Source organism: Aedes albopictus, chromosome 1 (genome assembly GCF_035046485.1).
Source record: "Aedes albopictus strain Foshan chromosome 1, AalbF5, whole genome shotgun sequence".
NCBI lineage: Eukaryota > Metazoa > Arthropoda > Insecta > Diptera > Culicidae > Aedes > Aedes albopictus.
Window position 1 is genome coordinate 263,770,321 of NC_085136.1, and position 72,089 is coordinate 263,842,409.

Here is a 72,089-nt window from a genome sequence, read left to right on the forward strand (position 1 = left end):
TTTAAAAATGGCAGCCAAAATATACAAGGTGACAACCCAGAATTCAAGATGATTTGAGCGTCTGTTTTGATGAGTTTTAGGCTCTAAAATCATGTAGTATGGGTATTGGATTTATTTGGTATGGGAAAGATGTCGAGCGTCCAAAACTGGCGATCAAAACTTTAAAGATGGCAGCTCAAAATCTAAGATGGAGGCCTAAAATGTAATAAAATGGCGATTTTAATGAGCTCAAGGCTCTATAGTCATGAAATATGTATATGTTTGTGTGGAAAAAATCTTAAACGTTTCTTGAGACTCTTTATTCGCTTCTCCACCATAGAAACACTGTCTCTCACACTCTCTTCTTGGCGTAACGTCCTCATTGGGACAAAGCCTGCTTCTCAGCTTAGTGTTCTAAGAGCACTTCCACAGTTATTAACTGAGAGCTTCCTCTGCCAATAACCATTTTGCATGCGTATATCGTGTGGCAGGCACGAAGATACTCTATGCCCAAGGAAGTCAAGGAAATTTCCTTTACGAAAAGATCCTGGACCGACCGGGAATCGAACCCGTCACCCTCAGCATGGTCATGCTGAATACCCGTGCGTTTACCGCCTCGGCTATATGGGCCTATATAGAAACACTCTCTGGAAATAAGATACAGATCCACAGTAAACCGCATTGGAATCGATGAAAAATTCGAATTGTTGTTTTCTCCTAGATCTCCCTGGCTCTGTGGTCGTCTCTGTGGTTGACTTTGGTACCAAGTCCACCAAAACTGCCGAGTCTTCCAATACGTAATGCGACTTCAGAAGATGATACAAGTTTTCGTTGGACACACTAGTACAAGTGTAATGACCGACAAAAGTGGACTCGGAAGATATTTTTTTCTTGTGGGCCGTACACCGTTCATCCTAGCATTGATCTCACAGCTCACCCGGGTTCCCAATTCGAGACTTTAGAGGGCAAACAGATGTAGGTGTTTGAGCCCAATCAAAATGCGTGGTGTTTCCATCGGATAGTCAGCCACCTGGAGGCATTGTTAATGTTCTTAACATTTTGCAAATTCAGCAAAACTGCCTGTTTTAGCAACTCCAATTTTCTCACCGTGTGTGCTCCCCGAAATACGCTTTTCTGTGTTAAACCCTAATTTGATACCACCAAATTCACTATCTTTTAATATCTTTCTAGTTTTGTCATCCCGACAGTCCACGATACGCGTAATGGCTGTACAACTCCACTACAACCCAATTCCTCTGCTACCGAAGCTTAGATAAGTGTGTACGATAAGCCTTCGTTGAAGAACGCCAGTATGCTCGTTGCACACCGTCATTGAAACAACACGGAAGATCACCGACGAGGGAAGAATGCTGTAATGCATATTACAGGTAGAGTGCACGGAGAGTTCATGCAAAAGTGTGTTATGCAATCCTTGGCAATTTGCTACTTTGCAGCGGATGTTGATCTTTCACTTCGAATCACCATGTGCATTGAGCTAGCTTCTGCAAAGCTCCCACCTAGTTACTGCCTCCAATCGCTGGGCTTGTTAAAGCTTCAAAATATCGTCACAGTTACGCAATCCGTGATTTTTTTCACCACACATTGCATATGTGATTCGTTTCTGCAATTTATCTTCTTGTTGACTAGTTGGCCCAATCTTATTATGAACTTGATGATTTTGTGGCTATATCGGTCTCTTTCTACTCATAGTATAAGGGAGTTGTTCGCGCACATGCGCTCCCAATGAAGGCAGCAGCATGCGAGGCTGCGCGGGCACTGACACCAATCAACGCATCCGAATCGTCATCGACCACCGACGCGGCGCTCACACACTCTCCCGAGCCGACGAAACCGAAGCTACCTGTGCTGCGAGAGAGTGAGTGCTGTGAGCTCCAAACATTGAGTTCGGCAGCAGGCCACCGCTGCCGCAGCCGTCATCATCATCATCATCGACTGTCGTCGCTCTGCAGCTAGCGTGGTGATGGTGGTTCCCGAAACGTCGCGTGGGTTCTAGGCACGCGTGGAACCTTGCGTAGAAGCTTCCACGTGATTCTGGAATATAGATTTTTAGATATAAATATGCGACCCGTTCGCAGTAGCGGGTCAGTTTGATTTCGATAAGCGTTCGCGTGGCTTATGACAACGCGTAGTGTAAAGTGAATTAGTAGAATAAATTAGTGAAGTAAAAGTGAACCCAGTGATTTTTCTATCGCGGTCCGAAAACCCAGTTTCCTCCCTTACTGTGTGAAACAGTCCAGTGTTCTTGCCAAGTGTTCTTGTGTTTATTGCCAACCACAAAGTGGTCCTTCGAACCGGATAAGGATCCGGTAGTGTTTAAAAGCGTTCCGCGTGGCTTAAACAACGCGGTATTGTGTTGTCTAAAAAGCGTTCCGCGTGGCTTCGACAGCGCGGCAGTGCGTAGAAGCGTGCACGTGGCTTCAACAGCGTGCTGGGCATTGAAGAGCGTGGACGTGGCTTCGACAACGTCCGTATCCGTGTCAGTCCGCGAGTGTGAACCGTCGTCGCGTAGTGAATTTATCCGTCGCTCCGTAGCTCAACGCAACGTGAACCGAATCCTAACCACCCTCAAGCAGGCCGAAGAGGAAGAAAGAGAGCCAACTCCAGCCCAAGTTAAAGTGTTTCAACGGAGTGTTGAGACCGAAAAAGCCGAGTTCATCAGGTTGCACCAGGAAATTGTGGCCCAGTCCCCAGCCGACAAGCGCGATGAGCAAGACGATCCCTACCTGCAATTCATGCACCTGTACGAGGAGGTGTCTGTGTTGCTCGAGAGCTGGAACGAGAAGCTAACTGCGCCCCCAACCCAGCAGCAACCGTGTGTCACCACCAACCAGCAGCCGATCGTCGTACAGTCTCAGTCATTCCGTGCTCCGCTGCCAACTTTCGATGGGCGTTATGAAGCATGGCCACGCTTCAAGGCCATGTTTCAGAATCTGATGCAGCGCTCATCAGATTCGGACGCGGTGAAGCTATACCACTTGGAAAACTCTTTGAAGGGAGACGCCACCGGCGTTATCGACTTGGAGACGTTGCAGAATAACAACTACCAGCGCGCATGGGACATCCTGGAGGAGAGGTTCGGCAACAAGCGGCTAATCTTGGAGTCGCACATTCTAGGGCTGCTGAATATGAAGAGGATGGCTAAGAAGTCGTCTAAGGACCTCCGAAGCTTAATTGATGAATGCACCCGCCACGTGGAGAACCTTGTCAAGCTTGGCCAACCGCTGCTGGGAATGTCGGAGTTGCTCGTGGTAACCGTTCTCACTCGCGCATTGGATGACCAGACCCGCGAGTTATGGGAGGCTTCAATTGATCAAACGGAGCTCCCGGAATACGAGCAAACGATCGAGTTCCTTAAACAACGATGCGTCATCCTGGAGAGATGTGAGAAAAGTGCTCCCATCGTATCCCCGAATCCCAAGCTAAACCAGAAGCCGCCTGGGTCCAAGCTCGTGCCTTCCAAGACCTCGCACGCAGCGGCAGTAACGTCGGAGTACATGTGTGATTTCTGTTCCGGTCAACACCAGAACTACAAATGTTCCAACTTCCTGAAGATGTCTGTGGATCAGCGACAAGCAAAGGTAAAGGAAGTAAATCTTTGCTTCAACTGCCTAAGGAAAGGCCATCGTGGTGCAGCATGTTCCAGCGATAAGTCGTGTTCAAAGTGCTCCAAGAAACACCACACGCTACTTCATTTCGAACGTGAGAAGCCCGAAGTGAAACCCACTGATGCGCCGAAGACTCCAGAAGGGAAGCCGGTACCTGCAGTGCAGCCGGTGAATACATCGTGTTCCAGTAGCATTCCTCCACCGGGTAAGCAGGTATTCCTGATGACTGCAATGGTCAACCTGACCGCCAAAAACGGCCAAGTTCATCGTGTGCGAGCCTTGTTGGACTCCGGATCGCAGATCAACATCATTTCCGAGTCTGTGGTTCAAAGACTGAAGCTTCCGAAACAACCAGCGAATGTTCCCGTCATCGGCGTCGGAGGTAACAAGTCGAAGATGCACCACAAGGTGGTGGTGCGAATGACATCGAACTACAGTGATTATGCCGTCAACGTTGAATGCCTCACTACTCCAAAGGTGGCGGGCACGGTTCCGCCGGTGAGCGTTAACATCGATAAGTGGAACATCCCGCCTGGTATTCTGCTAGCCGACGCCGCCTTCCATTGTCCAAACGAGATCGAGATGTTGATTGGAGCTGGTCTGTTCTTTGACGTCCTTAAGCAAGGTCAGATCAAATTGTCCAGCACTCTGCCGACCCTGTACGAAACCCAATTCGGATGGGTAGTAGCTGGTACGTTGGACGACCAGGACGATGATCACCCGGTATGTGCCAACATTGTCGTGAACGATGGATTAGAGGAGTGCCTGAAGCGATTCTTCGACCAGGAGGAAATTGTCGAGCCTGCAATGACAAGCACCGAGGAAGAACGGTTTGAAGAGCACTTCAAACGAACATACCGACGTGACGACACTGGAAGATTCGTAGTACAACTTCCCTTTCGTGATTCTGTGAGCCAGCTAAGTAACTCCAGATCCCTCGCCATGAAACGTTTTTTGCTCCTAGAGAAGAGGTTGGCGAAAAATCCAGAACTCAAGGACCAGTACACAGAGTTCATCGATGAGTACCGAGCCCTGGGTCATTGCCGGGAGATACAGGAGGATGAGGACCCACCTGGAACTCAAGCCTACTACTTGCCACACCATTGTGTCCTGAAACCATCCAGTAGCAGCACCAAGCTACGTGTTGTGTTCGATGCTACAGCGAAGGCGAGTGGTTTATCCCTAAACGATGTGTTGATGACCGGACCGAACAGCCAAAGTAAGTTGTTCACCATAGTGATGCGCTTCCGGACCCACCCCATCGTATTCTCTGCGGACGTGTCAAAAATGTACAGGCAAGTACTAGTGGACCCTTCACAGACCCGATACCAGCGAATCTTCTGGCGGAGCAACCCATCGGAAGCGCTGAAGGTTTTCGAACTGTTGACCGTAACCTACGGAACATCGGCAGCATCCTTTCTGGCTGTGCGCTCGCTTATTCAACTAGCACGGGACGAGAGCACGAATTATCCCACGGCTGCCGAGATCATCTTGGACGACTCTTACATGGACGACATCCTTTCTGGCGCGGATTCGGTTAATGAAGCGATTAAACTTCGGAGCGATATCGAGGAGTTGATGCTGAAGGGTGGATTTCCCGTCAGAAAGTGGTGTTCAAATTCCGAAGAACTCCTTGACAGTGTTCCAGTGGAGGATCGTGAGAAGCTGGTACCAATTCACGACTCCAGTGCCAACCAAGCTATCAAGGCTTTAGGACTCATGTGGGACCCACGGCGAGATTTGTTCCTGTTTTGCCAATCCGCTGATACGACCAACCCCGAAGCAGTAGTGACCAAGCGACGTGTCCTGTCCCAAATAGCGAGGTTGTTTGATCCACTGGGACTCGTTGCGCCAGTGATTGTGGAAGCGAAAATGATAATGCAATGCTTGTGGGCCAGCAAGTTAGGATGGGACGATCCCCTTGACGATGAGCTACTCCAGCGGTGGAATACTTTCCGGACTTCCTTGGATCATATAACAGATCTTGAAATTCCCCGGTGTGTCGTGGATACAGAGAGGGAGGTATTAGAGATCCATGGATTTGCCGACGCTTCCAAGAGTGCATATGGAGCGTGCGTGTACATCCGTTGCGTTCGACGAGATGGTTCAACGGTAGCCCATCTACTATGCAGTAAGTCCAAGGTAGCTCCCCTCCGTGAGATGACCATACCTAGGTTGGAGCTGTGTGCTGCCTTACTACTCGCCAAGCTAGTTGCCAAGGTAGCTCCAACGCTGAAGCTGTGTTTCGTTGGAGTCAAGTTGTGGTCGGACAGTAAAATAGTACTGGCCTGGATCAACAAACCCCTGGATCGGTTGCAGGTTTATGTTCGTAACCGTGTAGCCCAAATCAAGCATCTGACCGATCGTTACCAATGGAGTTACGTGAATACTTTGAATAACCCAGCTGACATTGTTTCACGGGGAATGCCGCCAGACTTGCTGAAGCAGTGTAGCTTGTGGTGGAATGGACCAACATTCCTCAGCACAACCGAGTACGAAGTGGAGGTGATTACAGAGATCCCTGAATGTGAAATCCCCGAGCTGAGGGAAGTGACCATCGCAAATCCAGCCATAAAGTCGGAGCCGGTCTTTGAACGGTTCAGCTCATTCACCAAATTGCAACGGGTTCTGGCACAGGTGGTTCGATTCGTCCGACTAGTTCGAACACCTAAGGAGCAGAGGATGCTATCCAGTGCCTTGACCGTTCAAGACATGCGAAAGGCCGAGATTTTCATCGTTAGAATTCTGCAGCAGAGTGAACTTCATGAGGAGATCCAGAGTATCCAGCGAGGCGATTTCCCGAAACGAATGGCCAATTTGCAGCCGTTTATCGACGACGAAGGATTACTACGAGTCGGAGGGCGCTTGCAAAACTCCAAGCTGCCTTTCGAAGCCAAGCACCAGTTGCTGCTTCCTCGGAAACATCGTGTTACGGAAATGCTGATACGCAAATACCATGAGGACCGTCTACACGAGGGCCAATCCGGATTATTGGCCGCCATTCGGCAGAAATTTTGGTTGACGAATGCACGATCCGCTATACGTAAGGTGATCCACGGTTGTGTTAAATGTTTCCGGACGAAGCCACGGAGCATCCAGCCTCTGATGGGTGTGCTACCTGAAGCACGAGTCACCGAGCATGCGCCATTCGAGCTGACCGGCGTGGACTATGCCGGACCGATACTTGTGAAGGAAGGCAAACGCAAGCCGAAGGTAGTGAAGGCGTACATCTCACTATTCGTATGCCTGTCAACGAAAGCCATCCACCTCGAATTAGTATCCGACCTGACCTCTGATGCTTTCCTTGCCGCTCTCGACCGTTTCATCAATCGCCGTGGTCTTGTCCGCAAGCTATTTTCGGACAATGGGACCAATTTTGTTGGGGCTTTGAAGGAGCTTCGACATCTACGTGATATGTTCAATGACCAGGTGGAGCGAAACAAAATCAACGACTTCCTGATCGGCCGAGAAGTTGAATGGGAGTTTATTCCACCGAGATCACCTAACTTCGGAGGATTATGGGAGGCCGGAGTGAAGATAGTGAAGTCCCATCTCACCAGAACTCTCGGGAATACAACTCTAACGTTCGAACAACTTAGCACCGTGTTGACCCACATCGAAGCGATTGTCAACTCTCGACCGCTATATTCCACATCAGATGATCCCAACGACCCTCAACCGATATCGCCTGCACATCTAATGCTTGGTCGACCAATGGAACCAGTGATCAAGCCATCGTATTTGGTTGTACCAGCAAACCGTTTAACCAAATGGCAGTATCTGAACCAGATGAGAGACCATTTCTGGAAAAAATGGTCTCGAGAATACCTTTCAACTCTACAATCGAGAGCAAAATGGACAAAGAAACAGCCCAACGTAAGGGTCGACACCGTCGTTTTATTGGCCGAGGATAATCAACCAGCACAGACTTGGAAGCTTGGAAGAATCATCGCCGTCTACCCAGGAAAGGACGGTGTCGTTCGTGTTGCTGACGTCAAGACAACCACTGGTGTATACCGTCGTGCAGTAAGCAAACTAGCGCCGCTTCCCTTGCAAGAAACCGACGAGCAACAGTCATCTAAGTTGGAATTGCATTCCAACGGGCGGGACTATGTTCGCGCACATGCGCTCCCAATGAAGGCAGCAGCATGCGAGGCTGCGCGGGCACTGACACCAATCAACGCATCCGAATCGTCATCGACCACCGACGCGGCGCTCACACACTCTCCCGAGCCGACGAAACCGAAGCTACCTGTGCTGCGAGAGAGTGAGTGCTGTGAGCTCCAAACATTGAGTTCGGCAGCAGGCCACCGCTGCCGCAGCCGTCATCATCATCATCATCGACTGTCGTCGCTCTGCAGCTAGCGTGGTGATGGTGGTTCCCGAAACGTCGCGTGGGTTCTAGGCACGCGTGGAACCTTGCGTAGAAGCTTCCACGTGATTCTGGAATATAGATTTTTAGATATAAATATGCGACCCGTTCGCAGTAGCGGGTCAGTTTGATTTCGATAAGCGTTCGCGTGGCTTATGACAACGCGTAGTGTAAAGTGAATTAGTAGAATAAATTAGTGAAGTAAAAGTGAACCCAGTGATTTTTCTATCGCGGTCCGAAAACCCAGTTTCCTCCCTTACTGTGTGAAACAGTCCAGTGTTCTTGCCAAGTGTTCTTGTGTTTATTGCCAAACAGGAGTAGAGATCAAAGTGGATAATGAAATGATAGATATCTTGGTAAGGTGGTATGAACTACCAACCAAGCCGATCTGTTTAAAAGCACAGGTCGCACGGCAGAAGTTTCACGCATTCGATGTATTCGTTCAATACATGGCCTACTTGCCTAATTTAACCTTCTATAAAATTTTCACACTTGTTCGCTACCTAGCGAATTCTATCATATCTATCATTTCATTATCCACTTTGACCTCTACTCCCTTATACTATGAGTAGAAAGAGACCGATATAGCCACAAAATCATCAAGTTAATAATAGAATACGGTCGATAAATCAGCATACAATCTTATTATGATCTACGGGACTTCGTATGCAAACCAGCTTAAGATATCGGGTTGTATCATAGTTTTATCGCATCCCCGACACAACCTTCCAAATAAAACCATCTTCTGCCACAAAAGTTCAGCTTATTGGACGCAGTTGATTAATTTCCCCAACAGAGGAGGAAAAAAATCCTCTGACTTGTCAAATATGTATTTGGTTTGTTTATTTTTCACTATCAATGTTCGATCGTCAGAATAAATTATGCTTGGTTGTTTATCCAGCCATCAATTGGAAAGATGCCGATCTGGACTTCAGATTAGTTTTCCCATTTAATACGTGTTAGGAGACATGCCACGGGAAATTTGTAGTGAATGTGACTGTGATAATGACAAAAAATAAATACCTCAAGTGGAACAATGCGAGGATTTACGGAGGAGAAGCGAAAATCGATTGTGACCAGGCACTGCAATGAAAAATGATCATCGCTAAGAAATTTAGCAAAAAATGAATGTGTTAGGGTTTTTGTTGTCCAAAATGCTATCAAATGATTCGGTATGCATAACACACTGAAAAACTTACCCGGACGCGGCAAAAAAAACAGGTGCGTCCAAGTCAAATTTGGACAGCAAAATTTGCAAAATCGTTGAAGAAAATAGAAGGTATCCATTAGAGATCACGCAAAAAAGTGCGAAACGACTGTTGGTATGGTTGAACGTGCCAAGGAGCGTAATTACCTTAAGACCTACCTAAAACAGAAATGTCCAAAACGCAGTCAAATTCTAGCGGATTATATGAAAACTCGGGCTTGGAAACTGTACGACGATGTTTTGAGCAAAAATTGCATGTGCATAATCATAGATAATGAAACGTATGTCAAATTGAACTTCCAGGGGCACAGTTTTTCACTGTGAAGTGTGGCACGGATGTTACGAAGTAGGAGAAATCGATTTTTTGCGAAAAAATTGGGAAATGTGTTGGTTTGGCAAGCAATTTGTCAATGTGGTATGAAATCGTCACCTTTCTTGAACTTCTCAAGTATGAACGTCGAAATATACCGTACGGAATGTCCCCAGAAACTTATTCTGACACTTATCAGAAAGCACAAAGGTCCTACATCACTTTGGCCGGATTTGGCATCCTGCCACTATGCGCGTGACACCTTTGACAGGTATGAAGAAAACAATGGTCAATTTGTCGAAAGGGCAATGAATCCTCTAAATCCCCCGCAAATAAGGCCCGTTGAGAAATAGTTAACTTTGATGAAAGGGGAACTACGAATAAAGGATAGAGGAGCAGAGGACGTCACAAAATTCAAGAAAAACTGGGTCAGCGTAAGCAAAACCATCGTCGGAACGGTTGTCCAAAACCTTATGAAGAACACCAAGAAGAAAGTTCGAGAAGTGGCAAGAACCACGAAAAATTAAATATAAAATCATGTCATGGGCTTTTCTGATGGTCAATAAACAATGTAATTGAATTTAATTTATAAAATAAATACAACATTTCCAAATACAGCCATTTTCAGGTGTACTCATAATTAACGATACAGTCCTTAGATTGGAAATTAATTTTCTCAGTGGAATTCGGTACAAAATAGTTATTTATGCAACAAGTTGCAAAATGATGTTTTTTTTTTCAGCACGAGTCGTACATTTATCAAACGAGGCTTGCCGAGTTGGATAAATACGACAAGTACTGAAAATATCGAGTTTTGCAACGAGTTGCATACAATTTTTTTTTTTTTTGTAATCACGAAAATACTCATTCATTATGATCGTTTCTACCTCCACAAACATGTATCAGGGGGAGATGTACCACGTGCGAGCACATGCTTATCAGCGTAGTATTTTTTTGTTCGATCAGGTAGGCTCTGGTATAGTAGGTGTCACCAATGATCGAGCTCCTGTCGTCAAACAGTTGTGCACAGACAAAAGCAAAGGAAGTTTCAGCAGCTGCCCCTTCACCAAATTTGCAGTTCGAATCGGAATTCAAATCATCCTTATTTAGATTTGAGCTGCTCAGAGGATGTGAAGGCAGCAGCTGAATCTGCGGTAGGCCTGGCAGCAAGTTAAAAGTGCGTGCTGGCAAAAGTGCCGAAAAGTGCTACTTTTCAGCACTTTTAAAAGTCGAAAAGGAGAGCGTCCAACTTAGCTCTGGTCCTCACAAATTCCCACCTCATGCTTCCACGGGTCAAGCGATGACAAAGACCGCCAGCTAAGACTTGTGTGCTTAGCTGGTAGTGCAGCCTGGCCACTATTGTCCTTCTGACTTCTGCTAGATTGAGGAGGTACGTCTCGAGCGTCTGTTCACCAAGGAGGTTCGGCTCAAACATCGTCTGTTCTGGCATCCAGCGGCTGTATGAAATGCTCCTCCATTGGAAGCTATACCTAAGGTGGCAGCCCCACCACGGTGGATAGGGGACCTTAGGCCAACAACCAACTCTTTCCGAAACCCAAAAAAAAAAAACGTTACAGAAACCGTAAATGAAAGATTACGAACTGATTCAACGGCAACGACTTTTAGCGCGAAACAACGGACAAGAATTGGAACTTGGAATGTATTAACCTTAGCCCAGCAGGGTAAACTGGCACAACTAGCCAATGAGGCACGCCGTATGAAGCTTGAGATAATACATAGGACTGAGCGAAGTCTGTTGGCCGAACTTTGGAGAACACAGATTGGCGTTGGGCCAAATTCTGCTTTACTCTAGCCTACGAGGTGAACACGCTCCTCGCCACCGTGGAGTTGGTTTCCTGCTCAGCGCTCACGCCCACGCTGCTCTCATGAAGTGGGAACCTATTAATGAGAGGATAATTGTAGCCAGATTCAGAACACGGGTTCGAAACCTTACCATGATCCAATGTCACGCACCAACCGATGCTGCCGAATTGCAAGATAAAGAGAACTGAAAGCTGTCGTGGACAAGATTCCGAAAAGTGATGTCAAGATCCTCATGATCCTGATGTCAAGATCCTCAAGGTTGGTTCTGACAACTTGGACTCTGAGTACGTCATGGGATGCCATGGTCTCGGAGAAATGGGCGAAAACGGAGAGCTGTTTACAGAGTTTTGTGGCAACGATGACATGGTGATTGGGGGATCGCTCTTTCCTCATCTACTAGTGCACAAAGTGACATGGGTTTCCCGTGATGGTGTCACGGAAAAGTAAATCGACCACATCTGCATCAGCCGAAAATGGAGACGGAGCCTTCTTGATGTGCGGAACAAACGTAGCGCCGATATTGCGTCCGACCATCATCTCCTAATCGGCGAGATCCGACTGCGCATTGCCAGGATACAGCGACAGGAGGAGAAAATCGGGCGCCGGTTCAACACACGCCGACTGGAAATCGCTGCGGTGAAAAGGTCCTTCGTCGAGGAGCTAGAGAACCGTGATGTGAATATTTCAGAAGGTGGAAGCGTAGAAGATCAATGGAGCGCCATCAAGATCGCCTTTATCGCCACCGGCGAGTATAATTTGGGTGAGATACGCACCCGAAGAAAGCAGTGGATCACAGATGACACCTGGAGGAAGATAGAGGAGCGAAGGAACGCCAAAACCGCGGTTCAAAACGCTGGTTCGAGCACTTTGAAAACCTTTTACAAGTGTGCGTCATTTCCGGCCGATTGAATGCAAGGCGTCTTAGTAAAGGTACCCAAAAAGGGTGACCTGACTGTATGCGATTATTGGCGGGCATCATGTTACTGTGTATCATTCTCAAAGTCCTCTGCAAAGTGATCCTTAACCGGATACAGGAGAAGATTGACGCAACCCTGCGACGGCAGCAAGCAGGATTCCATGCCGAACGATCGTATGTGGACCACCATGTTGCCCCGCTCCGTATCATCCAGGAGCAAATCAATGAATTCCAAGAGTCTATCTACCGGGTGTTCATTGATTACGAAAATGCTTTCGACCGTCTCATTCACGCAAACATGTGGGAAGCCCTCAGGTGCAAGGGTCTCCCTGAGAAAATCATCGGCTTCATTGAAGCACAGTACAGGGCATTTTCGTGCAGAGTACTGCACAACGGTGTTTTGTCCGAACCCATACGGGTCGTTGCTGGAGTGAGGCAAGGATGTATACTATTACCGCTGCTGATGCCAATCGCTCCTCAGCGGCAGGTCTTACCATCAACGTCAACAAGACCATATCGTTGGATGTAAACACGGTCAACCCTTCCAGCTTTACGGTAGCTGGGCAATCAGTCGAGAATATTGAAAGCTTCGAAAGCTTCCAAAATCTTGGTAGCCGAATGGCGGCCCCAAGATCGGCACAGGTGTACGGATCAAAAAGGCGAGGGCTGCTTTTATGAGTTTAAGAAATCCATGGTGCTGCTATACGCCAGTGAAACCTGGTGTGTATCAGTGGAGAACACTCAACGGCTGCAGGTTTTCATCAATAGATGTCTGCGGTACATAATTCGTGCATGGTGGCCTCACAATTGGATCTCCAACGTGGAGCTGCATCGTCGATGTCATCAAAAGCCGATAGCGATAGAAATTCGGTAGCGAAAGTGGGGATGGATCGGCCATCTACGCAGGGGAGGAAACGAAATCTGCAAGCAAGCGTTAGATTGGAACTCAGCAGGATATCGCAGCAGAGGCAGACCCAGAAGCTCATGGCGTCAACAGCGAAAACAAGCAAGTCGACAGAAATTTAACCTGGCCACTGGTGAAGGCGATGGCCGGCAATCGACCAGGATGGAAATCTTTCAATTTGGCCCTATGCACCACCGTGGGTGCGCAGGACTGAAAGTAAAGTAAGTATTAATATTTCTTATACCAATAAGTAAAAAAAAACTTGTTTTATAAAATATTCCCTGTATGTAATTTGTTTCAATTTTTCTAAGTTGATTAAATCTCCAACTAAAACTTTCATCAGACTACGTCCTAATGAAATTAGTTACATCGCAAGAAAGGCAGTCCCTGTGCAATGTTTCCAACGTAACGAATCTAATCCCATTTACGGAGATTGCACTCATCCTTCCTTCAAGTCCTTTGCGTGCACGGAACCGTGAAGCGAAAGAAATAATTAAATATGGCGCCGTAGGAATGCTCTACTCTGCTCTACTCGGTGCCTCGCTTCTTTGGCTTCCTTCCTACCCCATCGTCCGCCCGACTATCGCACGAGCACTCTCTGCAAAGCAATAAAATAAAATCCACAAGAAACTGTATTTCTGTGCGCTTGCCCGCACTTTCTCTTCTCCGACCGACCATCGTCGACCATCACCCAGCGCTGAAACTCCGGACTCGCAGTCCTCCATCAACGTCACGTGTAGCCGTGAGCTTATGCATAAAACATGCCAGATATAATCCTCGGTACCTTCCCACAGCTTCCCCCACCGCACCATGCCACGTGCCAGTGGAGAAGATCTTCCGCCCAGAGTGCGCGCACGATTAGAGCAAGCAGGACAAGACACGAGGGGGACGCGTTTCCAACCGCTGCTGCTCTGCTGTTGGGTACGTAAGAAAAGAAAAGGAACACATCTCTACACACCCACCTACGGACTCTCGTGGAAAACGCAATCATTCCCAACGGAGTATAAGGAGAGCAGGGCTGGTGCTTGCCACCATCACCTCCGGTCGCCGAACCCTCAAACTGTACGCGGTGGATATGAAATGAGCTCTTCTCTGTACACCTAGCCTAGCGCTGATGGTGCACCTATGCATGGTCTGATGGGGCAGCCAGCGTTAGCAGCGGGGTTGAAGGTTTCCTAGTCTCCTCCGGTTGAAATTACTTGCACAGACTCGTTTTCGGTATCCCGGTTTCTGGGCAAGCTGCAGAGTAAGCGGTCGCACTGGGAGAACTGGAGGCCCCAGCAGATAGTCGGCTCTTTTTTGTCGGCTCCTCTGGCGGAAGGAGTTCGTAAGGTAGCTTCGGTAGTTTTGAGTCTTAAATTATGTTGGCTTAGTTAGGTTATCTTTGGGGTGACTTTCTGCAAATGTTATTTGATATACGGATGAGTTTTCCAAAATCTCGGGAGCAAACCATGTATTTTGTGTTTGGTAAGCTTCAAATATTTTTGATTTATGATGCCGTAGCATTAACTACTACATAACAATTAACGATAACTATTCAATAGTCCCTGTCCAATTTGTTTACACCCAGGTGTTCAAGACCGCTGCTTATCGCTTCCCGTATGCCTCATCGACCAGATTTCTTTACGATAAGGAGACTAATCCCCATTATACTTCCACCTTTGAACCTAGATGACGTCCTAGGCTTCCTCTTTGGAGCCACCATCCCAATGACCAAGTGCACCACTCTACACGTTCTCTGGTGGAGCTAGCTTCACCGCGGGCCTCATGAATACTATTGACGTACTCGTGCATCCCTCCCGGAGTACCGGGAAGTTTCTACACTCTTTAAAAAATAGATATTTATACGTGACGCAAATCATCAACGTACGTAAACATTCCATGACTGAATAGCAAATTAGACTCAAGATCCTTTTATAAGTCTTTTTTTTGAGTTGCGTAAGGCGTCAACAAAACCATCTCACCAGATATGCAGAAACAGTGTTGCATTTATCTTCAGTCTTACAGCTTGGATAAATAACCGTGAGTTATCGCAGGTGCCTCTCATTCAGCAAACCAAGTGTTCGAATCAATGCCAAATTTTTACTTTTTCATAGTTTGTCTACCGACTCGGTTTTAGCGATTGCCAGCTCGACTTTTACCGTACTTGGAGATGTAAATTTGTGTTATACGGGCCGCTCCTTCTATATGCATCCAAGTGAACTTAAATTTACATGACTGAGAGAGTGTAGAACACCACATGCTGCTGTCGTCTGGTTACTCGAAATTCATGATCGTTCAACCCTCCTAGGATGTTAGGATTTTCGCACCACAATGGCGTTGTGCACGTTCAGCGTGCCTGCTCGGGTCATATAGACCCCAAAGTCTTACAAGGGTTAATAAAAATATAGTCTACCTCTAGGAGTTGTTTGGAGATTCCTTATGAAATTGCTCTAATAATTTCTCAAAGAATACTGTACAAAAAGTTTTTGTGGTAGAAAACCCCGGTGGCATATTTTTTTACATTTTTTTCCGGAATTGTAGCAGGAACTCTTTTTATGGTTTCCGTAAGAATTCCTCATAAGACACCTCTGGGAATTCCTTTAAAATTTGCTACAGTATTTTTTTCCGAAAATTACTTTGAAAATTTCTCCAGAAATTCTTCAAGACATTCCTCCCGGCGTTTCAGTAATTTCTCAACAAATTCTTGCAGGGAATACTCCAGAAGTTCCTCCCAGTATTCATTCTGAAATTCAGATAATTTTGCAAGAATGCTTTCTAAAATTTTATTGAAGCTCCTCGGAAGGTTCCTTTGAATTCCTCTAGAGATTCTCTCAGGCATTTATCTAAAAAAATCCCCTAGAAAATTCTCAACAGATTCTTCTGGAACTTCCTCCAGAGGTTTTCCAAAAAGCTCTTTAGATGTTGCTTCAGGGATTGAACCATAAACTTCTTTTGAGATGTTTTGAAACTGTTCTTCAGGGATTATTTCAGAAATTTTTCCGGGAACCCTTCAGGAATCCCTTCAGAAAACACTTCCGAATTTATTTCTTGGCGTTTCTCCAGGGATATCTAAGCAAAGTCTTCTTGGAATTACATCATGGCATTCCTTTGAAAAATTAAATTTCTTTAGAAATATATTTTAGCGTTTCATTCAAGAATTCTTCCAGATTTGATTCAATTTTCTTTCATAAATTCCTCCTGAGAATACTCTAGAAAATGTTTCAGGGATTTTTGTTCACTAATACCTTTAGACATTTTGCAAGAAATTCTTCTAAGAATTTCTACACGCTCGAACTTCTCCAGGATTTGCTCAAGACAATTCTCTGAGAACGAGTTCTATCGTTGCTGCCGTCCTGTACAGACGGAGGCAAGTGTGCTCTTTGGATTGCTTTGTGCATGCCTACAGCGTGCGTTCGCTGTTAGGTAGTCCGTTTTGTTATCGGTCGTTCACACCAGTTCGCTTGGCTCGGTAGTGCTTTCGGTGCGTAGAAATAACATTTAATTATCGTTATGACCGAGTTGATTCTCAACACCGTGCAGTTCCGTTTCCCGGTGGGTAGCCCACGTCCAACTTGGGAGGAAATCGCCAGCTTTCTCAAGCGGCTGGATACGGACGTAATGGCGATGGAAACGGCTTATAAAACAGCGAAAGATCGTTCGCTGTTTATCAAGTTTTCGTCCCTGGAGGCAATGACGGAGTCGTTGGAGAAGAACCCGAATCCCATAATGTTTGTTTACGCTAGTGGAAAGGAAGTTGAGGTGCGTATGACGGTTGCGGGAACCAACTCACAATACGTGCGAGTATTTGATTTGCCGCCGGAATTGAGCGACGATAGCTTGTCGATGGTCCTCTTGGAGTACGGAGAAGTCGAACGAGTGGTGCGAGAAAAATTTCCGGCGGAATTGGGCCTCGACCATCTATACAACGGAATACGGGGAGTATATATGGATGTAAAAAAAGGCATTCCGCCATCGGTTGACGTCGGCAACTACAAAGGAAGGATATTTTACGAAGGTTTAAAAGACACGTGCTTTTTGTGTCACGGAGTTGGACATCGACAAGACGTTTGGCCTCAGCGACAACCCCGGAACAAGAAAGGAAAGAAGAAGGAGAATAGGTCAAGTTCATATGCTGCGATCGTGGCTGGGGAAGGAACGGTATCGGGAGTGCAGCAGTCATCAGAGGACTTGGACGAGGACGATATCATCGAACTAGTGGAGGAAGAGTTAGATGAAGAACATACGGAAATAACAGAAGCGGAGAAACGTAAGTCTGAAGCGGAATCCGAAAAGGAGAGGCTTCGGAAACAAGGTATGGAGACGCTAGAAGAGGTAGCCAAAGCGATACAGGAAGCGATGAGGAACCCACAGGCAAACCAACGGCGAGCCGAATTCGCCACATCAAGCTCTGGATCAGGATCACGCCCCAAGAAGAAGGTTGCGCGAAGAACTTTTTATTGATTTTCTTTTGAATTGTAACTAGAATTACAAATTTTCAACAGGATTATCGGCTCGGTAAAGTTTTTAGATAAGCAGATGAGCCTTTAAAATAAACAATTTGGAAAAAAAAAAAAAAAAAAATTCTCTGAGAATCTTTTCGGAGAATTATTCAAATACTTAATAAAGAGCTCTCCCAGTACCTTTGTCTGCAGTTTCTACACGGATTTCTGCTGACATGGTTTCAAAGATTTCTCTTGAAATTTTTCCAAGGTTTACTTGAGAAATCTCTTCGGGACGATTTTTTAGATATTTTTACATGATTTCGTAACTAACATTTTTGCTGTATAATAGCTTATGCGAGCTTTGTTCCAAGAGCGTTTGCTTCATAAGCTATTATGCAGCTACTTTTGTTAGTAGGGTTTTTCCTTTCTCAAAAAGTTTTTCATACAATTCTTCTTGTAATTCCTCCAGAGCCAAGTAAAGTAGTTCCTCCAGGAATTTTTCCATGAACTTTTTCACATTATATTTCAGAAATTATTTCATGGAATTTTGTTAATAAATCTCGTGGATAAGATTTATTTTTTCTTTCTTTTTCTTTTCTTTCGAGGAATTCCTTTAGAATTTGCTACGAAGTATCGTTGAAAAAAAATTTCATTAATTTATGTGTAATTTCACGAAGTACTTCTGCAAAATCCAAGATTAATCTAAAAAATATAAGGAATCACAGGAGATATTTCCGAAGGAACCGAAGGAGCAATTCCAATAAGAAATCTAGATTTTTTTCAGTAACTCCCAACTATATTTTCCAATGGAATCCTGCAGGAGTCCACTGAACCATTTTTGAAAAGGAAGAATATCTGTTGGAATCCATTGCTGACATAAGTGGAAAAATCCTTGCACTACTGAAAGAGTCACTGAATATATTTCTAAAGGAATTCCTTTAGAAATTTTAGAAAGAAACTGTGGAGCAATTTATATAAGAATCTATGAAGGAATGTTTGAATAAATTTTCTGTCAAATATTTGCAGATATTTCTGGAGATATTCTTAAAGGAAGGAGGAATATCAGAAAGAATCCCAAGGAAATTGCCGAATGAATCCCATTTGGAAGGAGTTGCTGAAAAAATCGTTGTGGAACACTTAGAAAAACTCCTTGAGAAACTCTCGGTGGAATTCCTGTAAGAATAAATAAAGAAATATTTAGAGGAATCCCTGGAGGATTTTTTTATAATAATCATGGATTTTCTGAAAGTTTACCCATATTGAGTCGTGGACGGTTTTTTAATGAGAAATTTCCAAATGAAGTTTTGGTGGGTCCAGGAGTTTTATTGAAAAAAATCCTGAATTTCAAAAAAAAAATCCAAGTAAAAATTTCTCAATGAATCCTGGCTGAATTTCCAGGAAAATACACGAAGAAACATCCAGAGTATCCCCAGAAGGAATTTATGTATGAATTTCTACATGATTGTCTGAAAGAATACTTCCTTGGAGCCTTGGCGAAATAAAAGAGGGAGGGGAGAGAAGTCCAGCAGTGCGGTCATGCTAAACTCAGAGCTAGTTTCTCAAGTTTCCAAATTTCAGCGCTCCCTTTACTGGAACACTCCAAGGAAATTTCCTAACTATTGCACCTAATTGAGAATTATTCCGGGAAAATCCCGGTAAATTTCTAATAAAATCTCCAGCGACACCGTCAGAACTTCTTTTGGAGATTAATTGAGAATTTATCAAAAAACATCATGCTAACAAAAAGAAAATTATCGCAGGATTTATTAGAAAAAAATTTGCAAGAATTTTTCTATAATAATCCTTAGAGTATCCCTTCAAAATGCTTTCCTGTCCATGTATTTATATGAAAATTACGCCAGGGATACTTCAAGAGATGCTTTTAGGAATTTTCTTCGGCATTTCTCCGGGGGTCTCTCAAGAAATTTCTCAAAAGATTTATTTTGATATTTCCTTAGAAATTTCTTCCGAAATTCTTCCTGGGATTCATCAAGGGATTGTATAGCAAATTTCTTCAAGGTTTGATACATAAGCTCATGCTTGTATTTCTTCATGATTTTTTCTTGCAAACATTTCTGAAGTTGTTCCACAAAAAAAAAAGACAAAACTTTCACCAGTAAATCGGGCTTCTGTGATTTTTTTTTTCTACAAATTTATTGAAAATTCCATCATGAAAATTCTGGAGGAGTTTCTAGAGGTATTCCTCTAAAGGATTCATAAAATATGTTATTTTGGGAGAATTCTCGTCACAATGATTAGACAAATCTTCCAGCAATTCTGAAATTTCTTCCAGAAACTTTTCAAGAACATATTCTCAAAATTTTTCCTTCAGGTATTACTCCATGGTTTGCAGAGATTTTCTCGGAAAAAACATTTGGAAATCCCTCTAGAAAATTCCCAAAAGATTCTTTCTGAAAGTTCCTCCAGGGGTTACTCTTTCAGGTATTCCTCCAGGCATTATTGCTTTGAATTTATAAGGACGTTTCTTCGGGGATTTTTAAGATTTCTGAAGATTCCTTCAGCAATTCCAGAAATTACCCCAAAATCTTTTCCTTAAAATTTGTCAATATATTTTTTAATAAACTTCTTTTTAAGAACATGCAGACGATTCTCCAGCTCTTTCAGGGATTATTTCGAAGATTCCACCAGATATTCATTTTCTTTGTTTATTTAGTAGTTCTCTAGAAAAATCTGCCAGGATTTTTTTTATTTTTTTTTCAGAAACTACTTTTTTTGTACAACTCTCTTCAGAAATAGTAATCGAAATTTTTCTAAGAATTCCTCTACTGCCGTAGTTCTGCAAAGTAACTTGGGCACATACCAATTTCGGCATGTTTTGGTGGAATTGTAACGCTGTGATAAGCCTGTGTTAAAGATGGCATCGTAACCTAGCTGCATCGAAAGAACATTAAGGGAATGACCAAGAGTTTGTTGAATAATAACCAAAAATATGCCAAAATGTTCAATGTCACTTACGTCATTTTGCAGAAGTACGGCAGTTCACTATCACTAGAAGTTCTTCTAAAGATTCCTTCAGAAATTTCTCCAGGCATCCCTCAGAAAAAAATTGAGAAATTTCTTCAAAAATACCACCAACACTTTTGTAGATATGTTTGAGGAAATTACTTTTTACAAGTATCCCTACAGACATTTCCCAAACATGTTTTCTTGGAATTACTTGCAGAGTTCCTGCCAAAAATTTATCTTGATTTTTTTTCTGAAAATTGAGGGGGTATATTAGGGTGTTTCTTCAGGAATTCTCCTAGGTTTAATCCTAGGCATTCATTCAGGATTTGCGCAAAAGAAAACTTCAAAAAGTGCTTCAGGAATTTTGTACAGAAATTTCTCCGAAAAAAAATTTAGAATTTCTACTTGCATTTTCCAAAAGCTTCCCAATTCTCCATATAATTTATTCAAACAATCCTCCAGGGATTTAAGAAAATCCTCTAGGGATTTCTTTAAGAATTCTTTAGTATTTTTTGTAAAATTTTTGGAAGAGCTTCTTAAAAATCCATCTGCAGACATCTCAGAAGATATTTCTCATAGAACTGCAAGAGCAATTTCTAAAAAAAAACACGTAGGAATTCCTGCAGTAACAACTGAAGCAATTTCTTAAAATCCCTGTGGAAAATTCCTGAAGCAAACCTTTGAATTCCAAAGAAGTCTTTGGAGATAAAAAAAATTGCTCCTTAAAGTAATTTCAGAAGGAATTTCAGCATACAATCCTGAGATAAACACTGAAGGAATTTCTGGAGAAATATTCAATAGAGTCGCTTTGCAAATTTAAGGAAGTACTTTTGAATGAATCTCTGGAGGAATATCCGAAGAAATCCCAGGAAAATTCTTGAAGGAATTTCTTGAAAACTTTCTTGAGAAATAACTGGTGGAAAAATGGTTGGGAAACCCTTGAATATTTGGAATTTTTTTTTGAAGGAACCACTGCACTGGTAGGATTTTTTGAAGAATCTTTGAAATTATTTCTTAAGAAATCCTTGCAGAATATTCTGATAAAAGTACTGGAGATAAATTCGGATACCCTTTTTGAACGAATCTCTGGAAGAATTATTGGTTAAGTTTTAGAACAAACTTTTAGCAATCTATCTAAAGAATTATTGGAAATCCTTTCAAATATTTTGTGGAGAAATCTCATAATAAATTTCCAGGAAAATTTATAAAAGAACCCCTGGAAGAATTTCAGAAATAATCTTAGTAAGAATTTCTAAGGAAATCATACTGCAGGTACTTTTGAATTTGTCTAAGAACCACTGGAAGCACTAGAGCAATTTCTAAAATAATTCTAAAAGGAAAGATTTTATAAAAAAAGTTCCTTATTTGATTTCTGGGGAACCCTAGAAAAAAAATGAGAAAATTCTAAAGAAAACTAAAAATTTTCTGAAAGAATCAATGGAAGATTTCTTGAAGGATTTCTCAGAGAAATCTCCGAAGGTAATCATGGCAGAATTTCTTAAAAAAAATAGAGAAAATAAATCAAAAAAGGAGAAAAAATGGAAAAATACTGAAATTATTAAGGTCCCATTAGACTTGATAAATATTTGGCCAAACAAGTCCAACAAAAGACCAAAACTTTGTAAATAAAAGCAACCTTGGATGAATATCGGCATTATTTGGCACAAAAACAAACAGTCTAATGGCACCTTTAGGAGCGGAGAAGAAAGAATATTTGGAAGATTTTTTGAAGAAATCATTGGAGAAATATCTGTAAGAATTCTAAACTCTTGCCTTTTTGTAAAAAGAAACGCTGTACGAATGTTTGGAATCCATGGAAGAACTTCTGAATCACCGGAGAAATTTCTGAAAAAATATATTTTAAATATGGCAGATTTTCTAGAAAAGTTATGGGAGTAAATTCTGGAAATTCTGAAGCAATTCGTAGAAAATTTTCTGCGTATAATCTTTGGAGGATTCTCTAGACGAAAAATTCTCTGCGGTTTTAGCAAGAAACTTTGCGTTAATATCTTGTACCGACTTTTCGAACCCTCTAAGCAGAATACCCTCATCGAATGAGTGTCATTAGTTTTGTACCATTTATTTCCGCCCTAGTTGCTTATCCGACAGATCGACAGATACGACTATTTCGACTACCACTTGTAATCTTTCTCAGTGTCAGTTATCCACTCGTTAGCGTTAATAGTTAGATTGTTGTAGTTCCTATGTGGTAATGCATCCGCAATATCACTTGGTTGTCCAGATATGACCATACTAATGATCTGGAGACAGTTTCACTATTTTCCCAGGCAAGCAGTCAGCTTCGATTACTTTCCACAAGGTTTCCTCTGCATGCAGTTCATGTTGGTCTACCTGTCGAGCTAGGCGTGACGTTAGGCATGAGGACGTTTGGCATAACAGATGTTAAACATAATGAAGATTGGGCATAAAAGATGACAGGCATAATTTGCCTGTCTTACAGACGCTCTATAATCCTAACGTTTATTTTGTCTAACGCCTGTTATGCCTGATGTCTCCATGCATAACGTAGTTTGAGCAAAACGTACTTATGCCAAACGTCCTTATGTTTAATGTCTGTGTGCCCAATGGGGCTTACTCGGTTTTTCCAGCTGCATCTTCTCGTAACAGTTGAATATTGAGGCTTCAATCAATGCGACTGACGACCAGTTTGAATGGACTGGACGAAGTTCTTCTTAATCGGAATTGTCTTGACGACCTCCCGGCCGATGTTGTTCACCTTGGCTAGGGAACTTGGACCTCGGAACCACGGATTGTGTGTTTGGAATCCAGGGTCTATGCCCCTATTTGTAGATATATCCTCCGAATTTACCAGCATTAGAGTTAAAGAAACCTTGCGTTAATTCTTTTCATCGTCAACGTTTCGGCCCTTATTGGGACCTTCTTCAGGGTTCAATTAAAATCGATTTTAAGCTTAAAAGAACGAGCGCAAGGATTCTTTGACTGTTATGCCGAAAAATGTCTACAAACAGAAACAACAGACCAGATTTACTTTTGTTGGGACCCATCTCTAATCTTGAGAATCACTCGAAGAGAAAATTTCGCCTACTTGAACCACGTACCAAACAACAACCACCACCGAAATCCATGATGGCGACAGTTACCTACTCGACCGCTTCCAGAATGCGGAAGAATGCTTACGTACAATCCAGCCATCCAGCCACCCGAGCTGAAAGGCGCACAGCAGTTGAGCACCATGTGCGATGCGAGCGAGCGGATGGCGGTGGATTGTATAATAAAATGAGAACGAATTGAGCGAGGGTGAAAAATAAACGTGCCAAAAGAAAAAGGGGGAAAACTCACTGGCGTGCCAGACCTACTGCTGCTGCTTCTGCTGCTTCCAGAGGATTTTACAGCACATCTACGTGCTGGGCTCTCTCTCTGTCTCTAAGCGCTTAGGGGTGTTTAGAGGGGGTGGCATAACGACGAGGGTTGGAAACTGGCTAGGTTTAGGATGCTCTGAATTCATAATGAAGGAGAAATAAGGAAAAGTTCACTATTATATTTCGCCCATTCCAGTCCAGTAGTGGCAGTGGCGACCACCCGCTCGCCATCCAGTTGGTAAACAGCAGAAGCGAAGCGGTAGGGCGCTTGACTGGGAATATTGTTGATATCGCCGGGGCTGAAGTGCAGAAGCACAAGGATATCGCCCCGAAGGGGGAATTACAACGAAAGGACGGAATTCTGGAAGGTTTTCTGTTGGTTGGTCGGTCGGTCGGTCGCCGGCTGGGTCGGTTGGATGGTTTTGGGTCGGGAGGGTGGTGAAACGGTTCACCATCTTTATTTTATCCCCTTGGTGGATGTGTGTTTTTGGGTAGCCATGATAGAGCGCTCCGATCGGAGTTCCGAGACCGAGTCGAGTTGAATCAGGCTGACCGGAGAAAATCTTGTTTGTGCGAACAGAGTGGGCCAGCATGAAGTAACTGAATTTACATGAAGTTTTCTAGGTTTTGTAAAAAAATAAATAAATAAAAATCAAAGTGGACCAAAAAGACAGAGAAAACAGAGCATACAGAGCGAGTAAAGCAGATAGAGCAGACAGTGAAGACAGCGAAGACAGAGAGGGTAAAAAAGACAAAAAGAGCGAAAAGACAAAGAAGACAGAGAAGACGAAATAACCAGGGAGGACAAAAAATACAAAAAAAGAGATAAGACAGAGAAGTCAGATAAGACAGGGAAGACAGAGAAGACAAAGAAGACAAAGAAGACAGAGAAGACAAAGAAGACAGAGAAGACAGAGAAGACAGAGAAGACAGAGGAGATAAAGAAGACAGAGAAGACAGAGAAGTCAGAGCAGACAGAAAAGACAGAGGAGACAGAGGAGACAGAGACGACAAAGAAGACAGAGAAGACAAAGAAGACCGAGAAGACCAAGAAGACCAAGAAGACCGAGAAGACCGAGAAGACCGAGAAGACCGAGAAGACCGAGAAGACCGAGAAGACCGAGAAGACCGAGAAGACCGAGAAGACCGAGAAGACCGAGAAGACCGAGAAGACCGAGAAGATCGAGAAGACCGAGAAGACCGAGAAGACCGAGAAGACCGAGAAGACCGAGAAGACCGAGAAGACCGAGAAGACCGAGAAGACCGAGAAGACCGAGAAGACCGAGAAGACCGAGAAGACCGAGAAGACCGAGAAGACCGAGAAGACCGAGAAGACCGAGAAGACCGAGAAGACCGAGAAGACCGAGAAGACCGAGAAGACCGAGAAGACCGAGAAGACCGAGAAGACCGAGAAGACCGAGAAGACCGAGAAGACCGAGAAGACCGAGAAGACCGAGAAGACCGAGAAGACCGAGAAGACCGAGAAGACCGAGAAGACCGAGAAGACCGAGAAGACCGAGAAGACCGAGAAGACCGAGAAGACCGAGAAGACCGAGAAGACCGAGAAGACCGAGAAGACCGAGAAGACCGAGAAGACCGAGAAGACCGAGAAGACCGAGAAGACCGAGAAGACCGAGAAGACCGAGAAGACCGAGAAGACCGAGAAGACCGAGAAGACCGAGAAGACCGAGAAGACCGAGAAGACCGAGAAGACCGAGAAGACCGAGAAGACCGAGAAGACCGAGAAGACCGAGAAGACCGAGAAGACCGAGAAGACCGAGAAGACCGAGAAGACCGAGAAGACCGAGAAGACCGAGAAGACCGAGAAGACCGAGAAGACCGAGAAGACCGAGAAGACAGAGAAGACAGAGAAGACAGAGAAGACAGAGAAGACAGAGACGACAGGGAAGACAGATAAGACAGATAAGACAGAGAAGACAGAGAATACAGAGAAGACAGAGAAGGCAGAGAAGACAGAGAAGACAGAGAAGACAGAGAAGACAAAGAAGACAGAGAAGACAGAGAAGACAGAGAAGACAGAGAAGACAGAGAAGACAGAGAAGACGGAGACGACAAAGAAGACAGAGAAGACAGAGAAGACAGAGAAGACAGAGAAGACAGAGAAGACAGAGAAGACAGAGAAGACAGAGAAGACAGAGAAGACAGAGAAGACAGAGAAGACAGAGAAGACAGAGAAGACAGAGAAGACAGAGAAGACAGAGAAGACAGAGAAGACCGAGAAGACCGAGAAGACCGAGAAGACCGAGAAGACCGAGAAGACAGAGAAGACAGAGAAGACAGAGAAGACAGAGAAGACAGAGACGACAGGGAAGACAGATAAGACAGATAAGACAGAGAAGACAGAGAATACAGAGAAGACAGAGAAGGCAGAGAAGACAGAGAAGACAGAGAAGACAGAGAAGACAAAGAAGACAGAGAAGACAGAGAAGACAGAGAAGACAGAGAAGACAGAGAAGACAGAGAAGACAGAGAAGACGGAGACGACAGAGAAGACAAAGAAGACAGAGAAGACAGAGAAGACAGAGAAGACAGAGAAGACAGAGAAGACGGAGACGACAAAGAAGACAGAGAAGACAGAGAAGACAGAGAAGACAGAGACGACAGGGAAGACAGATAAGACAGATAAGACAGAGAAGACAGAGAATACAGAGAAGACAGAGAAGGCAGAGAAGACAGAGAAGACAGAGAAGACAGAGAAGACAAAGAAGACAGAGAAGACAGAGAAGACAGAGAAGACAGAGAAGACAGAGAAGACAGAGAAGACAGAGAAGACGGAGACGACAAAGAAGACAGAGAAGACAGAGAAGACAGAGAAGACAGAGAAGACAGAGAAGACAGAGAAGACAGAGAAGACAGAGAAGACCGAGAAGACCGAGAAGACCGAGAAGACCGAGAAGACCGAGAAGACCGAGAAGACCGAGAAGACCGAGAAGACCGAGAAGACCGAGAAGACCGAGAAGACCGAGAAGACCGAGAAGACCGAGAAGACCGAGAAGACCGAGAAGACCGAGAAGACCGAGAAGACCGAGAAGACCGAGAAGACCGAGAAGACCGAGAAGACCGAGAAGACCGAGAAGACCGAGAAGACCGAGAAGACCGAGAAGACCGAGAAGACCGAGAAGACCGAGAAGACCGAGAAGACCGAGAAGACCGAGAAGACCGAGAAGACCGAGAAGACCGAGAAGACCGAGAAGACCGAGAAGACCGAGAAGACCGAGAAGACCGAGAAGACCGAGAAGACCGAGAAGACCGAGAAGACCGAGAAGACCGAGAAGACCGAGAAGACCGAGAAGACCGAGAAGACCGAGAAGACCGAGAAGACCGAGAAGACCGAGAAGACCGAGAAGACCGAGAAGACCGAGAAGACCGAGAAGACCGAGAAGACCGAGAAGACCGAGAAGACCGAGAAGACCGAGAAGACCGAGAAGACCGAGAAGACCGAGAAGACCGAGAAGACCGAGAAGACCGAGAAGACCGAGAAGACCGAGAAGACCGAGAAGACCGAGAAGACCGAGAAGACCGAGAAGACCGAGAAGACCGAGAAGACAGAGAAGACAGAGACGACAGGGAAGACAGATAAGACAGATAAGACAGAGAAGACAGAGAATACAGAGAAGACAGAGAAGGCAGAGAAGACAGAGAAGGCAGAGAAGACAGAGAAGACAGAGAAGACAGAGAAGACAAAGAAGACAGAGAAGACAGAGAAGACAGAGAAGACAGAGAAGACGGAGACGACAAAGAAGACAGAGAAGACAGAGAAGACAGAGAAGACAGAGAAGACAGAGAAGACAGAGAAGACAGAGAAGACAGAGAAGACAGAGAAGACAGAGAAGACAGAGAAGACAGAGAAGACAGAGAAGACAGAGAAGACAGAGAAGACAGAGAAGACAGAGAAGACAGAGAAGACAGAGAAGACAGAGAAGACAGAGAAGACAGAGAAGACAGAGAAGACAGAGAAGACAGAGAAGACAGAGAAGACAGAGAAGACAGAGAAGACAGAGAAGACAGAGAAGACAGAGAAGACAGAGAAGACAGAGAAGACAGAGAAGACAGAGAAGACAGAGAAGACAGAGAAGACAGAGAAGACAGAGAAGACAGAGAAGACAGAGAAGACAGAGAAGACAGAGAAGACAGAGAAGACAGAGAAGACAGAGAAGACAGAGAAGACAGAGAAGACAGAGAAGACAGAGAAGACAGAGAAGACAGAGAAGACAGAGAAGACAGAGAAGACAGAGAAGACAGAGAAGACAGAGAAGACAGAGAAGACAGAGAAGACAGAGAAGACAGAGAAGACAGAGAAGACAGAGAAGACAGAGAAGACAGAGAAGACAGAGAAGACAGAGAAGACAGAGAAGACAGAGAAGACAGAGAAGACAGAGAAGACAGAGAAGACAGAGAAGACAGAGCAGACAGAGAAGACAGAGAAGACAGAGAAGACAGAGAAGACCGAGAAGACAGAGAAGACAGAGAAGACAGAGAAGACAGAGAAGACAGGGAAGACAGAGAAGACAGAGAAGACAGAGCAGACAGAGAAGACAGAGAAAACAGAGAAGACAGAGAAGACAGAGAAGACAGAGAAGACAGAGAAGACAGAGAAGACAGAGAAGACAGAGAAGACAGAGAAGACAGAGAAGACAGAGAAGACAGAGAAGACAGAGAAGACAGAGAAGACAGAGAAGACAGAGAAGACAGAGAAGACAGAGAAGACAGAGAAGACAGAGAAGACAGAGAAGACAGAGAAGACAGAGAAGACAGAGAAGACAGAGAAGACAGAGAAGACAGAGAAGACAGAGAAGACAGAGAAGACAGAGAAGACAGAGAAGACAGAGAAGACAGAGAAGACAGAGAAGACAGAGAAGACAGAGAAGACAGAGAAGACAGAGAAGACAGAGAAGACAGAGAAGACAGAGAAGACAGAGAAGACAGAGAAGACAGAGAAGACAGAGAAGACAGAGAAGACAGAGAAGACAGAGAAGACAGAGAAGACAGAGAAGACAGAGAAGACAAAGAAGACAAAGAAGACAGAGAAGACAAAGAAGACAGAGAAGACAGAGAAGACCGAGAAGACAGAGAAGACAGAGGAGATAAAGAAGACAGAGAAGACAGAGAAGTCAGAGCAGACAGAAAAGACAGAGGAGACAGAGGAGACAGAGACGACAAAGAAGACAGAGAAGACAAAGAAGACCGAGAAGACCAAGAAGACCAAGAAGACCGAGAAGACCGAGAAGACCGAGAAGACCGAGAAGACCGAGAAGACCGAGAAGACCGAGAAGACCGAGAAGACCGAGAAGACCGAGAAGACCGAGAAGACCGAGAAGACCGAGAAGACCGAGAAGACCGAGAAGACCGAGAAGACCGAGAAGACCGAGAAGACCGAGAAGATCGAGAAGACCGAGAAGACCGAGAAGACCGAGAAGACCGAGAAGACCGAGAAGACCGAGAAGACCGAGAAGACCGAGAAGACCGAGAAGACCGAGAAGACCGAGAAGACCGAGAAGACCGAGAAGACCGAGAAGACCGAGAAGACCGAGAAGACCGAGAAGACCGAGAAGACCGAGAAGACCGAGAAGACCGAGAAGACCGAGAAGACCGAGAAGACCGAGAAGACCGAGAAGACCGAGAAGGCCGAGAAGACCGAGAAGACCGAGAAGACCGAGAAGACCGAGAAGACCGAGAAGACCGAGAAGACCGAGAAGACCGAGAAGACCGAGAAGACCGAGAAGACCGAGAAGACCGAGAAGACCGAGAAGACCGAGAAGACCGAGAAGACCGAGAAGACCGAGAAGACCGAGAAGACCGAGAAGACCGAGAAGACCGAGAAGACCGAGAAGACCGAGAAGACCGAGAAGACCGAGAAGACCGAGAAGACCGAGAAGACCGAGAAGACCGAGAAGACCGAGAAGACCGAGAAGACCGAGAAGACCGAGAAGACCGAGAAGACCGAGAAGACCGAGAAGACCGAGAAGACCGAGAAGACCGAGAAGACCGAGAAGACCGAGAAGACCGAGAAGACCGAGAAGACCGAGAAGACCGAGAAGACCGAGAAGACCGAGAAGACCGAGAAGACCGAGAAGACCGAGAAGACCGAGAAGACCGAGAAGACCGAGAAGACCGAGAAGACCGAGAAGACCGAGAAGACAGAGAAGACCGAGAAGACCGAGAAGACCGAGAAGACCGAGAAGACAGAGAAGACAGAGAAGACAGAGAAGACAGAGAAGACAGAGACGACAGGGAAGACAGATAAGACAGATAAGACAGAGAAGACAGAGAATACAGAGAAGACAGAGAAGGCAGAGAAGACAGAGAAGACAGAGAAGACAGAGAAGACAAAGAAGACAGAGAAGACAGAGAAGACAGAGAAGACAGAGAAGACAGAGAAGACAGAGAAGACAGAGAAGACAGAGAAGACGGAGACGACAAAGAAGACAGAGAAGACAGAGAAGACAGAGAAGACAGAGAAGACAGAGAAGACAGAGAAGACAGAGACGACAGAGAAGACAGAGAAGACAGAGAAGACAGAGAAGACAGAGAAGACAGAGAAGACAGAGAAGACAGAGAAGACCGAGAAGACCGAGAAGACCGAGAAGACCGAGAAGACCGAGAAGACCGAGAAGACCGAGAAGACCGAGAAGACCGAGAAGACCGAGAAGACCGAGAAGACCGAGAAGACCGAGAAGACCGAGAAGACCGAGAAGACCGAGAAGACCGAGAAGACCGAGAAGACCGAGAAGACCGAGAAGACCGAGAAGACCGAGAAGACCGAGAAGACCGAGAAGACCGAGAAGACCGAGAAGACCGAGAAGACCGAGAAGACCGAGAAGACCGAGAAGACCGAGAAGACCGAGAAGACCGAGAAGACCGAGAAGACCGAGAAGACCGAGAAGACCGAGAAGACCGAGAAGACCGAGAAGACCGAGAAGACCGAGAAGACCGAGAAGACCGAGAAGACCGAGAAGACCGAGAAGACCGAGAAGACCGAGAAGACCGAGGACCGAGAAGACCGAGAAGACCGAGAAGACCGAGAAGACCGAGAAGACCGAGAAGACCGAGAAGACCGAGAAGACCGAGAAGACCGAGAAGACCGAGAAGACCGAGAAGACCGAGAAGACCGAGAAGACCGAGAAGACCGAGAAGACCGAGAAGACCGAGAAGACCGAGAAGACCGAGAAGACCGAGAAGACCGAGAAGACCGAGAAGACCGAGAAGACCGAGAAGACCGAGAAGACCGAGAAGACCGAGAAGACCGAGAAGACCGAGAAGACCGAGAAGACCGAGAAGACCGAGAAGACCGAGAAGACCGAGAAGACCGAGAAGACCGAGAAGACCGAGAAGACCGAGAAGACCGAGAAGACCGAGAAGACAGAGAAGACAGAGAAGACAGAGAAGACAGAGACGACAGGGAAGACAGATAAGACAGATAAGACAGAGAAGACAGAGAATACAGAGAAGACAGAGAAGGCAGAGAAGACAGAGAAGACAGAGAAGACAGAGAAGACAAAGAAGACAGAGAAGACAGAGAAGACAGAGAAGACAGAGAAGACAGAGAAGACGGAGACGACAAAGAAGACAGAGAAGACAGAGAAGACAGAGAAGACAGAGAAGACAGAGAAGACAGAGAAGACAGAGAAGACAGAGAAGACAGAGAAGACAGAGAAGACAGAGACGACAGAGAAGACAGAGAAGACAGAGAAGACAGAGAAGACAGAGAAGACAGAGAAGACAGAGAAGACAGAGAAGACAGAGAAGACAGAGAAGACAGAGAAGACAGAGAAGACAGAGAAGACAGAGAAGACAGAGAAGACAGAGAAGACAGAGAAGACAGAGAAGACAGAGAAGACAGAGAAGACAGAGAAGACAGAGAAGACAGAGAAGACAGAGAAGACAGAGAAGACAGAGAAGACAGAGAAGACAGAGAAGACAGAGAAGACAGAGAAGACAGAGAAGACAGAGAAGACAGAGAAGACAGAGAAGACAGAGAAGACAGAGAAGACAGAGAAGACAGAGAAGACAGAGAAGACAGAGAAGACAGAGAAGACAGAGAAGACAGAGAAGACAGAGAAGACAGAGAAGACAGAGAAGACAGAGAAGACAGAGAAGACAGAGAAGACAGAGAAGACAGAGAAGACAGAGAAGACAGAGAAGACAGAGAAGACAGAGAAGACAGAGAAGACAGAGAAGACAGAGAAGACAGAGAAGACAGAGAAGACAGAGAAGACAGAGAAGACAGAGAAGACAGAGAAGACAGAGAAGACAGAGAAGACAGAGAAGACAGAGAAGACAGAGAAGACAGAGAAGACAGAGAAGACAGAGAAGACAGAGAAGACAGAGAAGACAGAGAAGACAGAGAAGACAGAGAAGACAGAGAAGACAGAGAAGACAGAGAAGACAGAGAAGACAGAGAAGACAGAGAAGACAGAGAAGACAGAGAAGACAGAGAAGACAGAGAAGACAGAGAAGACAGAGAAGACAGAGAAGACAGAGAAGACAGAGAAGACAGAGAAGACAGAGAAGACAGAGAAGACAGAGAAGACAGAGAAGACAGAGAAGACAGAGAAGACAGAGAAGACAGAGAAGACAGAGAAGACAGAGAAGACAGAGAAGACAGAGAAGACAGAGAAGACAGAGAAGACAGAGAAGACAGAGAAGACAGAGAAGACAGAGAAGACAGAGAAGACAGAGAAGACAGACAAGACAGACAAGACAGAGAAGACAGAGAAGACAGAGAAGACAGAGAAGACAGAGAAGACAGAGAAGACAGAGAAGACAGAGAAGACAGAGAATACAGAGAAGACAGAGAATACAGAGAAGACAGAGAAGACAGAGAAGACAGAGAAGACAGAGAAGACAGAGAATACAGAGAATACAGAGAAGACAGAGAATACAGAGAAGACAGAGAAGACAGAGAAGACAGAGAAGACAGAGAAGACAGAGAAGACAGAGAAGACAGAGAAGACAGAGAAGACAGAGAAGACAGAGAAGACAGAGAAGACAGAGAAGACAGAGAAGACAGAGAAGACAGAGAAGACAGAGAAGACAGAGAAGACAGAGAAGACAGAGAAGACAGAGAAGACAGAGAAGACAGAGAAGACAGAGAAGACAGAGAAGACATAGAAGACAGAGAAGACATAGAAGACAGAGAAGACAGAGAAGACAGAGAAGACAGAGAAGACAGAGAAGACAGAGAAGACAGAGAAGACATAGAAGACATAGAAGACAGAGGAGACAGAGAAGACAGAGAAGACAGAGAAGACAGAGAAGACAGAGAAGACAGAGAAGACAGAGAAGACAGAGAAGACAGAGAAGACAGAGAAGACAGGGAAGACAGAGAAGACAGAGAAGACAGAGAAGACAGAGAAGACAGAGAAGACAGAGAAGACAGAGAAGATAGAGAGGACCTAAACTCTAAATAGAAACATTTAACACGTTTTGGTATTTCAAAATTTTCATTTTCCTTCCGACTCCTCCTGTCCTTCCCTGCCCTCACGAAGATAACAGATCTGGGGACTGAAAATAATGTGTAGCAATTAATGGTGGAATGAGCAGGTGCTGCCGAATGGGTCCGTGTGGCCAGAGATTGGACGAGGCCCTTCCCGCTCAGTAAGTGCCTGCGGCCTCGGGGTTGGAAAAGCCGAAAATTTATATTCTAGAAATGCTTTTTCCTTTTTACTGGCGCTGCCGATTTTCCTGCTTCAGCTCTTTTTTCCCCGACGATGTAAGCATCTCACTTTTTCGGTCTACATATTTTAGGATGCGGAGATAAAGCGAACCCGAGCAGAGGGTTTCTGCACAGCTCTCATACCTACCAACACTTGTGGAATGGGAAATCAACTTTTACGGACCTTTTGTGAAACCATGGTGGTTAGACGACCCGACGATGCGATGGGTGGCGGAAGGATGAGTTCCGGAGGCATCCTGAGTCCAACGTCCAACTCCAACAGCAGCAACAGTAAGAGCCGCAGCCAGCAGTGTGTCCGTCCATGTATTCAAAAGGGATTAATTTTTTAGAAAGATAAAAGTAATTTTATTGGAAGTGATACGAAATTCCCGGGTAACGATGTTTGCACTGAGCGTCGTAAATGGGCTCCGGTGGTTTCCAGAAGCAATGGACCGACCGGCGATGGGATGCTGAACTTTTTTCAGCATTTAGTTGAAGTAATTTAGCTGCTTTGGAGCGTAGATAATCCCAACGGTAAGCAGAGCAGGTTTTCTGAAGGTGATTGTGACTATGGATTTCCGTTGCCATGAATGGATTGTGTGTGTAAAGGTTATCAGATAAATGGCTTCCAATATTTTTGGACATGGTTAATAATCTGAAGGCCAATTTCTTAACCTCCAATTATGAAAACCTAGTCTGTTACATGAGTATGCCAGATTCACTGGTTGCGTATCGCAAAGAAAACTCATATTTGTTTGAAGACTTGACTCTCTAAAATGATAAAACTGATGTACAAATGAATTGTTATCAAAACTCCTGTAGCTACTACTAGATGAATGGCAGCCTATTTATTGCACCCATAAACAAATAGAAACGCTCCATAGAAAATCAAAAAGCGCTCCATAAAGAATGAACATATGTTCCATGAAAATTTGCAATGTTACCCATAAATAATTGAAAACGTTCCATACTTTATAAAAAATGTACCGGTAAAACATAAAATTATCTCATTAAAAGTGATATTTTGCACCAATAAATAATACTGAAATGCTCCATAATAAAATACAAATGCTCCATAGAAAAATGCAAAAGCTCCATAAAAAAATAAAATTGTGCCCATAGAAAATTGAATATTGCTCCATAGAAAAATTGAAATGCACCATAAAAAATTTAAATTGCACCATAGAAAATGAATATATTCTCCATAAGTATTTTCAAATTGCACCTTAGAAAATATAAATTGCTCCATGAAAAATTGAAAATACTCCATAGATAGCATATTCTCATAATTTAATTCGAAAGGGTTGAATTTCTTTACATTACACTGCTTTAGTGGTGCAAATGTTTAAAATTATGGAGAGTTTTAATTTTTTATGGAGCAAATTATATTTTATGTGATGCAGTTTGATAATGCTTATGGGGCATTTGTCTATTTTCTATGGTGCAATTTCATTTTTTTATGGTACAATTTAATTTTTCTATGGAGCAATATTTTATTTTCTATGGGTACAATTTTAATTTTTTATGGTGCGTTTGCATTTTTCTATGGCAAAATGGTTTTTGCAACATAACTTTGATTAAATGCGCATTATAATATTGAAAAACGTACCCTGAATAATTTTCCTAAAATGACAACATTGTTCCCTTCATATTCGGAAATGTACCTTAAATTAAGGAAAAAATGCTTCCTAATTTAGTAAGCATTGTACCTTTGATTATGTGGCTCGATCCTTGAAATATTCTCCATTTGTCCCATAAAAATATGTGTTTTGATCAATAAATGGTTAAAAATGTTCATTAATCCGTCCATGACTTGCTAGAAAAAAAACTCTTCCAAAACCCGAAAATACATAGGTTCCATTGTGTAGCCCCTCAGATGATAGTTTTCTTTCCTCTGGTCACTCTATAAAAAAAAATTTGCTTCATGTAGTTCCCTAAGTCAACAAAAATGTTCCCTAAACTCGTAATAATGCTTCCTTACATAGCTCATATTGTTCCTTATATCAAGGTAAATGCTCCTTAAACTTGCCTAATTGTACCATAGCACTGTAAAATAAATAGATAATGTTCCTTCAGAAAGAAAAAAACGTACCTTAAATAAGCATGAGGCGTACCTTAAATCATATGGAATGCTCCATAAAATTGCTTAATTGTACCATAGCATAGAAAAATAAATAGAGAATGTACCTTCAGAATGAAGAAATGTACCTTAAAAAGTCAAGCAGCGTACCCTAAAAACATATGAAATGCTCCATAAAATTGCGTAATTGTTCCATAACACAGAAATGAAATTGAAAATTTACCTTCAGAAAGAAAAATTATAACTAACGACTTAGTAGAACGAAAAACGCAAAGATAAGGAAAGAAAAGTGTGTAATTTTGACCGTCTCTATCACTTATAGATCTAGGCCAAATGGAACACTTATTTTGACGAAATGTGCAGCCGGGCTCGACCTTTTTGGCACAGTGGAAATATGAAATATCGAAATGTATCATTGTGGAGAATTATCTCAAAGTTTTTCAAATGCTTATGTTCAAGATGTTATATGCCTGCGCATTTCAAGAGTGCGCTATCGAAACGTCACTTGACGTGACGATCGAGAACCGAAGGGTTCGTTCGATAAAATGAAATAAACGATAGTCAGTCGATTCCGAGACAGTATACTAGACAGTTGTTATTTTCAAACCCTCCGCATCACGATCCCGTTTATTGGATTTTCCACAGCGCTAATTCTCCTGGTTGGTCTTTTTCGTGGATATTAGTCAGTACTCAAAAGTGGCGACGAAAAGGTAAAAGTGATCCTACGTGTGTGATAGCATATTTAACGAAAACGGTGAAAGCCAACCCGAAAGCAGTTAGCGGCAGTCAGGCAAGTTCATCGCGACGCTGGCGCACACACAGCACGAGCCATTTTGAGGATCATTACTTGGCTTCGACGTAACGATTGGAGCAATCTCGTTCCGGAACCCAATTGGCAAGTCAAGTTACGATTCACTCATTTGGTTGGTTTAACCTGATCTGCTGGACAAAACTGTAAGTAAAACCGCTCCAGCGGTAAGTGGAGTCATTTCCAGATATTATTCCTAGAGTTGGTTTATTGAAAACGAGTGGTGTGGAGGAACGCCATTACATTGGTGCAACAAAGAAAAGGCCTTTTCGATTATTGTAGCACAAACAATTATTCAATAGGGTTCAAAAAGAATCATATTTACTGTGTATTGAAAGTTAATGAATGGGAGTGATTCTTTTCATTGTGCTATTGTAATATAATAAAAGAGTTTTCTTTTACTCTTTTTAACAGATCGCAGTGTACAATTGAATAATAGTTCACTGATTTTACCACACGGCGGCTGATTTAATCGAGTGTTTGGTGGATTGTATGTTCCCTGACATCACGGCGGTTAAGTAGCTGTAGAAAATAAGCCTGCTTCCCACACTCGATCAGTAGCGGAGTTATACGAAACGAGACATAGGCCCACGGTGTAAGCGCAGTATTCGAAGGGGTTTTCGGCTGTAAGGATTCGTTACGGCAACGATCGTTGGTTGGCGAAGGTCAAAAGTCGGCACCGGTAAGTCATTTTTACCATATTCTTATTCAAAATCTAAACCAAGTTGACCTCAAGACCGATTTTTACAATTTTCTTACGCTGATTGATAATTGCTCATTGTTTTTTTTATTTTATTCTCATTTTGTCATTGGGGTTAAGCTGCTAATTTTATTTTACAATACAAAGGGCTTTCCACTTTCCTTTAATCTGCTGTTTTCTGAGCATAGCATAGCGATGAGTGCGTCGAGCATTGCTTGTACCATAGAACCCTATCGTAGGGGTGCCAGCTTTAACGATTGGTACGCAAGGTTAAAATTTTTCTTCAAAATTAACAAAATAAGTGATGAAGACAAAATGGGATATTTTATCACACTCAGTGGACCAGTAATGTTTGAGGAAATCAAACTACTGTATCCAGCTGGTGATTTTGAAAACGCAGCCTTTAACGACTTAATTGCGAAGCTAAAAAACCGATTGGATAAAACAGATCCAGATTTAGTCCAGCGATATAAATTCAGTACTAGGGTACAAAATCCAGATGAAACAGTTGAAGATTTCATCTTGGCTTTGAAATTACAAGCAGAATTCTGCGACTTTGCCAATTTTAAAGAAACGGCCATTATCGATCGCATTATAGCGGGAATAAGGGATAAAAATTTGAGACAGCGCCTTTTGGGAGAAGAAAAGTTAACATTAGCAAATGCGGAGAAAATCATTACTACATGGGAGGTTGCAAGGGCAAATGCGGGTACAGCAGACGGACGACATGGCGGAGAGACAGGAATGATCGCGGCGGTTCACAATAGCACGAATGGCCAGTATGGAAAGGCTTACAGGAAGCTAAAGCATACGTTGGACTTGGGAAGAAGATACCAGGAAGATTACGTCAATAGAGGAGCAAGCAGCAGCAGAGGACCGGTGAAAAGTCGTCTGGGAACAAGACCTTATGAGTACGGGAATCATGGAAGAGTGCAGCGGCCATTCGGATCTAACACCGGAAATTTCAAACAAGAAAGTGGAGGGATGACAAGACCAAAACCGGACTATTCCCAAATGGTGTGCAACTTTTGTGGAAAGAAGGGTCATATAAAAAATAAATGTTTCAAACTGAAGAATCTTCACAGGGATGCGGTTAATCTAGTAGATTCTTACAAACCAGGGCCTTCAGCGGACCGCCACATAGTCGAACTGTTGGACAGGATGAAAACAAGTGATTCAGATGGAGAGGAGAGTGATTCAGGTGATTTGGAATGCATGTTGGTCTCGTCTATTAACAAAATCAGTGATCCGTGTCTGGTGCTCGTCGATATTGAAGGAAATTTGATTGAAATGGAGGTGGATTGTGGTTCGTCAGTTTCTGTTATGAGCAAAAGTCAATACTTTTCCAAATTTTCTAGTCCTTTACAAAAGTATGAAAGAAAGCTAATTGTGGTCAATGGTTCAAAACTCAAAATTGAGGGTGAAGCAAAAGTGTTAGTAAAGTTCAACAATAGACAAGAGATGATGCAATTGCTAGTACTAGATTGTGAAAACGAATTTTTCCCTTTATTTGGCAGAACTTGGCTAGATGTTTTTTACTCCAACTGGAGGCATTTTTTTACAAATACATTGAAAGTTAACAGTTTGATAAATGAATCCAGCGAAATTGCTGTTGAAAGTATAAAACAAAAGTATCGCCAAGTGTTTGAAAAAAATTTTTCTTCTCCAATTAAGGGTTTCAAGGCTCAACTGGTGATGAAAGATGAGTCTCCAATTTTTAAGAAAGCCTACGATGTACCTTACAGACTGAAAGAAAGAGTGGCAGAATATTTAGATAGGTTGGAAAAGGAGAAGGTGATAACACCAATAAAAACTAGTGAATGGGCCTCACCGATAATAATAGTAATGAAAAAAAATAATGACATTCGTCTGGTGATAGATTGTAGAGTGTCTATTAACAAATCAATAGTACCTAATGCCTATCCATTACCCACAGCGCAAGATATTTTTGCAAATTTGGCGGAATGTAAATTTTTTTGTGCTCTCGATTTAGAGGGGGCTTACACACAGCTTGAATTAACGGAAAAATCAAAAAAATTTGTGGTGATCAATACTATGAAAGGTTTGTACACCTACAACAGACTTCCCCAAGGGGCTTCTTCAAGCGCCTCTATATTCCAGCAGGTAATGGACAAGGTATTAGAAGGTCTTGAGTATGTGTCAGTCTACTTAGATGATGTTTTGATAGCTGGAAGGAACTTGGAAGAATGCAAGAGAAATTTACTATTAGTTTTGGATAGATTGGCAAATGCTAATATAAAAGTTAATTTTGAAAAATGCAAATTTTTTGTTACACAACTTACCCACCTGGGACACATTATCAGTGATAAGGGGCTAAGGCCGTGCCCAGACAAAATTTCGACGATTGAGAAAGCTAAAGCACCAAAGAACGAGTCCGAATTAAAATCCTTTTTAGGTCTATTGAACTATTACCATAAATTCATTCCTCATTTATCTTCTAAGCTGTATTATTTGTACAATTTGTTAAAAAATAATGTAAAATATGTTTGGGATGACAATTGTCAGAAAGCCTTTGAGGAAAGCAAGAATCTTTTGTTGAGAACTGATTTTCTGGAATTTTACGATCCAAAGAAACCGATTGTGATTATTTCGGACGCGTCTAGCTATGGCCTTGGTGGCTTAATAGCACACGTGGTAGATGACGAAGAAAAACCGATAAGCTTTACATCGTTTTCGTTGAACCAAGCACAGAGAAAGTATCCTATTCTGCATCTTGAAGCAATGGCACTAGTTTGTACTATAAAAAAATTCCACAAGTATTTGTATGGTCAACATTTTACGGTTTATACGGATCATAAGCCCCTTGTAGGTATTTTTGGAAAAACGGGTAAAAATTCGATTTTTGTGACGAGACTTCAAAGGTTTATTTTAGATTTATCTATTTATGACTTCGACATAGTTTATAGGCCTTCACATAAGTTGGGAAACGCGGATTTTTGTTCGAGGTTTCCCTTAAGACAGGAGGTTCCTGAAGAGCTAGACTCCGAGGTAATTAAGAGTATAAATTTCAGCAAAAATGTTCCAATAGATTACAGAATGATAGCTGAAGGCACTAAAAATGATGAGTTTTTACAAGAAGTCAAAGGATTCATGCACAATGGTTGGCCAGAAAGGGTAAATAAACGCTTTAGCGAAGTTTTTGCAAACCAACATGATTTAGAATCAGTGGACGGTTGCTTACTTTACAAAGACAGGGTAATAGTACCAAAAAAGTATCAAGCAGAAGTGTTGAAACTTTTACATAATAATCATGCGGGGGTGGTGAAAATGAAGCAATTAGCAAGAAGTATGGTTTTTTGGTTTGGAATAAATGCAGATATAGACAAATTCGTGGCTAATTGTGATGCATGTAACAGTATGGCGATTTCCCATAAAGCAGAGACGTCATCCAAATGGATACCGACAACCAAACCCTTTAGCAGAGTTCATGTAGATTTTTTTTATTTTGAACATCGTATCTTTTTATTAATTGTCGATAGTTTCTCAAAATGGATTGAAATCGAGTGGATGAAGTACGGCACTGATTGCAATAAAGTTCTAAAGAAGTTAGTAGAGTTCTTTTCCCGATTTGGCCTGCCAGATGTTTTGGTTTCGGACAATGGTCCACCATTCAATTCCAATGGTTTCAACAGTTTTCTTGAGAGGCAGGGTATCAAGGTAATGAAAAGTCCGCCTTACAATCCCTCAAGTAACGGACAAGCGGAGAGATTAGTGCGAACAGTTAAAGAAGTTTTGAAGAGGTTCTTACTGGAACCAGAAATTATGGAATTGGATCTGGAAGACCAGATAAGCTTATTTCTGTTCAATTATAGGAACAACAATAGGACGAATGACGGACAGTTTCCGTCTGAGAAGATTTTCTCTTATACACCCAAAACTATTTTACACCTTATTAACCCTAAAACACATTACAAAAGACATTTGGAGTTACCACAGCCAGATGATGAGATCATAACAGAAACATTAGTTGCTAACACGGCTAAGCATCCGAAGGATGCATTAGATGATCTGATGGTTGGTGATGAACTGTGGTACAAAAACCACAATCCCAGCCATCACGCAAGATGGATAAAGGCAACCTTCATTAAACAATATTCTCGTAATACCTTCCAGATACGTATTGGAAACGTAGAAACCATGGCGCACCGGAATCAAATCAAGACGCGTAAGGACGACGTATCATGGCAAAGGCCAAATGTTATCATTACAAAAAGAGGACCGGAAGAAGCAACGAACGATGCGCCATTGGAATCGGGAGGAATGTTGGAAGTATATGAAGGCGAAACAGCAAATACTGAGAAACTGAACAGTCGGAGTAGGAAACGAAAACGGCCGGTTGGTGAAACGGAAAGGCAGGAACCTAGGAGGTCGAAGCGTAGCAGAAAAACAAATCGAAGTGACCTTTACTGTTATAATTAACCGATCGAATGTTTTGTGGGTTAGGATATTTTGAAAAAGTCGATTATTGAATTGAATGTTCTGAATTTAAAATATGTTTTATTTTACTCTCATCTTTGTTAAAGGGGGGAGAATTGTTATATGCCTGCGCATTTCAAGAGTGCGCTATCGAAACGTCACTTGACGTGACGATCGAGAACCGAAGGGTTCGTTCGATAAAATGAAATAAACGATAGTCAGTCGATTCCGAGACAGTATACTAGACAGTTGTTATTTTCAAACCCTCCGCATCACGATCCCGTTTATTGGATTTTCCACAGCGCTAATTCTCCTGGTTGGTCTTTTTCGTGGATATTAGTCAGTACTCAAAACAAGATAGTATGAATTAATTTAGCCTTAAACAATAATGCCTTGGTATGACTTTATTGTGACGAAAAAATATCTAATGTCCCATAAGTGGTTGAAAAGATATAGAAAGTTGCTAGGATCATCTGGATTCTAGAAAAACAGACAAAGGACTAATATTACCTACTACAAAAACGAATTGAATCGTGTGGATGGATACCTACGGTGGATCTTAAAAAAACATACAATTTATCAATAATTGGAAAGGGGGTTAATGTAAGGGACCGTCCAGGAATGACGTAACATTTTAAGGGAGATGGGGAAATCCCAGATATTGCTACAAACCATGTATTAGGTACGGAAAAATAGGCCACGAGGGAAGGGGACGAGAGTTGTTGAAAATCGTCCAAAATATGCTACGTCATTTGTGAACGATCCCTAAGGCATGCGTACTTGTAGTGAAAATTCAATGCAAGCAAGAAAAGGGTGTTTCGGATAAATTTCATTTTCATACAAGGTTCAAGGTTATTTTTTTTTATTGAGGAAACGCATGTGACAATTCAGAAGAATGACAAATAACAAGTTACAGTGTAGGTGGAAACTAGTTTTTATATTTTAATTACATGCTTAATTGATTAACCTTTTGTTCTTGTACGTTTAAATTGAATTAAATTGTACAACAAAGTATTGTAATACGGGATAACATTGTTTTTTCATTTTTCTTTATTACTTTCCTTGTACAAGCTAACGTTACAATGTTTATATTTTTTAAACAAATCGTGACCCTCTTAGTATGCGTTAAGGTATAAAATATAGCACAAAAGTTCAACAAGCTGTAACATTTTATAGTATGCATCAAAATTTCTCAAATTTTGACTGTTTATCAACCTACTATATGTGCATCATTGGTATAAATTTGTTTTATCTAGATTGGTTAATCTAGAACTGTTCTCGTAAAACACTATTTTTTTAGACAACTAATTTTTGAACTAGGGGAATTTGCGTATTATCGGCCGTTTTGCTCCCTTCATCATGGGGGTTTTTATGAAACCTGTCGAGCTCAAAGTTGGCCTCAAATCTTTACCAATCAAGCTGAACTATAAGACCAAGTTTCAGGAAATTTGGCCGACGAAGAGAACAAACCTGCCGATTGCAATACCCAAAGCTTCTCTATCACATCTCCGAAACCAGTGTATCGAATTTAATGAACAAAGTAGAAATACTAAAATGTAATGACATTGATGTAAAAAAGCATTTTTTTTTTTCGAGGAAGATCCGATGAGTGTCAATCCACCATGACTTTTTTCAACGTTCAATAACTGCCCATTTTTAAAACACTTTTGAAGCATTATTATATTGTTGATAAACGTTCAAAGTTTCATTAGATTCGGTTCACTGGTTTCAGAGGTATGACAGTTCAAAAATTAGTTGCCTTAAAAAAGTGTTTTACGAGACTGGTTCTAGTTCCGCAAAAGATTGACCAATCGAACACAGATTTATACCAATGATGGACATATAATAGGTTGACAAATAGCGAAGACGGCTAATAACAAGACAGCCAGCTCCCATCCTGTTGCAGGCGACATGGTTGAAACGCCCTCAACGATTCACAGGAACATTAAAACATGATTGTGTGCGTGTACATGCAAATACATACACGGAAATGGTAGCATCGCATGCACACTCATTCATGATGTTGTTCCCTGAAGTCGTTTGTGGCGCTAGTGTGCTTGTAGCTCCCAAGGTATATGGAGCAAGAGGGTAGATGTCTGTCTTGTTATTAGCCGTCTTCGCAAACAGTCAAAATTGGAGAATTTTTGATGCACTCTATAAAAAGTTACAGCTTGTTGAACTTTTCTGTGAGATAAAAAAAGGCGCCTTTCCCAAACATTTTGGTCACCTCTCTTTTAATCCAATTTATGATTTTTTTTTTTATCTGTATTAACGAGATTTTTAGCCCTGGGCTAGTTCATCTCGGGACTCACGGTTTACTTCCCTTCCGAAGGAAGAGCTCAAATTTTGCGAGTTTGTTGTCCTCGGCGTGATAGTCAAGTGTTTTGGAGACTGACAGGAAGTAGTGATGCACCGAACAGTATGGTAAGTGGGGGCATGATGGGCCACCTAAGAAATGGATCCCTATAACTTTCTGAATAAAAATCGCATTTCTCTGTTTTCTACCACGACTCTAGGATACACTAGTCAGCTATGATATAAGACAACAGAAAGGTCATGAAGTTTGAAACCTCCTTCTTGACAAGCAATTTCCAAAACATGACCCATCTTGCCCCACCTCATTTTTACGGGGGCAAGGTGGGTCAGCTATCAGAAATCTCGATTTTTTTTCCAATAAAAAATACTATATCTTCTATTTTTTTTCTCTATACATCTAAGCTTCACATACGTACAGAATACATGGAAGAAGTGTTGCAACATATCGGTAGATTATTCTAAGAGCTAAAAGATTTTTGTTCAAGTAGCCATAAACGGACTTTGAAAACCTATATTTTTAGTAGAAAAATATTTAAAATATGTTCACAAATTTTCAGTGCTCTAATCGCGTCGATAATGTAGGTCACAGAATAGCCTTTCAATAAAAAATAAAACATTTTCAAAAAAATATGCAATATGCATACTGAAAAAATAGGGTGAACCATCTTGCCCCATCTACACATTACACGTAGTTATATGGAATGTATTGCATAAGAAGTATAACGAAAAAATATTAAATTTTGTTCTATGCAAGGAACGTAAAGAATTTTCAAAACAATATAGGGTATCGCGCCACTTGGGCGGTGGCTTCTATATTCGTCTGTTTTCCACTATAACTCAGTCAATTTTGAACCAATAGACTTGAAATGTTGTACACGGGTGGATACTATACCCATCTCACCACATTCCAAAAGTTGTGTCAATTCCATGGTTCAAATTTGACTGAGTTATAGTGGAAAACAGACGAATATAGAAGCCACCGCCCAAGTGGCGTGATTCCCTATATGCTCCGAAAATCCGCTTTACAATTTATCGAATTCTTAATTTGGCGTGTTGTTGCAATGTTTAGTCATTATTCGGCCTATTCAGCCGAATAATACATTTAATATTCGGTTAAACGAATATTCGGCAAAATCGAAAATAAGCTTATATTCGGCCCGAAGTTAATATCAATATCAACAATGTTGTCGTTTCGTAAAATGGCTCATAGCGGCAAAAAATCAGCCAGTGGGACCTTATTTGACGCAAATTCGGGTTCATGCTTAAATTTCTAAGCATGCCGAAGAATATTGAAATTTTGAAAAACTTTGTGAATGTAACACATACTGTGAGTGACATGGGGCTTGGTTGAGAATGAGTACACAGAAAAAACTGTTGTGTAATATTACATCTGAACTGCTGCAACCTGATCAATACGTCGGGTGCATGAATATTACACAGGACGATGTACACATAAGAACAAAAGATTTTACATCAAAACGATGTAATTGTACATATGAATCGTGATTACATTGATTATCTAGTACATCGGAATGAGTTACATCGGGCGGGTTGCAATCATTTTTTGCTGTGTATCTTAAGTTCAGAGAGTTAAGCCTAATTTGGCTCCCTCCACGGAGCAGCATTTGGTGTGTCGGTGTTTCTGTCTTTATTTTCGACAACATTATATTATTAGAGTTTTCTGTATTCAGGCCAGGGAAAGTGTTTCACCACGGCGCCGCAATAAAAGTCATAAGAGTGAACTGGAGCAAAGTTCCAAATGGACCTGTGCACGAGTTGACTAATTTGACGTTTGAGCGGTACCTTTACGGAAATCACTGAGGAAAAGTGGGCCGTTGTGAATGAATGTTCTTGTAAATAAACTTAAACCTCACCAAAGATGTTAGGGTAACTATAGAAGAAACAACATTTCACTTACCAAGATAACTATATTTTTCTGGAGCATGTCCCTATAGACTATAGTGTAACTATTATTAAGATAGCACAGACAAACAGACGTACCACTTGGAATAAATTGCGAATAAAATCATCGTCACGGAAACATAATCGCCCAATGCAAAGTACGCTGTGTTTCGCAATTCGTTAAATAGGTGGCGGTAATGAGCAAACGTCAAACAGGAGCAAAAACGATGCTAGCGCCGTGAGCTAGCGATTTGCGAACTACAGAGTATTTGAACTAGCCGTTCAAATGAGCAACGATGAGAAGTGAGTAGAGTGAGACGTCTGTTTGTCTGTGAAGATAGTATTCACCATATGATGAGATACATGCTCCAGCACTTTTGTGTTGGTGACGCAAAATATCGATTCTATGTACCTTAACTGAATTTTGTTATTGCTTTATGAAATACTTGAATGATGTCATTGTCTGGTACTGCAAACCATTTGAAACTATATGACCCCGTGCCCCACAAGACAAATAATTGCTTTTGGCTGTCCAAGAACAACGTATGTGGAAATGCCCTACGTCAAGAGGAACCATGCCATTAGAACCAGACATTTCTCACCGATGCTTGCGCCGAACTCTGGGTGACGGTAACGCTCTATGATTAGAGCAAACTTACGTCAAGCTCAAATTAATTGCAGTACTATAATGACATCAACGAGTAGATATAGATATTTGCAATACAACAATTGTTTAGTTTAAGTAGATTTACAAATCATCGCTTTCATTCAATCCTTGATTTATACACCACCTGGTGGAGAGGAGGCGGTTTGAAATGACCATAGATGAGTCTACGTAGTTTATGGACAGCGCCTAAACATCTCTAAATGAGCACTATACTTCGGGGGTTCAATGGTTCTAACATCTATTCCTAACGGTAAAGGAACAAGAACTTTTTTGACTGGGTTGAAGCTACGCGATTCGTCAACCCAGGCAAAGCAGTAGACAGCATGAAAACAAAAAGAGTGCGAGAGACGAGGATTATAAATGCATAAATAATAGTAACTTCGTATATGTACTTTCATTTTGGAGTGTTGTTCATTTAGAATTGAGAACTATAATTTTGATTTTGCTTAACACACTAAGGGGTTTTAAAGAAACACCGGCACACCCGATGGTGATCCGTGGAAGAATTACCCAATATCTGGACTTGTCAAAATATGACGGGTTTGGTGATCTAATGGCTTTCATCTACAGAATGCCATAATACCAAATGGCATTATGCCAAATGGGGTAGAGCCTTCATCACTGCCTTTATGTAATCTGTACGTATGTGAAGCTTAGACAAATACAGAAAAAATGGAAGATATAGCATTCCTTGCTGGAGAAAAATCGAGTTTTCTGTTAGCTGACCCATCTTGCCCCCATCAGAATGAGGTGGGGCAAGATGGGTCATGTTTTGAAAATTATGTAGGTATTACAAAACAGGTTGAAAACTTTTTTTTATCTTTTTATCATCTTTATCATCTTATATCATAGCTGACTAGTGTATGGTGCATTGATGACCGTACACTTCGTAGTTGCTGCTCCGTGGTTGACCTGAGCTACCGAAAGAGAACCAATAGGCTTGGGGCTTGGGATTTGCCACCATCCTCAATGTCCACGTCCTTACGGTCTACCGAGGAAGGAAAGGAATGTTAGTTCGACAATGTGTTCGACAAATGTGTCACCTCACAATTCGGAAGAATGGTGAGACCATTAAAATTTATGGAATGAACAAGATTTTGCGTCACCTCGCAATTGGGTGGACTGGTGAACCAATATGCTACTTGCCATGAAATCGATATATTTAAACAAAACAATGTGCCGACACTAACAGTGACGGACCGCACTAACTTAGGCAAAATACTGACGCATAATTACGGATCAAATCAGTGTGGCCAGCACCGTAAGGTGGCGGACTGTACAAAAATACAGGAGAATTTAATTGAAATTAAACAAAATTTATGAAAAATATGGCCGACACTTGAAGTGACAAACTTTGCAGATCTTGTTGAGTAAATATATGAAGGATGATTTTGAACTGATAGATACATTTACTGCGTTTTCCAAAGAAATATAAGGAATAAGCTCACCGATCATCAATCATTCACTCGAGCACCCGTCGACCTATCGCTAAAAACGATACGATCGTGCGACACTATTTTTCGACACTCGCATACACAGCAAGGAACAACACAATACTAAAAAAATTAACATCTAAGCGTGTATTGGTTTTGTTTTCGTATGAGACAAAAGCGAACGCGATCGATTATGCTGCGATACTCACCCCTTAGAGGAGCGATGCATGCACAGCAAAGAACAACGCGATACTCTCGACCATTTTTCCTCACTCGACAATCGAAAGAGAAAATCTTATCGCGCGTCTCCACCACAATATGAAGTAGAAGTCTGCGGTGCGCTGCCATTCAGAATGTTTCTGGCCACACTGCACCTTGACGACGCCGACGACGCTGGCTGACGGCGTGACGAAAATCGTCGTCGTTATTCATTCGTGTTCGACCATCACATCAGTTAACAGCTTTCGTGTATTCTTCCAATAAAAGATCAGTAAATCTAGTTGCATCGCTTTTATTCTCTTACCTTATTAGTGACCCCGACGATTAGGAACGATATTCCCAAAGAAAGGGTAAGAAAAACACACTAATTAATACACTTTGGGCGCAATTGGCTGTGTGTCGGATTTTTATTGTCGTTTCATGACTGCCTCTCGACTGCTGCACATCGCAATTTTGCCAAGGCGCCCATCCGCGACAACAAGATGGCGGAACAGAGTCTGAAAGACGAAATCACCCGATTGCAAGGCGAGCTGCAAGCGGCACGCGCGGCTGCTACCAACGTCAACGAGTTTGCAGCAGGCGGTACTGCCGCTGTAAACACAACTGCCGGTGCTGCCAGTGGTGCGATAAACAAAATCGGAATCAAGATCGGACCTTTTTGGAAACGCGATCCAACGCTTTGGTTCGCACAACTCGAAGCACAGTTTGCGCTTGCGGGGATCTCCCGTGAAGATACGCGATACTATCACGTCTTGGCAGCTATCGATTCCGAAATTCTCGCCTGTTGCTCGGATATTATCCGCGATCCGCCTGCTGCCGGACAGTACACCGCAATCAAGGACCGGATCACCAAGGAATATAGTACGAGCGAACAAAACAGAATGCAGCAGCTGCTACGTGGATGTGAGTTGGGTGACCGCAAACCCTCACAACTTCTTCGAGAAATGCGAGACCTCGCTAGAGACGTCATCACCGACGACAAGATCATCAAGTCCCTGTGGATGCAGCAGCTTCCCGAAACTACGCAAGCCGTGCTCAAAGTGTCGGAGGACACACTACAGCTACATCAGCTTGCTGAACAAGCTGACAAGCTCGCTGACGTAACCAGAAACCGAATCGCAGCGTCTACAGTTGCTGCACCGGACGACAAAATGGTTTTCGACATGGCAGAACTGCGTGCTGAAATTGCCGAGCTTTCAAGTGAGATCGCCGCTTTTCGTCAAACGCGGGGTCGATCTCGCAACCGAAGCTTCAGCAGGCAGCAAGGTACCCGAAGCACCTCCCGAGACCAACACCCGTATTGCTACTACCACCGACGATTTGGCACCGCCGCAAAGAATTGTCGAGAACCCTGCCAGTTTAAACCAAAAAACTGATTCAGCTGCAATCGACGACGGGCGAATGCGGCAGAGTTGGCCAATCCCGTCTAATAATCTACGATCCGGCAACGAACTACAATTTTCTTATCGACACCGGAGCAGATCTGTCGGTCCTACCATGCTCGCCAACACAAAACCAGAAGCCAGCTCCAGGAACGAGTTTGTACGCAGCGAACGGCTCCCGCATCGCCACCTACGGCACCGAAATCTGCAAGCCTACTTTCGGCCTGCGTAGAAATTTTCCTTGGCGATTCATACTGGCTGATGTAACATCTCCTATTCTGGGCGCGGACTTCCTAAAATACTACGACCTGATGGTGGACTTGCGAGGTGAGTGCTTAATAGATAAAACGACCAACATTAAAGCACCCGGTCAAATGGGAATGATCGAGCAAGGATTGTTTGGCCTCAAAACATTCCCCTGCAACAGCGACTACGGCGGCTTACTCAGCGAATTTTCTGATGTCACTAGGCCACGTCTACCCAAGCAAGAAGTGCGACACAACGTAAAACACACCATTAACGTTAAAGGTCCTCCATGTCACTCGAAATTCCGTAGGCTCCCCCCGCATAAGCTGGAAGCTTTGAGAAAAGAGCTAAAGTTATTCTTGGAACTCGGGTACATTCAACCTTCCAAAAGTCCGTATTCCAGCCCAGTTCATCTTGCAACAAAAACATTGCAAAACGGAGAAACGAAGTACAGACTCGTAGGTGACTATAAGAGGCTAAATGATACTACTACTGCAGATCGTTATCCCCTTCCACATATATACGACATTTGTCAGGCTATGCACGGTAAGAACATATTTTCCGTGATAGATCTCGAACGCGCGTATTATCAAATTCCCATGCACGAGAACGACATTGAAAAAACCGCCATAATCACGCCTCTGGGGTTGTTTGAGTTTCTCGTTATGCCACCCGGTCTCAAGAACTCGGGTCAAACATTCCAACGGTTTATCAACAATATTTTTTTCGATATGCCGTTCGTAGTGGGATATCTGGACGATTTGCTCATTGCCTCGTCCTCCGAGGAGGAGCATAAGCAGCATCTTCGGTTGGTTTTCGAAAGACTTCGTGAGAATGGACTCCAGATAAACGTCGACAAATGTCAGCTGGGAAGAACAACAGTTCGATTTGTGGGACAGCTTATCACTTCTTCCGGGTGCAGAACAGTTCCGGAAAAGGTCGCTGCTGTTGCTGACTACCCAAAACCGGACACCGTGCAAAAACTTCGACGCTTCCTAGCCCTCGTGAACTACTATCGACGATTTCTTCCACGTGCTGCCGAAATTCAGTTGCCGCTACGTAAGCTGATACCGTCGAACAAGAAAAATGACCGAACACCTATCGAATGGACCACCGATGCCGATGTGGCCTTCAAGGAATGTAAACGGTGCCTGATGGAAGCCACGGCGCTGGATTACCACAGCCCTGACGCACAACTGTCACTGATGGTTGACGCATCCGATCTTGCTGCTGGAGCTGTGCTTCAGCAATGGTCTGGCAGCGATTGGAAACCACTGGGGTATTTTTCCGTCAAGTTTAGTGACCGCGAACGTCGATATTCCACCTACGACCGTGAATTACTAGCTGTCTACCTCGGTGTGAAACATTTTAAGGAGCTCATCGAAGGGCGCAACACTATTGTTTTTACGGACCACAAGCCTCTGACGTTTGCCTTCAAGCAAGATATGAACAAACCCACTCCACGCCAACAGCGGTTGCTGAGCTTTATTAGCGAGTATTCGACGGATTTGATCCATGTTTCAGGAGCGGATAACATCCCTGCCGACGTCCTATCCAGGGTCGAAGCCATAAGCCTTCCGCCTACAATCGACTACAGCGATTTGTCCCGGAAGCAAGAAGACGACGAACAGTTGCAGAACTGGCATAAAAGCAATCCGAATATTAAAAAGTTGAAATGCTCACGACACGGTGTCGAACTCCTGTATCAAGTACAAGAAGGAAGAACTCGTCTGTGCATTCCACGATTCTACCAGAAAATTGTTTTCGACCAGATTCACCGTATGGCTCATTCGGGAACAAAAGCAACGCAAGCACAGATCTTGCAGCATTATGTCTGGCCCGGCATAAAAAAAGACGTAACGAGCTGGGTGCGTGCTTGTATCGCGTGCCAAACTAACAAAGTTTCTAGATATACGAGATCAAAACCAGACGCAATCGAAATCCCCGATGAAAGATTCCGACACGTCCATATTGACATTGTCGGACCATTGCCGATATCAAATGGTATGCGATATATTCTGACGATGATTGACCGTTTCAGTAGATGGCCGGAAGCAGTTGCAATATCCGACATGACTGCCGAAACAGTAGCCAAGGCATTCGTAGAAGTATGGGTGGCAAGATTTGGGACCCCAGAGCAACTAACTTCGGATCAAGGCCGTCAATTCGAGTCCCAACTAATGAAAGAGTTGGCTGCATTATTAGGACTAGAACGTTTGCGGACAACGCCTTATCACCCACAAGCCAACGGTATGATCGAGTGTTGGCACCGACCACTCAAAGCGGCGCTGGAGTCCTACAAGTCTAGCTGGACGGATGCTCTTCCATTGGTGCTATTGGGACTAAGGACTGCGATACGCGACGGTACATCTGCATCGGAAATGCTGTACGGAACAACCGTTCGAATACCCGGAGCGTTGATTGAAAGACAATCGATTCGAGGATCATCAGACACGTTTGTGACCAATTTGCGTGAAAAGATGAGCACACTAGTACCACGTTCAGCTTCGAACAATGATACACAACGGTTGGTGTTTATTCCTAAAGATCTCAACGATTGCACACACGTGTTTCTTAAAACCGATAAAGTCAGAGCAGCACTGGAACCTCCTTTCTCGGGTCCTTATGAGGTCATATCGAGAGCCGCGAAAACCTTCACCATCAAGGTTAAAAACAAACCGATAACAGTTTCGATCGACCGAGTGAAGCCGGCTTACTTCATCAAAGAACCTGTTTGTACCTCTGACAGAATTACCAAAAGTGGACATCACGTGCGGTTCCGGATTCAGTAAGTTTTTTTCTGGGAGGGGGAGTGATGCGGTGCGCTGCCATTCAGAATGTTTCTGGCCACACTGCACCTTGACGACGCCGACGACGCTGGCTGACGGCGTGACGAAAATCGTCGTCGTTATTCATTCGTGTTCGACCATCACATCAGTTAACAGCTTTCGTGTATTCTTCCAATAAAAGATCAGTAAATCTAGTTGCATCGCTTTTATTCTCTTACCTTAAGTCTTTAGTCCATTCCACACAGGAATAAACTGAACGCAACGCCTAGTTAAGCTTATGTTTATTGACAAAGATATGATAGGATCATGATTCACTTTGGTCATAGGGAATCGCGCCACTTGGGCGGTGGCTTCTATATTCGTCTGTTTTTCACTATAACTTGGTCAAATTTGAACCAATTGACACAATTTTTGGAATGTGGTGAGATAGGTATAGTATCTACCCGTGTACAACATTTCAAGTCAATTGGTTCAAAATTGACCGAGTTATAGTGGAAAACAGACGAATATAGAAGCCACCGCCCAAGTGGCGCGATACCCTATAACTTTTCGATTTTGAATCATGCCGTGGAGACTTTTGCGCTATTGTTCGCTTCACGCGGAAAGCAAACAATGGATCATCCACGTCAGATGATCGGTCAATTTTCTTCCCAAAACGTAATCTAGACTGCAAAAAAAAGTCAGCGCCGTTACTTGAAGTGACGGACGATACAAAGTGTGCTTTAGAGAATACAAAAAAAAAGAGTCTACGACTCTCTTAGTCATGTTATTTTACAACGAACATTCACTATAAAATAATAGCATGAAACGAGCTCACCCAGTTGTCTGTGTATCTCGATGTCGAACAAAGCATATAAGGCTCGTTCAAATATTACGTAACGCTGAGGGGGGAGGGAGGTGGTCTAGTACTGTGGACTCGATATATTGAGACAAACTTCTGTGCCGACACCAAGAGCTCTAGAGAAACTACAAAAATTTTAGGAGCAAAAGAACAATATTGAATTACACATATATGCGTCACCTCGCACTTCAAGAGGACATGGTAAACCTGCTTGTCTGCAAGAAACTCTAGTCAAGATAGGTCATTGGTCAAAATTGTAATAAATCGATGGGGGATTCCCATACAAGCAGGCGGACAAAAATATGTTTATCACATTTTCGAGCATTCCTGAGTTTTCTGTAGTTGGTTCAGCCAAAATATATTTTTAATGAAGATTTTTAAGCATCTCGATCAAGTTTTAAAAATGGCGTAAAATAACTGATAATATACAAAACAGTTTCGATTTGTTTTATTTTATCTAATTCCTTTTTGTTTTCCTCACTTGGAATGATCAAAATATTGTGGATTTACTGAAAAAAAAACAGAGTTTCATGGGGATTTTGTTTAAAATTTTTGATAATCATCGTTTAATCTCAAGGGGCGTTCTAAAGTAACAGATACACCAAACTAGCACCATACAAAAGCGACGTATCTGGCATGACGTATCTGTAACCAACCCGGTGTACATGCCGGTGTATGTGTATTTTTGTAAAAATTCATTGTGAAAATGATATGGAATGAGTAGGTTTTGTTGCTTACCTAGTGCATGCTATATCCCTGGTGATGTAAAGCACGGAAAATCTTATGAAAAGTCTTTATATAAAAACTATTTTAGTTAGATGGTCGTCAACATTGACCATGAATTTTCTCAGATCAGTGAAAAAGTTAGATACGTCATTTTGAAAAATTATGCTTGGAATATCCTTGTCCCGAGGGCCCATATAGCCACAGCTGTAAAGGCATGGATATCCAGTATGACTATGCTTGGGATGATTGGTTTGATTCCCGGTCGGCCCAGGAATTTATCGGAAAGAAAATTCCCTTGACTTCCTTGGGCGTAGAGTATTTTCGTGCATGTCGCACAATATAACCATGCAAAATAGGGGAATTCGGGTATTTTGGTCAGACCGTTACGCGTAGGGGTAGGCGGGGCATAATGAGCAGGTGGGGCATAATGAGCACCTTGTATTTTCACTGTATATTTTCAAATTAACAGAACAAATTGCTTGATTGTAGCCTTATTATCTAAAATCCAATGAGTTGATGACAAAACATTAGTCAAAAAATCCGTTTACCTTGAAAAATTAATCAAAATGCGTAAAGTGGTCAGGTACTGGGAAAATATTATAAGAATCAGGTGACCTAAAATAAGGTTTTTGGTATCGAAATCACAACTTAGTGGGCATCTATCGATTTTTCTTTATATTCCCTAGGCCAATGAAATGTATTTGTAACACTTTTCAACTATTTGTATAATTATTTTGTTGAAAAAATATGCTTCAAAGAGTTGGTAGTAGGGTGGGGCAGAATGAGCAACTAGTGAAAAAATAATGAAAATGGTAAACATCTTCAACAAACGAATTTCAATTTTGGTTTTCTCTGTTTTGATGCATATAGTAAGGTTTTATCTGTAACTTTTAATTTATTAGCTTTAAAACTTCAGTATCTGTATATTATCACCGTTTAAAAATTGCTCAATAGAAGACTCATTGGGACCCCACAGTTCCCTACAAATTAAACCCCGTAATCCCTTCAAATTCTCATTGATTGTTGCCGGTATGCTTGATCATTGACAAGAATAGTCAATTAGCATTTTATTGTGTACAAAACTGATATTGATCATCCTGCCCCACCTAGAGTGCTCATTATGCCCCACCCCCAAAACGCAACTCGCGATTTTATACGTTTTTAAAAACACAAAATTCTACAACATTTATAACTTTATTCGGAATTTCAACGATTAGCTTTTGTCAGTTAAGGTTCAAATGAGGATTGAACGTTAAAATTACACATGGGTTGCACTTAATTTATTGGATTTGGTGGCAAAATGCTTAAGCTGCTCATTATGCCCCGCCTACCCCTATATATTTTGGACATTTACTGCAAAATCAAATGGAAGTGTCCAAAATATATACGCCTAACGGTCTGTCCAAACTACCTGAAACACCCTAGTCATTGGCAGAGGAAGCTCTCAGTTAAAACTGTGGAAGTGCTCATAGAACACTGAGCTGAGAAGTAGGTTTTGTCCCAGTTGGGATGTTAGGGTTCATTCGCATATAACTTAACCAGTGGCGTCTCGTAACCTCACTTTTTACCTGTTCAACGACTCAAAAACATGCAATTGCGGAGAATACAAGATTAGAATCAAATTGAAAATTAATCAAAATAGCTAATCTCGCCATGTTCCGTTATTTACAAGCTAATTTGATTCGTAAATTCAAGAATTTACACTTGGTGAACAGGTAGATTTGAGGTTAGGGAATCGCCACTGTTAAGTTACTTAACACAAAATTTCCCAATTTTAGACACCTTTTTTCCCACGAATTTTTAATTTTTTTTAAAGCGCAACACCGACTCCCTTCCCTCTTCGCGTTGCGTAATATGCGAACGAATCCTTACACTAAGAAGTAGAATCCTTTTGCCGATAAAGAACAATCTACGTCGAGATGGACCGTGACCGGTCTTAGCCAGTCGTCTGACACCACAAACAAAAAAAAAAAAAAAAGAACAATCTATGCGCAAAAGAAGCGAATCACAAAAATCCGCTCCCACCGTCCACAAAAATCGACTAACTTACCCTTGAAAATGTAAGCCGAACTGCGTCTGGCCGAGAAACGACTTGGCTGGTATTTCCTGGTCTGGCAATCTGTTCGGATATATCGCGCTTCCGTTCCCGCTAGTCCGGCACGGCAAGCTCCCGGCGCCGAACGGCTCGTCTCATCGTGCTCCCGTAGATCGGTAGGGACGATACCCGGGTCTCTTCCAGCTCTGCATTCACCAGTCATTTCCCCCCCGGGTGACTGATTTCGGCACGATCCTCACGGGTCCGGTTTGTCCAGCGAAATACTGTTGTCCTTGGCGTGCATACATGGCGGCACTCCCGTTGTTCCTTGGCCGTTGTCGGAAAGTACAGAACCGGGGCATGGAGCGAAAGTGGCCCACGAGAAATCTTCTTATTGATCCGGTATGGGGATGGTTCCATCGGATTGACCTAGGTCACTACTAACCGGATAACCCGCTGTTCGGGCTCGGAATTGCACTGACGACGAAAAAAAACACTTCTAGCGTAACATTTGAAAAGGGCCTATCTGCAAGACGTAAACATTGAGAAAATCGCTTGAGAAGATTACCTCCCAAATTAGTTAATCCTATTTAAAAACGAAAGACTTTTTTAGGTGTTTTATTCCATCTATTGTCACGTATGGGAATCTACTTTATGGTTCTGTGCATTATTTGCATCAAACTATAGCAAAAATTCTATAAATAATGTATTTTGAACATGAACGGCAGATAGGCCCTTTTACAATCTCAAAATCAGTTAGGCCCTTTCAGTTAGGCCCTTTTATCGTCGGCAATTTCAGTTAGGCCCTTTTATTTTTTCCTTATTTTTAGCTAATTTTAATTATTTTGGATTATTATTATCAATAATTTCAGGAAAGTTAAAAAGCTACTCAAAATAATTGAAAAACATGAAAAATAATCCAAATTTCTAAAAGGGCCTATCTGATTTGAAGGGAAAGTTTCAGTTAGGCCTTTTTATTTTTTCTTAATTTTAGCTGATTTGAAATATTTTGAATTTATTTTCATCTATAATTCATAGAAAGTTAAAGAACTAGTAAAAATTATTGGAAAATATGAAAAATAATCAAAATTTACAAAAGGGCCTAAGTGATTTAAAAGGTAATTTTCAGTTAGGCCCTTTTGAATGCAGTTAGGCCCTAAAAGATTATTCAATTTCAGATAGGCCCTTTTAAAATTTATTCAAAATACGGTTAAAATAGCTCTTTTCACATTGATTAAGGTGTTATGGGATAGCTTAGGTAGATATTGATAGGAATAGTGAAAAATCGGGTTTGTTTACATTTTGCAGATAGGCCCTTTTCAAATGTTACGCTAGACTTCTCTGTGCACGAACGGAGGAAAACAAAATGGCGCGACGGACGTGACTGGCGCGACAGCTGAATGACCGACACGATTACACGCTTAGCTTTATTTAGCACAAAAGTGTGTTACACAAAATCGACAATACCGGCACACGGAAAAAATATTGTCGGTTCCACCCGCTCAAAAATTTCAACTAGAAATCTAGTAGGTATCTACTAGACACACCAAAATTTTATGCAGATATCGAGTATTATCGTCGCACCACCAAATCGAAGTCGTCGCTAGAAGCACATGCGAAGTTGCAGCTGCGAAGTAAATTTGAGTCTATTTTTTTTGTTGCGCATCATTAAGCTAATTAAGAGCAACAATATGCACTAATCCAAATTAACTTGCGACATTTCTAAGTAGGTTAAAAATCAATTTTCGCACGTTCGGTCACTTTGTATTTCGACCAAAAGCATAATACCAGTCTTATCCACTTACCCGCGAGCGGTAATGGCAGCGGCGGACACTACCAACCGGTTCGCATTTTGACGTTTCTTGGGGATGACAATCGGCTGGCGCCACCGAACGTTGGGCAAAGGGGTGAGGAGGAGAATGAACCTGTTTTGACTTTCCCCCAAGAAACGTCAAAATTCGAACCGATTGGTTATGGTCGCCACCGCCATTACCGCTCGCGAATAAGTGGATAGAAATCTGCTTCCAATGCAACATTTGTGTCTACTTCAAATCGGGCGAAAACTATTTACTAGATATCTACTAGACATGGGTACTAGAAATCGAGTAGCTGTCTTGCAGATTTCTACTAGCATGAAGTTTGTTTATTTTTCTTTTTTAGAATTTTATTTATGTTTTCTAAAATAAACAAAAACTTTCTTTGTTCATGAAAATTTATTTATTTCAATTAATTTATATCATTATAAAACTAAAAATACAATATAAATGCTAGAAAAAACTCGAGAAAAACTAAATTTGCGATTACAGAAGAAGCAGGTGGTTTTAAAAGGCTTCAAAATGTATCTCCGGGCAAGTTTCCGGGAGTATTCTAGGATGTCCATCAGGGATTTTCCTAGAAGTTCCAGTTCCTTCAGAATTTCTGCAGGAATTCCACCAGATAGTTCCATCATGGATTCATTGATCCGTCAGAGATTCTTCGATGATTTTCTTCAGAAATACTTTTGGAAGCTCATTCAGGAGTTCCTCGAGTTTTATCAGGAATTTTCCCAGAAAATCCAGATGCTCCTCAAGGTATTCCTTCTGGAGCGCTAGCGCCAATCGCACACTTTCTAGTTTGGCTACAGGTGCGTATGTATCGCTGTAGTCAAATCCAGGCCGCTGAGAACATCCTTTTGCGACTAACCTTGCTTTATATCTTCCATCTTCCTTGATTGCAAAAACCCACTTAGAGTGGATTGGTTTTAATCCATTTGGCACACAGTTAACCACTGTCCAAGTTTCATTTTGGTGTAATGCATCAAGCTCGTTTTTAATCGCCAGTTTCCATTCTTCCCAGTCTGCGGTTTTCTTCAATTCTTCGATGTTTTGGGGAATTTCTTCGTTGCATATTGCCGCTACTTTTGCTGTGTAGTCCGAATACCAGATAGGCGCTTTCTTTTCTCGTTTGCTTCGTCGTAATGATTGCTGCTCCTCATCTTCATCGTCAGCTTGACTTTCATACGTACTATCATAATCAGTTTCACCAACCGATTCTTCAAGACAATCACGATTTTCTAGGTCATCGTTGACTAACGTACGATCCTCAATGCAATCATCATTCCTCAGATTTTCCTCTGGTTCTTCATCCAATTGTTGCTCCACAAGATCTTCACTGTCTTCTCTAGACATATTGTTGTCATCAAATCGTGCACCCACAATCAATTCTTGACCAGAAGATTTCCCAGGGTTTGAATCAGCTGATCCAAGTTCACGATTGACTATGACAGACTCATCGAATACAACGTTTCTACCGATTTCGATAGAATTTGTATCTTTGTTCCATAATCTAAATCCATTGTTTGCGTACCCCACAAAAATCAACGGTTTAGTTTTTGAGTCTAACTTCCGACGCCTTTCCGTAGGAATCTGTTTGAAGGCCGTGCAGCCGAAAATCCTCAGGTGCTTCAAACTTGGGCGCTTTCCAAACCACATTTCATAAGGTGTTTTGTCATCTTCTAATCCATTTGGTTGGAGATCTGTTGATCAGATATATCAGATATGTTGCTGCGTATAACGCTTCTCCCCACATACCTTTCGGCAACTTGCTTTCGTAGAGCATTGCTCTGACTTTCTCCATCAGAGATCTGTTCATTCGTTCACTTACTCCGTTTTGCTGTGGAGTATACGGAACCGTATACACCATCCGAATCCCTTTTTCCTTACAGTGTCTTTGAAATTCGTTGGAAGTATATTCTCCACCATTATCGCATCTGAGCATCGAGATTCTTGTTTCAAAATGAGCTGTTGCCATGGCTTCGTACTCCTTAAATTTCTCAAAGACCTCGGATTTATGCTTCAACGGGTAAACTACCAGAAAATGCGTGTAGTCGTCAATAAAAGTTACAAAGTAACGGTAGCCGTCGTATGTTTCGTGCTCCATGCTTCCGCAGACGTCTGAATGTATCAATTCCAATGGTCGTTTTGATCTTGGCAATTTAATATCCTGAAACTTGAAAGCAGCCTGCTTTCCCGCCAAACAACCATCGCATACGCCTGCTTCGCTTAACTCTTCGGAAGGTAGATTGATGCCCTCAACCATTCCCTTCTTGATCAGCTTTCCGATTCCTGAAGTGCTCAGATGCCCCAATCGTCTATGCCAAGTCTCAAGACTCTCCCGCTTTCCAACGTATGCTGAGCATGAACCCGATTCCGTGGACTGTCCATCCCAAATAAAGTCAAGGTAGAACAAACCATCACTGAACTTTCCTGAAGCAATTACTTCCTTTTTATATTGAAAGATGACCTCTTCCCCGGCAAAAGTAACCCTTTTACCATTTTTACCCGCCCTTCTAACCGAAAGGAGATTTTCTTCAAGACCAGGTGCAAAAAGAACATTGTACAATTCAAGATTCTTTATTGAATTTATACCAACAACGCTCATCAACCTCATCTTCCCCGTCTTCGTAGCCCGAAGCTTCTCGCCGGACTTGGCGGTGGAGATCATCACCGGTGTCTCCAAATCTTGGATATCCTCCAGAAGGCGCTCGTCGTTCACCATATGGTCGCTCGCACCCGAATCTACGACAAACCGCACTCGTTTGCTGTTGTCCGTCCTCTCGCTGCCGCCGTTAGGTCGCGTCATCATTGCGAAAGCACGCTTGTTGTTCTCCTGCTGATCCTTATACTTCTGCTTCTCCTTCGCCACGAACTTTTTCATGAGTGGACATTTGTTCTTGAAATGGCCGGTCTCGTTGCACCCAAAACAACGCGTTGTCGTCCTCTTCTTGGCTTTGAGGGCAACGTTCTTAACCGCCATCTTTCCTTCCCCAGCTTCAGCATCAAGGAACATCCGCTTGATATCCGTAATGGATTTCTGGCAAAGTTCCTGGTTGGAGAGTACCAGCAACCCTCCTTTGACGTGATTCAACCGCTCGGGAACCGCACTGAGAAGCGCGTGGACCTTCTCCTCCTGCGTGATTCCAGAACGCATCCGTTCGAGTTCCCTCACGACGACGTCATACTCGTCGAAAATCTTGCGCAGCGAATCTCGGTGTCGATATTTGATCGAGAATAGTCTCTCTCGCATTCTGACCATGGAAGCGGTCCCAGCTTTTTCGTACGTCTTGACCAAGACGTCCATAGCCTCCTTGGCGTACTCCAAGCCGATCAGCTTATTCAGCACTTCGTTGTTGACGAGCATCACTATCTCATCAAGAGCTTCGACGTCTTGTTCAAGCCGTTTCTTCAGCTTCTCCTTCCGCTCTGTCTCCTGATCTGCGGTAGCGCCGGGCACAGGAGCGAAGAACGTTTCTTCGGCGGGCGTCCTTACCAACGTATGAGCTAGCTTCATTTTGGTCAGCCGATGCTCAATACGCCACTTCCAGGCCGGGAAGCTGGCCTCCTGTCCGTCGAAAATGTTCGCTCTGTCTCCACCAACGAAGAAAGTGGTCATCGGCATAGTGCGCTCGAGAGTTCCCCTCTCGTAGCCACCGTTCCTCTGACCATCGCTGCTGCTGCTACTGTAGCCGCCTGGAGCCATCCTGTCCGAGAGTTCGTCCGTCCGTTCGTCCAAGTCCTCGGAAGTGGTCTGTCCAACCAGTCTTGGCTACGTCCAACGGCTTAGATCCTACCGTTCCGTCGCTGCTGCCTCCAGTTAACCACTGGGAAGTCGATGCCAGTTAACTACTGGATGCTGCTGGGCCAGTTAACCACTGGGAAGTCGATGCCAGTTAACTACTGGATGCTGCTGGGCCAGTTAACCACTGGATCTGGGCTGCTGGGCCCATAACCTTTGTTGTGTAGGAAATAATAATCCGATAACTCTTCAGGTTTTAAGGTACTTTTATTGTAAATCAACTTGTCAGGTCATTAATTATGTACATGGTTCTATATCGATGCTTATATCTAATACAGTTCAGTTTGCTAATTTTGTATTCACACAATTACAATATCCGTATATCCTATATCGGATTGCACACATTTGAATAGGTATCACTGCATACAATATGTAAAGCTTAAAGTTCCCCTCAAAGCTCTCCATACAATATTGTATGCAAGATTGAAGTCAGAATGTGCCTTCTATCCATTATGTAAGCTCCGCAGACATCGCCCGATATATCTGCGACGACGAACGATGAAGAATGGCAAATTGTTATTGAATACATTTCACAGCTTGGTGGTGATTGAACTAATCACTTATTGAAATGTTTTTCTCAACACCTTCCAGAATTCCTCCAGGGGTTTTGTTCGGGGATTCAATTCAATTAAATTCACTTTATGAGATTTTCAGTCGTTGGCTGGTTCATCTCATAGGACTATTGTTCGGGGATTCCTCCCGGATTTTTTTCCAGGAGTTCCTTCTAAAATTCTCCAGATTTTTTTTCTGGGATTTCTCCAGGAGTTCCTTCTAAGATTCCTACAGGAGTTCCTTCCTGGATTTCTCCAGGAGTTCCACCTGGGATTTCTCCAGGAGTTCCTACTGAAATTCTTTTAGAATCGTTTTCTCCAGAAATTTCTTCCGGGATTTTTCCTGAAATTCTTTCTGGAATTCCCCCAGGAGTTCCTTTCGGGATTCCTCCAGGAGTTCCTTCCGTGATTCATCCAGGAGCTCCTTCCCGGATTCCTCCGGAAGTTCTTTCTGCGATTCCTACAGGATTTCCTTCCTGGGTTCCTCCAGGAGTTCATTCGAAGACTCGTCTAGGAATTCCTTCCGGTATTCCTCCAGTTGTTCCTTCAGAGATCCCCCCAGGAGTTTTTTCTGGGATTTCTTCTGGAGTTCATTTCTGAATTCCTGCAGGAATTTCTTCCGTGATTCATCCAGGAGTTCCTCCCAGGATTCCTCCAGAAGTTCCTTCCTGAATTTTTCCAAGAAATCTTTCCGAAATGCCTCCAGGAATTCCTTTCTGAATTCCTTTGGAATGTCCTTTCGAGATGCCTCTGGGATTTCATTCTGGGATTCCTGCAGAAGTTTCTTCCGGGAGTTCCTTCTAGGATTCTTCCAGGAGTTCCTAAATTTCTTCCAAAATTCCTCCATTATTCCTGCCGAGATGCCTCCAGGTTCCTCCGGAAGTGCCTGCTGGGATTCTTCCAGGAGTTCATCCAGAAATTCCTCTAGAAGTTCCTTCTAGGGTTCCTCCTGGAGTTGCTTCCAGGATTAGTCCAGGAGTTTTATCTGGGATTCCTCCAGGAGTTCCTTCTCCAATTTCTACAGGAGTTCCTTCTAAGATTCCTACAGGTCTCCGTTTGATTGACGACAATAAATAAATAAGATTCCTACAGGAGTATTCCTGAGGAAGTTGTTTCCGAGTTTCCTCCATGAGTTTCTTCCGGGATTCATCCAGGAGCCCGTTCTGGGATTCCTTCAGGAGTCGTTTCCTGGATTACTCCAAGAGTTCCTTCCGGGATTTAACAAGGAGTTTCTTCTGGAATTTCGTCAGGAGTTCCTTCTGGGATTCCTTCAGGAGTTCCTTTTGGGGTTACTCCCTTCCAAGGTTCCTCCAGGAGTTCCATCTGGCAATTCTCCAGGAGTTCCTTGTGGGATTCATCCAGTAGTAGTAGTTTCAGGAGTCTTTTCCAAGGTTCATCAAGGAGTTCCTTCCGGGATTTCTCCAGAAAATCCTTTCAAAATTCAACCAGGAGTTCCTTCTAGGATTTATTAAGGAGATCAGGGGGTGGGAAACTCGGCACAAAGTGCCCGGCACACTTTCGGCACACTCGCCGGCACATTAATGAAGCTGGCTGTCATCAAACTGGCAACACTGTTTTTTTTAGAACAAAGAAAAAATGAGGACAACTTGTACATAAATATCAACACAATCGGTATTTAAATAATAAAAATGCAACTATTCCGGGGGTTGCTATTGCAATCTAATTTCAAATCTCATAACTATTCAATCTCAACTAAAAGCATGACTGAGTTTTCAGACGGTTTTATAGGCATTCTCGAAGGCATGCCGAAGACGGTATCGAACCTGAGAAATGAAGAGCTTCAAATATTTTGGAATCTGATTTGATTGGATCTGATGGAACTCATAATCAAGACGGAGGGCAAGGATAAGCACCTGAAGTTTGGGCTTTCTAGAGCCAATGTCAAGATATTATTTATTCTTTATTTCGTCAATTTGTGGAGAAATATCTTGAGAAGGACGTAGCCAGCGGAGGGTTTTATGCGCCGGAACAATCTAAATTTGTAGATCTTTGCAGGAATGCCTGAGGCGTTGCTGAGATGAGAGCGCTAATCCTGACGCAAACCTGGACGCAAACGTTGGTTCGATTAAGAATTCCTAAAATATTCTAGGATAGATTTGGCAATCATGTCATCGACTGCAAATTTCTCAGTTCTGAGAGGAATGTTTTGCACAAAATAAACTTCACAGGCCGCAGAATCAGCGAACTTTTTGGCTATGATGACGAAGAATCAGGATCAGGACGCAAGCGAAATCAAAACAAGAGAAAGGTTGCCAGATACATAAAAGATATCGAATCAACTGACAGCATAACTGCCAGCACGCCGGCACATTTCGGCACACCATCGGCACGTTTGGCATAAAATCAAGTGTGCCGAGTTTCCCACCCCCTGGGAATACACCATACATGAAATTGAGATACTGCGCAATCCGGCGGCATCCGGCAGATGTAGGTATTGCGTGCTGTAAATATTTCGGGGACTAGTTGGGGATCCGCGGCGACGTGGCGTATTTGTTTCCGCTTGTTGATTGAGCCGATGTCGTTCCGTTGGAGGTTTCGCTTGCCTGCTTTTGCGCGCCATCATCAGGGCGAAGTCGATTATGATGATGCCACTGAAAATGAGAGCAATAATGATAATCGTTCATTTCAGCAAATACCTTGAAGTCTTACCCGCCGCCGGCACCGCAAAAGCCTAATCTCCCACGTCAACTGGCGTGATCCGAAACAGTAATTTTGATTTTCAGTCCGGGAGTCATCTCCATGCCATCCGCTTTCTTTTCCGAGTCGCAGATCTTCACAGACTTCGGTATTTCGTTCAGGATCGGGACCGACAGTATGAGCTTCCCTAACTCCGATAGCGGCTTAGAACGAGGCCTGGACCGGGAACCGGATTTTTTTTTTTTTTTATCTAGTTCATTTATTTGGGGCTCAATCGCGTATAACGCTTTACGGAGCCGAGGATCTTTCTTTGTACTTAATAGTATACATTATACAGAGTAATAACTTTTTAATGATATCTGTTAGTAGTGGGTGGAAGCCAGGGTACTCGTGGCAGCTCGAGGTTAGAAGGTCACATTTTGAGGGATGGACAGGGTAAGGATTGGGTCAAAGGTTTCACTGCTGCTCATCCGGTGGTGAATCGCATCTTGCTAGCGTATTCGGTGCCTTGTGGTGTTGGTACCAACTTGTTCTGGGACTTGGTCTTCCGGATGGCCAGGAGCAGCTTGGTAACACAAAGAGGACAAAACAGAGAAAAAAAAACTGGAGAAGAAAACACAAGCGAATTAAACTTTTATACCAGCAGAGCGAAGAAAGTCGAAAATACATCCCATGTATGTGACATCGCGGGTCCCCAACACATCTCTCACAAGAACAAAGGGTTGTCTACCTCGGGCCTCAAGGGTATCCAATAGTAGCGCTCTGGAGGCGTCATTATCCGGGCATTGCCAAACTACGTGGTCGATGTCATCATAACCGGAACCGCACTTAGTACAAACATTGCTCAACGCGAGGTTAATCCTGTGTAAATGCGCGTCTAGCGAGTAATGGTTGGACATAAGTCTTGACATCACGCGAATAAAATTGCGACTTACATCCAAACCATACCACCACACTCGCAAAGAAACATTAGGAATAATGGAATGTAACCACCGTCCCAGCTGGCCATCTCGCCAATCATTTTGCCAACTTTGAAGAGAACTCTGGCGAACAAAATGGAAAAATTCATCATGTGAAATTCTTCTATCATAGATCTCACCTTCCTGTGCGCCCACCTTTGCGAGAGAGTCCGCCTTCTCATTGCCATAAATTGAGCAATGTGAGGGGACCCATACAAAGGTAATCTTGTATGATCTTTCGACCAGTGCACCCATCTGCTCCCTTATTTTTGTAAGAAAGTAAGATGAATGTTTTACAGGTTTCATCGACCGGAGTGCCTCAATCGAACTAAGGCTATCCGAGAAGATGAAGAAATGGTCTACGGGCATGTTGGAAATCATCCCCAAAGCGAAGTTGATTGCTGCCAGCTCAGCAACATAAACCGAACAAGGTTCCTGAAGTTTGCGGAAGGCAGTGAAATTTTCATTGAAGACACCGAAACCAGTGGATCCATTTATGCGAGACCCATCAGTGAAGAATCTCTTACAGGAATTGACATTTTGGTACTTTTCGTTAAAAATGCTAGGAATAGATATACATCGAAGTTGATCTGGTATTCCATGAATAGCTTGTTTCATGGACAGATCGTATTTAACAGAGGAACTGTCATTAGTGAAGTGTACACGAGGAGGATTATAACCTGGAAGGCTTATATCAGATGACATGTAGAAAAGATAGATTCTCATGAATTTTGACTGAGTGTTCAGATTGAGCATTTCTTCGAAGTTTTCAATAACAAGTGTGTTGCTCACTCCACACTTGATAAGTAACCTTAACGAGAGCTCCCAGAATCGGTTCTGGAGAGGTTTCACCCCTGCCAGGACCTCTAGGCTCGCATTATGCGTTGAGTGCATGCAACCGAGGGCAATACGCAAACAACGATATTGAATTCGTTCCAGCTTCATTAGGTGGCAGTTTGCTGCTGAGTGGAAGCAGAAAGAGCCATACTCAATAACAGAGAGAATAGTCGTTTTGTAAAGTTTTATGAGGTCTTCCGGGTGAGCACCCCACCATGTTCCGGTAATTGTGCGTAGAAAATTGATCCTTTGTTGACATTTTTGCACCAAATACTTGATTTGGGTACCCCAAGTGCCTTTTGAATCAAACCAGACCCCAAGGTATTTCGAAGTCAAAGATTGGTCGATTTCTATTCCCAAAAGATTGAGTTTCAGTTGGGCTGGGTTCCGCTTTCTAGAAAACACAACCAATTGAGTTTTTTGCGGAGCAAACTCGATCCCTAAATCTCTTGCCCAGATTGACAGATTATTTAGAGAATTTTGCAATGGTCTTTGCAACATTTCTGCATGTGGGCCTTTTAGAGAAACCACAGCATCATCTGCAAGTTGTCTTAGCGTGCATTGTCCTTCCAAGCAACTATCAATGTCTTTCACGTAAAAATTATAAAGCAAGGGACTTAAACATGAGCCTTGGGGTAGGCCCATGTAACTAATTCTGGAAGTTGTCAGTTGTCCGAGATTGAAACTCATATGTTTTTCTGACAACAAATTATACAAGAAATTATTTAAAATTCCTGGAAGTCCACTATTGTGCAGTTTTTCTGACAATATTCCTATGGAAACTGAATCAAAGGCGCCCTTAATATCCAAGAAAACTGAAGCCAGTTGCTCCTTTTCCGCAAAGGCCAGTTGAATATCTGTTGAAAGCAACGCTAGACAATCGTTTGTTCCTTTGCCCTTGCGAAACCCGAACTGTGTATTTGAAAGCAAGTTATTCGATTCGACCCAATGGTCGAGTCGTGATAGGATCATTTTTTCCAACAATTTCCTTAAACATGATAACATAGCAATTGGGCGGTATGAATTATGATCAGACGCTGGTTTACCAGGCTTTTGAATAGCTATTACTTTGACCTGTCTCCATTCATGCGGAACGATGTTGTTCTCCATGAATGAGTTGAACAGGTCCAGTAATCGTCTTTTCGCGATATCTGGGAGATTCTTTAGAAGATTGAACTTGATCATATCGCGTCCCGGAGCGGAATTGTTTGATGAAAGAAGAGCCATAGAAAGTTCCAGCATAGTGAAGGGTCTGTCCAGAGAACCGTCTCTTGGGGATGTTTCCCAAGAAATCGGTTGTGCTGGGACTGAGTCTGGGCAGACCTTTTTCGCGAAGCTGAATATCCAACGGTTGGAGTATTCGTCACTCTCATTAGAAGAAGAGCGGTTTCGCATGTTGCGAGCCACTCTCCAAAGCGTTGTCATTGAAGTTTCTCTTGAGAGACCCTCAATGAAGTGTCGCCAATAACTACGCTTCTTCGCTTTCAGCAGGTTTCTCAGCTGTCTTTCGAGCTTTGCGTACTCTTGATAAAGATCTGAGGTACCGTGCCTACGAAAAGTTTTGAAAGCATCAGATTTTTTAAGATACAACTGAGTGCAATCATCATCCCAACCTAGTGTGGCTGGTCTTCTTTTGAAGGTTGCACTTGGAACACGTCGTTTTTGTGATTCTAATGCACTCTTATATATCAGTTCAGACAGGAATCGATACTCATCCAAAGGTGGGAAGGGATTGAATGATTCGATGCCAAAAGATACCGCTTCTGCATACTTTTGCCAATCGATATTCCTTGTGAGGTCAAAAGGAACCTGAATTGGATGGTCTGACCTTTCACTATTATGCTTTATGGTGGTTATAATGGGTAAGTGATCACTACCATGAGGATCCTCGATTACCTTCCACAAGCAATCGAATGATAGTGAGCTTGACCCCAGTGATAGGTCGAGACGACTTTCTTTGCCGTCAGATGCAATACGTGTCACTTCACCTGTATTTAAAATGTTCAAATTGAAATCGTCGCACAAATCATAGAAAACGGCCGCTCTATTATCGTCATATGGTTCGCCCCACCATGTACCATGCGCGTTCATATCACCCAGAATTAAAACTGGATGTGATAGTGCAGAAACCGCATTCCAAAGATGACGGCGGTTAATGGAAATTCTTGGAGGAATGTAAACGGAAGCTACGCAAAGTTCTTTACCCTTTACGTTTATTTGGCAAGCGACGATTTCTACGCCAGGATGAGTCGCGATTGGAATTCTATAAAATGAGTAAGTCTTTTTGATCCCCAAAAGAACTCCCCCATAATGGTCATCTCTATCCTGGCGTATAATGTTAAAATCGTGGAAGTTGAGTTCATCTTCAGAAGAAAGCCATGTTTCACAAAGGGCAAATATATCACAATCAGAGTTGTGAATCAAAAACTTAAACAGGTCTAATTTAGGTTTTAGACTATGACAGTTCCAATGTAGCACAGTGATCATATCTTGTACCTCACTTGATGAATTATCCATCGAAAGATATGATCGCAGCAAGGAGGGGCCATGATTGTGTCAGATTCCGAAGATATTCTTCTACTGTAGGTATAAACATATCAATAATGCCTCTAAATGTTTCTGGAAGGCTGAGGGCATCATATAAGCGATCCACGAGAACCCTAAAAGTAAACAGTCCTCGCTTGGGTCTAGGAGGCTTGCTTGAATTGCGAGGAACTTTGGTAGCTTTTTTCTTGCTACCTTGTCGATTATTTCTCTTTGAAGTGTATTTAACAGGCGGAGACGGGGGTGACAGGTTCTTGCTACAACATGGATCTGAAGCTAGAGGAACCTGATTCTTCGGAGTTTTTAAGTTTACCCCGTCCCCTTTGACATTAGGCAAACTTTTGAGGGAAGACTTCAAAAAGACCTTTCGGCGCAATCCCGGGGAAGATGATGACTTCCTTTTTCCAGGTGCGTGTACCTCCGAAAGAGATCCACCCTCATCAGTTTCGCCATCGTCCTCATCATCGGAAGACAACTCCTGATAGGGATTTTCAACTGGGACAGCTGATTCAGACACGGAATCTGGTGTTTTAAAAGATTTCACCATCTCCGCATAGGTCTGCTTGGAGCGCCTTATAATAGAGCGACTCTCATTTCGAATGCGTCTTTTGTAAGCCGGGCAAACTTGCAAGTCGTGTGGATCTCCGCCACAGTAGCTACATTTTTCCGCTTCCTGTGTGCAAGAGTCCTCCAAATGAGCTTGGTTGCATTTGCCACAACGGGGCTTGTTGTCGCAAAAGCTATCACTGTGACCAAACTGCTTGCATTTGGTACAATTAAAAACCTTCGGCCTAAAAAGATGCACTGGGTAAAAACCACCATCAATTACAACAAATTCCGGGAGGACGGAACCTGGAAAAGTCACTCGAAAAAACGCTGAAGGCGAGTACACCTTTTTATTTCCTTCCATGGAAACCTTAGATAAGCGTTTACAGTCTAGGATAGCCACATCAGGAATTGACCTATTTTTGAATCGACCAAAGCCGGTCTTGATGTCCTCACATGTCAGCATTTCGTCGAGGATCTTCCCCTCCACCTCCACTTCTCGTGCTGGCACATAGACGGCGTATTCAACAGTAAACGCTTCGTGTTGAGCAATTTCATTTGCTGCTTTGTAGCTAGGTGCGGTAACACGCAGCTTGGATGCTTTCACTTGGTGAATAACGGTCCCAGGATACTTACGCGTCAGCTCTCGAGAAATCGAAAGCATATTCAATGGTTTGCATTTGCGCCGGAAATAGACAACCCAAGGTCCAGGCGAAGATGGCTGATAAAACCGCGTACGAGCAATGATATCATTAGGAGGCGTTTCGCCTCCAATCGAATCGTCCATGTGGAAACAAATTTATGGAAAATAACTCAAAAGTGCAAAAGAGGAAGAGAAAAACCCTAAAGTATTTACAGTGCACTTTCTTCCTTAGGACGACAACTGTTTGGTTTGTAAACCAAACAATGTTAATAATATATAGAAAAAAAAATAAAGCAAAAAAAAAAAAAAAAAAAAACTTGTACTAATAATATACGAATTCAATTCTTATGTTTATTTTAGCGCACCCTGTAGGATGCAAAAAAAACGGTATTGAAAAAAAAAAAGAAAAAATAGCTAATAAAAAAAAACAAAAAAAAATGGTCCGTTATTTACAGTTTGTACACCCTTACCCGTATACAGTAGTTTGGGAACCACTGTTATGGATGTCAAAAAAAAAAACACGTGGTCGAATGTGGACTGGGGATACAATAGACAAAAGCGATCAAAACAAATTGGGCGGACAAAAGAGTGTATCGAAAGAGTGATACTTATCTGACCGAAGCAGGTAGATATTTATCACAGGCAGGTCGATGGTAAAGCTGTCCGTCGCGTCTGCCTTCGCACCCGTCGCCGCCGTCCTCTTCGATGACGGAGGGGCTGATGATGGCGATAAAGATGACTTTCTTGGATGCGATGCTTCTTCTTTGATGTACGATGATGCAAGCACCTCGCTTCCCGGGTTGCGCTGGATACCACCTTGCGACACTACACTTCGCACAAGCAGGAAAACGTACGATATAAAAAACCTTCCGCACTTGCGGGGGAAAAAACTCCACTTATACGAGGTCTATCGCGTGGTGAGATACGGAGCACACGTCCGACTCGTCCAAATGCACAACTGGGAATGGAACCGGATTTTGATCAGGATCTGAAACTTGTTAACATTGTTTGCCATTCTTACCTAGCAGCGATCAATTGAAAAGAAGATTACCCAGGATAATTACCTGATCAAGCTTGGTGAAACACTTGTGAAGGAAATGGTGCAATTCTATCTTTTTGTTCACGATATTTACTGCTGCTCGCTGGTGCCTACGGTGCCTTTTGGCGGGAACTTTATTCAAACGGCAAACTTATGTAAAATATAAGCTAAAGCTTATACTTTTTGTCCATTAACCAAAAGACATGAAATGTATAAGTTTGTCTAATGGTAATGTTGTGGGATCATAATAATTGATAAATGGTGAGTTTATAATTGTTATTAGGGTATACGTTGTAGATTGTAAAAGGCGATTGTAATGAATAAAATTATTGAAATATTTTTCGTGCAGTGAATCGTTGAGGGCGTTTCAACCATGTCGCCTGAAACAGAGTGGGAGCTGTCTGTCTTCTTATTAGCCGTCTTCGATAAAAGGCTAAAAATAAATAAAAATTATATATTTATTTTCAACTATGGTTAATAAAAACGTCAAAAAATGAGTAAATATGTACTCTTGAACCATATATTGTGGTTTAAAACAAGAATATCGATAGGACTTTAGGAGCCTATTATAA

General features: G+C 42.9%; 3 protein-coding genes across 3 annotated transcripts; all 3 read left to right on the top strand.

Moving 5' to 3' along the window:
* The first annotated feature begins 1,722 nt into the window (after window positions 1-1,722).
* LOC134291685 (uncharacterized) lies at window positions 1,723-14,000 on the top strand. Its single transcript, XM_062859759.1, has 3 exons — window positions 1,723-1,855; window positions 2,482-7,872; window positions 13,933-14,000. Exons 1-3 carry the CDS (start codon window positions 1,723-1,725, stop codon window positions 13,998-14,000), a joined length of 5,592 nt encoding a protein of 1,863 aa, XP_062715743.1.
* A 22,895-nt stretch (window positions 14,001-36,895) lies between these two features.
* On the top strand, window positions 36,896-44,776 carry LOC134285612 (uncharacterized protein K02A2.6-like). Its single transcript, XM_062846723.1, has 2 exons — window positions 36,896-37,116; window positions 37,255-44,776. The coding sequence occupies exon 2, from the start codon at window positions 37,330-37,332 to the stop codon at window positions 41,572-41,574; it is 4,245 nt and encodes a 1,414-aa protein (XP_062702707.1). The 5' UTR covers window positions 36,896-37,116; window positions 37,255-37,329; the 3' UTR covers window positions 41,575-44,776.
* Window positions 44,777-48,222: 3,446 nt separating this feature from the next.
* LOC115257931 (uncharacterized) lies at window positions 48,223-49,484 on the top strand. Its single transcript, XM_029857926.2, has one exon. The coding sequence runs from the start codon at window positions 48,591-48,593 to the stop codon at window positions 49,482-49,484; it is 894 nt and encodes a 297-aa protein (XP_029713786.2). The 5' UTR covers window positions 48,223-48,590.
* The last annotated feature ends 22,605 nt before the right edge of the window (window positions 49,485-72,089 follow it).

Bases quoted from the DNA above. Each gene is read 5' to 3' on its own strand.
- LOC134291685 (XM_062859759.1), top strand. From the start codon at position 1,723: ATGAAGGCAGCAGCATGCGAGGCTGCGCGGGCACTGACACCAATCAAC. The intron at 1,856-2,481 runs GTGAGTGCTGTG...TATCCGTGTCAG, and splicing joins GCTACCTGTGCTGCGAGAGA to TCCGCGAGTGTGAACCGTCG. The intron at 7,873-13,932 runs GTGAGTGCTGTG...ACCTTCCCACAG, and splicing joins GCTACCTGTGCTGCGAGAGA to CTTCCCCCACCGCACCATGC.
- LOC134285612 (XM_062846723.1), top strand. From the start codon at position 37,330: ATGAGTGCGTCGAGCATTGCTTGTACCATAGAACCCTATCGTAGGGGT.
- LOC115257931 (XM_029857926.2), top strand. From the start codon at position 48,591: ATGGCGGAACAGAGTCTGAAAGACGAAATCACCCGATTGCAAGGCGAG.